A 72,089-nucleotide genomic window follows, 5' to 3' on the forward strand; every position below is an offset into this window, starting at 1 on the left:
GTAAATCAATAGATATTGGTCCAAGGTAAAATATGGAAAATAAGCAAAACAATTTATATCTTAAATTTACTCCTGAAATTAAAATGGGGAATCTTTAACATGTAAACTATGCAAAAGATATATAAACCATTGAATCTGACAATCCAAAGATAATGAACCAAGACTAAGACGCAGGGTCAAATAATTTCCGTGGAGACAGGAAATGTCAATGCTAAAACAACTTAATACCAAATACCATTGACGTAATTATTATAAGTGGTTCCCTTTAAACTGATAAAAACACAAACTTTAAGATATAAGCAATACAAACGTTTCAAAGTCAATGATTTTTTTTAATGAACCATTATGCGTGAAGATGACCATATAATCTACATGGAAATGAGATGAGCAAAATTCATGCTAATAGGATTGCATACCAATATGTTTTAACAGAAAAAATCTGATTTGATAAAAGATTTTGAAGGAAATAACTAATGAAAAATGTTTTTATTTTTATTTAATAGTCTCCTGTGTAATAACTCTTTATTTGAAGAATCTGCAGATGGTTTGCTGCAAAGCATATTATTTTATTAGTATCACCAACAAATCCTATTTCGGCGATACTTCCTCCCTCTTCAACAATTTTAACAAAATTTGCAGAAGCTACTGAAGTGACCTATTATTTTTTTTATATCATCTTGAATATGCATTAAACATTTACCACAGTATAGTGAAAAACAATGTCGGAGCAGCTATATATTAAAGGTTGACTGTGCTCATTGTTGAAAGCCGTATAGTAACCTATAGTTACTTAAAATCTGCAGTATTTGGACTCTGGTAGATAATTATCTCATTTGCAAGCATACCACACCTCTTTAATTTGTGAAAATTTATTAAAAGATCAACCCATCAAGTCTCCTACCTGTAAACATTGCTTCAAGTCTTCTTTGATGTATGACCTGTCCTTTCTACCAATTTCAAAATTCATAACTGCTTCTCCTTATAATGTTATGCATTGGTTATAATCTTCATATTACCTTTCTATGCATTTAACTTTAAGATTCTTCGTTTGATTCAGTCGTGATTAATCATTTGCTGCAAAACATAAAAACATGAATAAGGATTAACAAATAGACACATAATTCTTAAAAAAAAAAATATATATATATATATATATATAAAACTAGGTAGTCTTGGCAGTAAAATAAAAATAAACACCTCAGGTCAATAATTTTTTAAAGATAAGATATATAAATTTAGTATAAAATCCAACAATCGGATTACTACTGCATAATAATAATACATCATAGATAAACACAATTAAAAAATAAACAATACAAATATGTGGCTTTTACAAAAAATATTTAAAATGAAAAAAAAAAATACATTCTTAGTTTTTTTAAACGACCATTCAGTACAAATACAAATAAACAGTACACAGAAAGATAACTCTGTCCATTTTAGACGACAATATAAAAAAAAGCAGTACTCAAATATTTCCTACTGGATAACTGTGGTTTTGGACTTTTTCCAAATTGTGTCTAAAGAATGTAAACCGTGAGAAAAGAATTATAAATTATACATGTTTAACATATTACGTTGACTACAAAACATTCTACTGATTTATAACGCCATTGTATTAGTACACATAAAGCAAAAAACATATATTTTAGCCAAGCTTACCTTAAATGTTATATGAAGTACAAAGGTCTGGAACCTATGGTACTACATCATGTTCAATTATTGGAACACTATATGGTTCAATATCTGTAATTAAAATATAATCATAACTGTTGATGTTAATAATTTGTGTATATACAAAATGTTGTCTTAAAATACAAATTATTATTTTTGATACCAAAAACTATTTTATCTATTTACTTTTACGTTATTACTATTGCTTCTTTTCACCAAAACTGAGATATTCATTTCTTTTGGCTTAAATACTTAACAAAATGATTATATTGACGGTGCCCATTACTTAGTTTATCTCATTTAACCAATATTTTATGTACAATGTGTGGGCTTTATCTTTCATACGCACCTTTTATATTGAAATAATTCATTTTGACCATTCATTCAAACTCATCTATACAATACATTATCTGTTTATCAATAAGTCATATATATATGTGTATAACTATGTTTTGATTGCTATGCTTTTTGCAAATAAAAAGTTCATTCATATCAGTATATTAGTAGAAATGTGAGATATTATTTAAAGAAAACTGACCTTATTTGAAAAATCAAACATGTCTTCCAAATATGAATACCGTTACAAATTATCTCAAGAAACCGCACAACACCATTCAGTTTAAAATATGACCAAAAAATTCTAACCAAAAAAAAAAGAATTTCCCTCCAAAAAAACATGTGACTTAAAATCAACCAATTATCATAAAGAAGACAGATTTTTCATAACACAAACTAGTAAAACCTAGAGAGTAAACAAATACCCTATCTATCAAAACTTACTGAGCCATGAAGATGTCTTACAATAAATATAACCACTGATGCATGACTTATAGATTATCGTTGATCATCTCAACGAGATTGATTTTCCGAGCCTCGCATGAGCCGGTACGGCGAAAGTGAGAAAAGCAATCGAGTTGAGATGACCAATGATAATCTGTTTATTGCTATTTTACCTATGACGACGTTGTCAATTTCATGTCAATTTCATTAGCAACGCCACTTGCCCCCTTAGTTTCTAGCGATAATTTTCATCCACTGAGAATTATAGAATAACTAAACGAAGAATTCAAATAGAGAAAATTATTACATTGGTAGCAATGAATTACATTGATTTCCCAGTCAAATAAAAACCGATGATTTCACATGTGAAATAAACGTGGTTATTTCACTCTCTGACGTCATACAACAATAGGCGTTGTCAAGACGTCGATAACGTCGGATCAAAACAAATTGTGAATGCTTAGAAAAAAGATATAGTTCCTTACATTTTCTACATTAATTTCATTAAAAAAAAGCCATTTGCCAATGTAATAAAAAGAATAACTAATCAAAGAATTTAATTATCGAAAAATATTCAACTCGTGACCGAACAACACTGATAATTAACTCATGCGCTACGCGCATTCGTGAATTATTTTTCTCTATTTGAATTCTTCGATTAGTTATTCTTTTTATTACATTGGCAAATGGCTTTTTTATGAAATTAAAGTAGAAAACGTAAGGAACTATATCTTTTTCTACGCATTCACAATTTGTTTTGATCCGACGTTATCGACGTCTTGACAACGCCTATTGTTGTATGACGTCAGAGGAGTGAAATAACCACGTTTATTTCACATGTGAAATTATCGGTTTTTATTTCACTGGGAAATCAATGTAATTCATTGCAACCAATGTGATAAAGGAAATTATCAGTCAGCAAGATCAAAGGAAAATTTCGTAAAATAGCGATAATAGAAATTATTCAATAAGTACTTAGAATTGAAAATATTAACTCATCAGCTATATAATATCAAAATATAATACAAAAGTTCCCAAATAAACATACAACCACATATACATCATGATGAGGTTGATAGTTTTCTTGTTAGATTGACGTTCAGTGACAAGCATTTCATGTATATGCAGGACGCAAATACATTAAAAATCAATATAAAGTGGACCAACCGCGATGGGAAAGAGGTTTATCCAACTCTCTTTGAATTTGTTAAATACACTATTGCAAAAATTACCAATTAAGTTGGACAATATAAAAATAAGGAGATGTTATATGATTGCCAATGGGACAACTATCCACCAAACTTCAAATGAAGTGGATGTAAGCAACTATAGGCAACCGTATGGCCTTGGCCTTCAGCTACGAGAAAAGCCCATACCTAATATAGTTGGCTATAAAAGGCCCCGACATGTAAAATATGAAACAATTCAATATAGAAAACCAACAGCCTAATTTATAACAAAACAATTTACGAAAAACAAAATAGAAAGAAATGAACTAACGACAATCACTAAAGTACAGGCTCATGATTTGGGACAGGCACATAAATAATGTGGCGGGGTTAGACATGTTTGTGAGCGCTCAACCACTCCTAACCTGGGACAGCGGTGTTACAGCACAACATTAAAACAAACAATTAAAATAAAACAGTCGCAAAGGGCTTAAATTCCTTTTGAATTTATTTCACACCAGTCGTTTTTAAAAAGTCTTCCAAACTTCACTAAAATCACAGTGAGACAGATTCATATGCATACTTTGAGGTTGCAACAACATAAAGGAGTACTGCTGAAGTGAGTTCTTCTGAAAATGTTACTGAAATGTAAATGCCAAAGAAAGCTCAAAACTGCAGTTTGGTAGGTTTTGGCAATTTTTAGTCGTAATAAAAAAATTGAGATATAAGACATAAAGCTTTATTTAAAGTCGGTGCATGCAATACACTTACAAATATAAGCTCTGAAGAGCTTTTTAAACCGACAAAACAAACATATCAAGTCATGCACACATAGAATTTCACTTTTCTTTACTTTTACTTTTAAGCTTGGATGGTGTTCATCAATAATTGTATCTTTTGAGCCGATATTTTTGTCAACATTTATATAAAAAAAAGTTATTAGATATTGCAGCAACTTCATTTTGATTATTAATTAATTTGGTATCTTGACATAAGATCAGATCTTTTGAAAAATGTGACCCTTTATTGGTTAAGAAGGGCTTGACTGTTGGCCAAAATCCTCCCACACATCTTTCCATGACATAGTTTCTGATGGATTTCATTTTTTGCTTTAGTAACCAAATTTCTATAAGATTCCCAATTTGCTTTATTTTTATAATTTTGTAATTGTTATATGCCATCCTTTTTTTTTACATTTCCCTGTGTAAAGTTTGATTCATAGAAGGGGCGGGTCTGTTGATGGATTTCTTTCTTTTTTCATAGGTATATGTTTGTAAATAAACTCCTTAAAGATTGTCTAAAATTTTTTATATGCTGAATTAACATAGGAGTGGGACGAAAGATACCAGAGGGACAGTCAAACTCATAGATCGAAAACAAACTGACAACGCCATGGCCAAAAATAAAAAGACAAATAGACAAATAATAGTACAGATGACACAACATAGAAAACTAAAGACTAAGCAACACGAACCCCGCCAAAAACTGGGGGTGATCTCAGGTGCTCCGGAAGGGTAAGCAGATCCTGCTCCACATGTGGCACCCGTCGTGTTGCTTATGTTATTACAAATCCGGTAAATAGTCTAACTCGGTAGGTCACATTCGTGAAAAGGGAAGGGTATTGTAGTTACGACATAAGGAACATATCCGATATCATCTGTGAAACGGTTATTCCATAATGGTCAACCAACTCGTGATGGCGTCCGTAAAATTTACGAAGGGATGATTTCAACTTCACCATTTGGAACTCTTGGTTTAATAGCTTCCTTGTGAGCAGCAATCCTCTTATCAAGGAAATCATGATAGGAAATACAAGCCCGGGAATATCGTATCAATTGGGAGATATATACTCCGTATGCATGCAGGCGCTGCTGGAATGTTGCTACATAGAAATGGAAAGTTCGCAATTGGGAAGCTGAAATCATCTCTTTTGTCGTAAAGTTTTGTTTTCAACCGACCCTCATTGTCAATTTCTAGATGTAAGTCAAGATATGAAGCAGACTTAACTGTATCTGTAGTATCCTTTATCTCTAGTTCGATGGGATAGATTCGTTCAACATAGTCACCAAATGTTGTATTATTTAGTGGGAGAACATCATCTATATAGCGGAACGTAAAGTTCTGATGATTCTTCTATCATAGCAGTTTACTTACTACTACTAGGGGGTGTTTGACGACCTTGACTACCTATAAAAAACAGTTTACTTACTACTACTAGGGGTTATTGACGACCTTGACTACCCATAAAAAGCAGTTTACTTACTTCTACTAGGGGTAGTTTGACGACCTTGACTACCCATGAAAAGCAGTTTACTTACTACTACTAGGGGGTGTTTGACGACCTTGACTACCCATAAAAAGTTGTTTACTTACTTCTACTAGGGGGGGTTTGACGACCTTGACTACCCATAAAAAGCAGTTTACTTACTACTACTAGGGGGTGTTTGACGACCTTGACTACCCATGAAAAGCAGTTTACTTACTACTACTAGGGGGTGTTTGACGACCTTGAATACCCATGGAAAGCAGTTTACTTACTACTACTAGGGGGTGTTTGACGACCTTGACTACCCATAAAAAGCAGTTTACTTACTACTACTAAGGGGGTGTTTGACGACCTTGACTACCCATAAAAAGCAGTTTACGTACTACTACTAGGGGGTGATTGACGACCTTGACTACCCATAAAAAGCAGTTTACTTACTTCTACTAGGGGGTGTTTGACGACCTTGACTTCCCATGAAAAGCAGTTTACTCTCAATTTCGCCTGCGTTGAAATATTTTTAGATATTGTTTTGATGACCATTAAATTTTCTTGTCCTGCTGATCATTTTTCTATGAAAAGTTTCTTTTTATTATTATCTATTATAGATTTCAAAATGAAAAGGAAAAATCACAAACATTGGTAAAAATCATCAATTATGGGCCATAACTTCTGTAAGGTGTGGACCAACGATTTCGGCCTTGTCGATTTAAGTGTAATTCTTGTCATGCTTTGTGTCAGGTGAGCTAAAATAAGGAGTTGTGGTATAATTGCCAATGAGACAACTATACACCAAATACCAAATGACGTACATGTAAGCTACTATTGGTCATCAATCAATTTTCAACAATGAGAAAACCCCATACTCTATAGCAAGCTATAAAAGGCAACGGCATGAACAAAATTTTAATGTTTAAAACAAATAAAATGAGAAAACCTAAGGCTGATTTAGGCTAAAACAATAAACTAAGAAATAATTATCAGACAGCAACCAATGACTACCACTGAATCACAGGCTCACGACTTGGGACAAACGTTCAACCCTACTAGTTTTGAACAATACCAGTAGTGTAAATGCACAACACGAGAAACATTGTAAAATCCAGTTGAAAAAGGCCCGACTGTAGAACTGACACGAAACAAAAAACAGAAAAAACTAACAACAGGACAAAAGAGACTGTGTACGTAAAAAATATTCCTTTTGATAGCCAACTGTGTCAGCAAGGTTTGACTAATGTGTAGACGTTTCCAAAACGATTTCTTTAAAAAGCGTAACAATTTTAATTAGTCGCTTGAAATTGCAGGGCCATAATGCATCTTCCCCTGTAATGTTCCACATGTGTAAATGTGTTTCAGCATTTCAGGCAGCCTTAAGAAAACTTACAAAAAAACTTTTAAAACCATTAGCCAAAGAAATCTCTTGAATGCTTACTCAATTTTATTTTTTAATTAACCATATATAACTTTAATATTAATAATACAATATACATTATATTTCTGTTAGTTCGGATTTCCATATACATATGATACAAATAAATCATATTCTTTAATATTTCCTATTCAAATTCCTTAACATATACCCGTTGCCATAGGAACATATAACAAAAACATCATCACTGATAAAAATGTTTTGTATGATTGGCAACGGTAACTTTACTTTGTATTTGAAACGAAAAATAATTTCCTAGTCACGCTTTTGTTCTAGGTGGCCTGCGAAATATTTTGTTTCTTTAATACAAGACGAAAGGCCATGGTTAAAGAGAGAGCTATCCAACACTCTTCCCTGTTCTAATTATTTTAAATAACAAAAATACTTAAGAATTGAATGCTTCTTTTTTGTAAATTTATTGGGTTGTAAAAGCGTTGCCGAAGTACATTTTGTATGAAGTGCGGAAGCGCTTCATTCTAAAAATGTACTCACGGTCAACGCTTTTACAACCCTATAAAATTACTAATAGAAGCATTCAATACTTATAATTACATTTTTTTGGTAGGATCATGAAAACATGATTTCTATCAAGTTTTTCTTTTATTTACCTGTGCACTTTATTGTTGAACTCGTGTCATCATGAATGTTACATTTCATTTTGAAATGAAGGTTAATTTCAGAATGACGCGAGATTGCTGCTATATATAGCCAATCAAAATAACGTATTATAATGAAATATACATGTAATGTAATTATATATCCTTTAGTGTATTTTTTGACAAAAATATATCTATAGCCATCATAATTGATTGAGGATAAATAGGATAGACAAATACATGATGCATTTACGACAGTGGTTTTTAATTGCAAATCTGAAAGTATACCACGAAGCTGAAAATAGTGACTTATTCCGGAGGCTCATCCCTACCATTCTTCACATAGTAAGTGTCCCCCAAACCACCATCCCCACCCATTAAGCCAAGAACATAATTTGCAGCTGTAAGAACGTGTCGGGTTCCTTAAATTTAAGCAGGGTTTACCGCATTCATTGAAGTGCATACATATTTAAGCGTCACGTTTTTATTTAACCATTCTATAGAAACTCATCATTTTAACGTTTTGAGCATCAACAACATTAAAAAAATAGGTTATTTCATTCGTTCGACATGATTGTTCCATAGATTGATGCAATTAATTGACAGACAGTTAAACTTTTTTCCTATTGCATAATATATCTCTGATATGTTTCATTTTTTGTCAATATGGTAGGGGCAAATAAACCTTCCAGTAACAACATCATCAAATTAGGATGACAGATATGAATATTTTTCCGGCAGAACTAACAAAACAAAATGATTATCCGGAAAATAATATATCTCTGATATATTTCCTGTAAAAATCGAACAAAGTGAGAATAAGATTAACATAGAGCACTTTCGGGTGACAGATATATCGGATCTGAAACGAAAGAATTTATTTCTACGAGACAATATACCAAACATGTTTATGGGTGACACTACACGCTAACAATTGGTACTATTAATATAAGGTCAGAATTAAAATGAGTGAATGTCGAGTTGGCGAGGCAGTAACCCCAAAACAGAAACCGAGGTTCTGCCAATGCTCAAGTTTGTTTCAACTGAAGAGGTTAAGTTATTCCTCTACGGTACGGCTCGTCCGATAGATTATTATATACCTTAAGTAATATCTTTATGTAATATAGATACAATGAATAAGCGTTGATTCTTCAAAAAGAAACCATGAGCCCAGAGGGCGTCATGAATCAACGCTTATCTATTGTATCTATAACTTAAACTACTATGTTGATGTCTTTTCAAAATCAAAGCCTTTTCTTAATTAGAAGGTATTGTAAGTGAGTTTGAATAACCTAGGTATCATGTTCAACGATGCATTACTAAATATAAGATCACAACTAATTGGTTAGAAAAATACAAATATAACATAACACGTCTGTCTTTAACTTATCAGGCATCTGAATATTATCTGTGTTTCCAAAATAAGACATATTCGAACTTATTTCTAATAAAATTGAGAATGGAAATGGGGAATGTGTCAAAGAGACAACAACCTGACCAAAGAGCATAATTATATAAATTATATATAATAAGTATGTTTCCGAAATTTCTAGCAAGAAGCCTAATTCTAGGCACATCACGATTTACTCCCATAGGAATTTGCGAATAAACATTTGTAAAATTATGTAGTAAAACGGATGAAATCTTACTATATTTATAAAACAAAAATAGACAAATTGAATGTATTCATGTTCGTTTCAAATATGTGAAATAGCCAAATATAATCCAAAAATAAACCGTTAAACTCACTATTATCACAAAAATATCCACAATTACATACAAAATAAGCAAAAAACAGAAAAACTAAAGAATAGGGACAACAAAGAGAATACAGGGATTCGAACCTAAACCGACAAGTCCCTACCTTTAACTTGACTCTTTAACTCATTGATCTTAACCATGCTAACCTCGAGGCTACCAACTTATATTATACGATTGCCTACTATGTATATATAAAGGTACAAGTCCTGTGTGTACGTTGTACCGATGTATATCATATGTTCATTTATATATATATAATAGACATTTATATTGTAACCAATTCGTAGCCGAGAGGTTTCGTCGATATGTTGAGATCAGTCACAAATAACAGATATCAAGGACGGGTTCGATCCCCAGTAAAGGCATATAAAAAACTAAAGGTAAGTTTTTTAATTAATTCTATTAGTGAACAGAAATCAGTAAATTAGCTGTTCAAACTTAATGAAATTAGGCGCACAAAGGAAACAATTGAATATAATTTGGTGAATCCATTTCAGCGACAGATTTAGAAAGCGTTGATTCTAGAAAAAGAATCCACGGTAAATGAATAGGCTGACGTCATGACAATGGTTTAACATTGTACAATAAACGACACAATCATGACGCGGTGAAATTTTAAAATGTTATGCTATGATTATTAACGACATGTTTTCCTGCAATGTAATTAAAGAAGACTTTAAAAATATTGATGATTTGAAGAAAAAAAAAACAAATTCGTGCCTATTTCGAAGATTTGCATTGATTTTAGCTGCACACAAATTTTCTCGTCGTAATCTTAACAGATAAGCCAGAACCATAGTTACGTGAATAAGTGAATTTTAAACATATGTTGCTTTCACTGAACTGACAAAGTTTTGAAGTATACCATAAGTACAATGAACAGTAAGATATTATCAATTCTATATTATATGCTAGGACTAAATGAAAATACCTTATAATTCAAGAACCTTTTTTACAGCAATGTAAGTTGACATTTAAATGATAGTGATTTGAAAACAATCGTCCCAGCTTGTTTAGACATTTGGCGGTGATTAAAGCAGCGCAACACATTTCCGATATAATCTTTACAAGTAATGCTATTCTTTAGTTTCGTGAATAAGTGAAATTTTAACATATGTTGCCTTCACTGAGCTGATCGAAGCGTACCAATGTGAAAATGAAATAATACATTTATTTAATAATTATCCATTAGAGACCATCGTAAGTGTTCGTGGAATCGAACAATCATAAATTTGTAAAGTTATAAAAAAAAACATCGGCCCCATCACTGAAACATATTTGTTCAAATAACTGTTATTCTGTTTTGAAATTCAAATTCATTCACCTACTTGAACAATGAGCCTTAGATTCACTACAAATTTCAGTATATTAAAAAAAGATTCACTATAAAAATATTATTTGTATATGCAAATACCGATACAATCAACTTAGAAAAGTTTGATTTACGGTACTGTTTGTAAAATGAGACTGGTACGTATCTATATCTAATAACTTTTGTTTTTTTAAATTCAAAAAGTTAATCAATATTTTACGTTTCGTATCAATTGAGATGTTATCTATTATCAATTTTGTTATCTTGTATTTTTTAGGCTTCACAATTTTGCTGTTTATTTTGGTTGCTGGTTTAAGTCGCACGTGTAAGTTATTTTTCAACACAAGAAATACCTTGTTGCATTTATCTTGTCGGTTCTTTAAAACGAGATACAGATCAGAAGAGCTAATGAAAACTATGAGTCCAACACTTTGACCACAATAAAAACTACGAACATAGAAATAAATTTCATAAAAACTACGCCAGAAGAGTAGGCAGAATATGCTCGATCATTTATATCTGTCGCGTTGCTCATGCAAAGTCAATTTCCGTTGATCAGCTGCATACATGTGTGTTTAAAATACAAGACAAAGAAGGACGGGATTATAGTTACAGCAAGTGGAACATATTGGTGGTGATCTGTGACACAAATATTTAAAAAATGTCAACTAAATCATGATGACGATCGTAAAATTTGGAAGTGTTGAATTAAACTTTATTATTAGGGATTCAACAGCTTGATTATAAGAAATTATCAAAGAAATAATACGGTACGTAAGCCGTAGAATAACACGGGAGACATAAAATCTATATACAAGAGATGTTTCTTTTATGCTATATAAAAATAGAAAGTTTACAATATGAAAATGTGAAATTTAATGCATCTCTGATGTCGTAAAATTTGATTTTTTTGTGTTACCCTCAATGTCAATTGCAAAATGTGTTATGAATAAGATATATATGCGGTATGAGTCAATGACAGCAACATAAAGACTTCAATACAAAAAGACAACTAGAAGTCAACGTACTGTACGATTGTAGAATTCTTAACATCTTTAGTTTTAAGGCATACCTTACAGTCATCAAAATTTCGAATACGATTATCGTACTCAGACTCAGAAAGCAACCAATCAAAATTTGTACTCCGGGTACAGAGGAAATTTGTATGACCGAAAAGTCAAGAGTGTGTAAAGAAGGAGAAAAATATAAAAGACAGACTTGCACAACGAGCAATCATTACAGAGAAAGTGAATAATTTGTGATGCTGATAAGACATTATAAGCAACAGAACAGACAAATGATATAGACTGAGTAAGAAATTCAATACAGTGACTTTTGGATGGACATTCTAACGTACATTAAATGTGTACCAAGAAAACAATTCTAACAACTTAAAGTATACACAATCACTCATTTGTTGTCAATATTGTAGGGGTAAATAAACCTTCCCGTAACAACATCATCAAAATAGGATAACAGATATGAATATTTTTCCCGGCAGAACTAAAAAAAAAACAGAGTGATTATCTGGGAAATTGTAAAACTATTAGTATTCCTTGTTGTAGTGAAAGCAAAGTGCCATAATATGATGGTTTTAAACAAAATATTTTGATAATAATCGTTGCTCTATTTAATGATTACAGATGCGTATCTAGCTTGTGCATATATATAAGAATTTGAATAACATATGTGCATATGCAATGAAATGACGATGTATTCAATACTACTAGTATGTTTCGGTTTTTTGCTTAATTTCCTATTTCTACTTCTTAGATTCCGGCACAGTGTGTTTGTCCTGTAGTGGCGTACAAAGTATAAACCAGTGTACACACTTGGAGACTTGTCGTAATGATGAGGTATAGTTTGTTATCTTGTATGTACGTACTAATATTGAGAGAGTGTAAGAAAGTCTTGGAGACTTGTCGTAATGATGAGGTATAGTTTGTTAACTTGTATGTACTTTCTAATAATGAGAGTGTAAGAAAGTCCAAACAGTTCTTACATGATTTGCATAGAGAGGAATAAAACACAATTATTGGTTTTGGCAGCATATTTATGGACCTTGTTTACCAAACTACTTTCGTAACCATTATAAACAACATGGCTGATTGAAGAGACCATATACACAGATAAAACACTTAAATATTACTTCTTATCAATCTACGGTTGTTTAGAAAAAACAAAATTAAATAAGTAAATTTATATACATCTCCAGGAATTTATTGAGTTGTAAACTGAAACAATCATTCTGAATTTTTACACACATTCCTTCTGGACAGATATCTGTTCTCGGGTGAATTGGTCCAGTTAATAAAACTACACTTGATAAACATAACTTCATTACTGTGTAAGACATATATGAAAGCAGTTCGTGGCATTATATAGGACATAGAGTATCTATAATCCGTCACAGCTGTCGTCTTTACCAATAGTAATAATTTGAAATATATCCAATGAAATATAGGTGTGCTTCTTCGAAAAATATACTACAGAGTCTGGTACCGAGATGTATGATTTAGGATGTACCATCCCTAAGGTAGGTATTACTATAAAGCACGATTTTCATCTTCACGGCTTAATTATCAAAATTTCTTCAATATTTGCCTCCCTTTTTTATTTTTCTATATTTGCCTCCCTTTTTTATTGCATTGCATCACGGTGCGGAGCTATTAGCTTCAGTCGATATACACGCCCTCTTGAAATAATTATTTATCACATATATATTCTGATTGGTTGCTTTATGATGCGGCTGAGATACAGCAACAGCTATTGGATTAAATGAGATAAAGAATTACAGACTTTTCTCGTCTCATGATAAGACATCAAGTGCCGAAAAATTAACTATGTGTATTTCAGTTCCGTGTCATTAATTCATGTTCGTTTTATTATACATATATTGCATACTGAAATTCAATATTGAAATATCAATTGTTAATACGTGTTTATTTGCTTTGTTAATCTGCAATATGCACGATTTGTTTTGCTAAACAATGTTCCTATACAATGTTCACAAAAATGCATTATCTGTATTTTATAACTTCTGCCAATCTATGCACACCTCCAGAGTCGTGTCTATTTGTAAATGTTTTAATTTTCAACAAGTGAACAAAATTTTAAAAACATGGGTGTGTAACGCACACTCTTAACGTAGAACAACATCATTTTCACTGAAACTAAATATTTATTGCTGTTTACAATTATATGTTATTGCTTCGCATTGCAAACTTTATGGTAAATCAACAACCACATGCACACATATTACCTTAAATTAGGACACAGCGAAGCAGTCCACAGCTTTTTAGAAAGCTCAAACTTGTTTCTTCTATATTTGCCTCCCTATTTTTCATTAGCGTTATTTGCCTCCCTTGTTTTTATTCTTCTATATTTGCCTCCCTTTTCTTTATATTCTTCTATATTTGCCTCCTTTTTTTATAAGCATTATTTTAGATTGTATTAAATTTCTCATTTAAAATGAGATATAAGCTCTTTGCACAACTTTCTATTGCATATCATATCAAAACTGCAATATAAAAACATCGTACAATTCATATCTGATATAACTTTCATCGGGTATCAGGGGCTGATCCAGCCATTTTTAAAATGGGGGTTCCAACCATATGTCTCCATTCAAAAACATTGATCGTCAACAAAGGCCCCCCCCCCTTTTTTTATTGCATTGCATCACGGTGCGGAGCTATTAGCTTCAGTCGATATACACGCCCTCTTGAAATAATTATTTATCACATATATATTCTGATTGGTTGCTTTATGATGCGGCTGAGATACAGCAACAGCTATTGGATTAAATGAGATAAAGAATTACAGACTTTTCTCGTCTCATGATAAGACATCAAGTGCCGAAAAATTAACTATGTGTATTTCAGTTCCGTGTCATTAATTCATGTTCGTTTTATTATACATATATTGCATACTGAAATTCAATATTGAAATATCAATTGTTAATACGTGTTTATTTGCTTTGTTAATCTGCAATATGCACGATTTGTTTTGCTAAACAATGTTCCTATACAATGTTCACAAAAATGCATTATCTGTATTTTATAACTTCTGCCAATCTATGCACACCTCCAGAGTCGTGTCTATTTGTAAATGTTTTAATTTTCAACAAGTGAACAAAATTTTAAAAACATGGGTGTGTAACGCACACTCTTAACGTAGAACAACATCATTTTCACTGAAACTAAATATTTATTGCTGTTTACAATTATATGTTATTGCTTCGCATTGCAAACTTTATGGTAAATCAACAACCACATGCACACATATTACCTTAAATTAGGACACAGCGAAGCAGTCCACAGCTTTTTAGAAAGCTCAAACTTGTTTCTTCTATATTTGCCTCCCTATTTTTCATTAGCGTTATTTGCCTCCCTTGTTTTTATTCTTCTATATTTGCCTCCCTTTTCTTTATATTCTTCTATATTTGCCTCCTTTTTTTATAAGCATTATTTTAGATTGTATTAAATTTCTCATTTAAAATGAGATATAAGCTCTTTGCACAACTTTCTATTGCATATCATATCAAAACTGCAATATAAAAACATCGTACAATTCATATCTGATATAACTTTCATCGGGTATCAGGGGCTGATCCAGCCATTTTTAAAATGGGGGTTCCAACCATATGTCTCCATTCAAAAACATTGATCGTCAACAAAGGCCCCCCCCCCCTTTTTTTATTGCATTGCATCACGGTGCGGAGCTATTAGCTTCAGTCGATATACACGCCCTCTTGAAATAATTATTTATCACATATATATTCTGATTGGTTGCTTTATGATGCGGCTGAGATACAGCAACAGCTATTGGATTAAATGAGATAAAGAATTACAGACTTTTCTCGTCTCATGATAAGACATCAAGTGCCGAAAAATTAACTATGTGTATTTCAGTTCCGTGTCATTAATTCATGTTCGTTTTATTATACATATATTGCATACTGAAATTCAATATTGAAATATCAATTGTTAATACGTGTTTATTTGCTTTGTTAATCTGCAATATGCACGATTTGTTTTGCTAAACAATGTTCCTATACAATGTTCACAAAAATGCATTATCTGTATTTTATAACTTCTGCCAATCTATGCACACCTCCAGAGTCGTGTCTATTTGTAAATGTTTTAATTTTCAACAAGTGAACAAAATTTTAAAAACATGGGTGTGTAACGCACACTCTTAACGTAGAACAACATCATTTTCACTGAAACTAAATATTTATTGCTGTTTACAATTATATGTTATTGCTTCGCATTGCAAGCTTTATGGTAAATCAACAACCACATGCACACATATTACCTTAAATTAGGACACAGCGAAGCAGTCCACAGCTTTTTAGAAAGCTCAAACTTGTTTCTTCTATATTTGCCTCCCTATTTTTCATTAGCGTTATTTGCCTCCCTTGTTTTTATTCTTCTATATTTGCCTCCCTTTTCTTTATATTCTTCTATATTTGCCTCCTTTTTTTATAAGCATTATTTTAGATTGTATTAAATTTCTCATTTAAAATGAGATATAAGCTCTTTGCACAACTTTCTATTGCATATCATATCAAAACTGCAATATAAAAACATCGTACAATTCATATCTGATATAACTTTCATCGGGTATCAGGGGCTGATCCAGCCATTTTTAAAATGGGGGTTCCAACCATATGTCTCCATTCAAAAACATTGATCGTCAACAAAGGCCCCCCCCCCCCCCCCCCCCCCCCCCCCCCCCCACGGACTCGCCACTGGGTATGCTCACACAAATAAAAAGCATTTCCGATGTCAAACATATCAAATAATTTTACTTAAAAAAAAAGTCTCAACAAAGGTCAAATTAAGCTCGCAGCCTTACTCTTAGTTCAATTTTACATTTTCGGAATAAATTTCCTAAGGAACACTCAAAGTCAATGATTGAAAAGTTTAAAAGCTTAAATATTTCGGTTATACGATTTGGAACGATAAAAAGGTATCTGACTGAGATGAGAAGATTTCGAAAAAAGTGTACAAGGTTTTGTTTTAAGTGTATCATATATTTTGTATTTGGAATGCACATTTTTCTAAAGCATGTGATGTGCACAATAAAGTTGATATGATAAAGGATCGTTAACGCTGGTAATGAAAAGAAAGTAACTAGTAAGAGCCAGTCATTTGCTATAGCATCAATTGAATTATTAATTTTAAGGAAATTTCCAGGTTTTAAATTTGAATAATCGTTCACATCTTTAATCTATGAGTGCAGCTCCCTAATGCCCCTTTTACTACACGGATTTTTCTTACGAGTCCTTACAGATTGCACAAATTCATGGATTTTTAAGATTTGTCAACTTTTACGACGGAATTATGAATCGTTCTGAGTTTTTACGATGTATTTACGACAAAACTCCACGGTTTGTTACGAGTTGTTACGGATAACTACGAACAACTTACGGGCATTTTACGAGCTTTTTGTGGATTGTTACGAGTATATTATATAGAATGTTACTATTCATCGAAGCTTTTACGTGTTAGTTTCGAATAGTAGCGAATAAGTTACGAGTATGTACGTGTCTACGATTTTGCAGCTATTATACCTTTCTCCAAATCGTAAACAATACGTAATAATACTTAAAGTATACGTATCTATTCGTTTTACTTTAGTATTCGTAACTACACGTTAGGTGCTAATGGTAAGTCGTAATAATCCGTAAAGCCTTCGTAACACGACCCAAAAGAAATCGTGAGCAACACGTACATGTAAGAACTCGTAATAATCCGCAAACAAATCGTTAACTAACCGTTACAAATCGTAAAAAAAATGGTTACGAGTCATTTACGGATTCTTGTGGTGTACGGATGGCTACTAGTTCTTGCGGACGGTTTACGTGCGGTTTAATTATAATTACGGATTTTTATGAGTTATTTACGGAAAAATCAATCCGTGGACAATCGTAAGAAGATTTTTGACATGTCAAAAATATGATTCTCCCTTCACGGATCCTTAAGATTGTATGCGAGATGTAACGATTTATTTACGGATGCTTGTGATTTACTTCGAGTTGGCGATCCGTAAGAACTCCTAACAAAAAACCGTGTATGTGAAGAGGGTATAAGGCTTTATTGACCTTAAATTATTTTTGCTGTTCTATTGAATCCTACTAGGTTTTAATGCCCACACACATTTAATTACATGGCTTTTTAAACATATGGATAATCAAAATTAAAAGGAGATCTGAGGTATACGTCAATAAAACAGAAACACACCGACACAAAATACAGAGCAACACACAGTCCTCAACAATAGACAGGTGTCCACGCAATAACCAAGCTCTTAATCGCACGAGTCTGTAAAAGTTGTGAATGAATTTACCATAAACGATCAAAGATTTGCCATTAGAGATCATCTGCAGAAGTTTAGTCAGCAAACAATTATCATGCACACTGAACTTGATTTGTTAAGCATTATATATAAATGTATTGGTGTACCATATTATATAACTATATGTTTTTAGTTATGCACAAAAAAAAAGACAAGAGAATTAACAGAAGGTCATCATTTGACATGTCAAGGTTGTTGTAACGACACAAACGTTTGCAATATGAATACAGAGTGTGGAGATGTTCCTGTAAACCACAATAGTTCTGGTATGTTTATTCCCATGTGCAAAATAAGAGCCAGGAAAGACAAAAGATGACTCAAAATATTCACTCAATAGTCTTTTTGTCCCGATTTGATTCCGTTATTACACACTTAAAAACACAGGTTGTTTCCTTTTGCCATTTTTAGAGTGGTTCTATACCGGACAAAATAGGCTGCTCCCCTTGCATATGATGGTAATTGTGAAAGGGATATGGGCGTTTTAATCATTTGTTTATAAAATAAAAAACAACTATTGATATCAAAAATGTTTAACCGAACAAAATGGAATAAAAACGATTTGATTACACAGTACGCACAAAATAGATTTGGCATTTCCGCTAGCTCTTCATTGTTGACGATCATTTTTGTCAGAAGCAACTAGAAAATCTAACCTCTACTTACAGGGGCAATTACGGAATTGGCAAATAGGCTATAGTATAAAGATATTTTTTACATGCGAGCACACGCTGCAAACTTGTTTTTGTTGACGTTTTCGGTCTTTATTTTAGATTAAAGTCTAATAATTAACACGTGTTCTTTTACTGTTTGTAATAAATATGTGTAAGTAGATATTCATTATACGAATAGACTCTAAGGATTGACTGGGGTATAGAACGATGGCCAGATATAGACTTTTCCGTCCAACAGTATAACCTTTTCTAGTGCGGCGTCCGTTTGGCTATGTGGGTTGTATACATACGCAGCAACGTATGGTCAGAACGGACAATGTAATTTAATGTCTCGTGTAGGGTGCCTGCCACCACGTTCTCTGTTCGTCAAAGAACCCTTTCAATTACTCTCTGAGGGGTCCATATGAAGACTGTTGTAAAGAAAAATATCTACCTATATCCAGCAGTCATTTATTTTCCAGTGGCAGTCCTAATTTCCTGCATTTCATCTCGATAAAACTATGTTTTGTATTAGTTGTTAATTTTTCATGTCCTGAGTATGAATGAAATATTTTCAACTGAAAATTAGATAAATAGCAATCATTAGATGAATAGAACTCATTGTCACTGTTTAGCTATTCTTGAATAGAACACCCTTTATTTACATAGCCGTTTGAGTGACACTCGATCAGGTGAAATTGATGGAGAAATGAATCGGTTTAATACTAAGAGCAAATAATATACTAAATACAAAGCCCGACATCTAAAAAGAGAGATGAATTTTAGTGTCTTAACAAACTTAAATTAAAGCTTGAAGCATTGTAAGCGGACACCCAGAACAATTGTATGCAAACATACAGGTAGCCAAAAACCAAAGCAACTTTGTTAATGAATAAAAAACAACTTTTTTTTTATAAAGGAAAAAGTGTGATAAAGCTCCCTTTCTTTGCCCTTGAATTTGAGAATCTAAAAAAAGTATTATATATCTACCAAATAACATCCGTCGGGAATGATGTTCGTAAGACAACAGTCTGTTAGAATCATTCACATTTTGTAAAATTTGTCTTAAATATTGGCATGATGACTTCAAACTAAGTGATTAACTGTAACACTTTGAAAATAGCCCCATTTGGATATACTGTCTATGATATTATTGATAAACACATAAAGTAAAGACTATACGAATAGTTGAATTAAAACTATCATGTTGTTATTTCGCGACAAGACCAGATAGTGATATATAGTAGGTATTCTGTAAGTGATGTCACTTTTCGCTTTCCTCAAATCCATATATTGCAAATATAAGAGAGTTTCTCAACTTAAAATTATACTGTTTTAGAGTCCGGGAGAACTTGTGTGTCATGTACTGGAGTTCAAAACATAAATGACTGTACGCACTTGGAGACTTGCAACAGCAATGAGGTACTATTAAACTTGTATGTGACTGATTTTAATTTATAGAAGTAAATTTATGAAATACTACTATTTTTCAAATTGGGAATGGTAAATATACATCAGCATTAATTTACTTTATTGAAAAAGCACTTTACGCCCAAATGGGCCAATGGCTTACAAACATTATACATGATATACATCAGCATTAATGTTTTCTACAGCTATCGACTCGTGTTCATGCAAGGATGAATGATTCGTGTTTATTCTTTCTTGATTAGATAAGCTGGGTCAAATGGCAATTAATGCTTATTACTAGTATTTGTATACTGATCGACTTAATAAGGCAATTCTATTTTTTTTAGGATCTATAAAATGCTGTATTTTCAGCAGTAACTCGTCAAAACGATGTTCTAGAAATCTTCAATTATTTTTTTCCAAAGGTTGGGAAGGTGTGTTAAGTGAGATAAGGGGTGATTCGGCCTGCATTTGACCTTATCTTTTCGTGACGTCATTTTAGTTGTCTTTAAGGTTTAATGTCATTGACCTACTACATGAACAATACACCTACTATATTTCATATTGGCATCTTTTAATCCCAAGGGTTATATGTAGAAATATGGTCACCTGTACTGTAATATGGCTGTGAGGGATGTATAAATGCACGGTCACGTCCGGTTGGAATGGGGACGTTACAAACTTTCCCGCCCTTAATCCCGATAAACCAATTATTTATTTATGTTTTTGTTTTATTGCTAAATTGTTCTCGTCATGAATATGTGTGAAATATTTGCCAATGGACGAAAAACACTTACAAATTAATCAATCTGTTATTGACATGTTGCATTGACGAACATATTTGTGGAACAAACACACATGTGACGAAACATAAGATGGTAAAAGTGGAACAAACATGGGACGAAACTTAAGATGGTAAAAATAGCATAACATATGCATTTTGAATTACTTTCTCGACGATGCTGCGAACAACATTCATGTCATGAAGTCAAAATAGAAAATTGAAGAAATTGTTCTTCTTTTCTTATATATTTACCTCTTAAAGAACAAATTTGCCAAACTATTTTGAGTACTTATGTACATTTATAAGATTATCTTAAAATGGGCTTATATTATCACTAATTATTACACTTTAAATAGTTCATTTGAGTTTGCCATAATGTGTTAACGTTGTCTAGATGTTGCTGCATTTGAATGCTTGAAATTAAAATTTGACGATTGCTTAAATCATCTTATCGTTTAAAAATGAAGTTGATTTTTTTTCCATGTTTTTTAATGTAGGTAGATCGAGTTCATATTTTTTTTTTATCAATTATCCCATTGTGGATTTGAAGGAGAAATAACATTATTGTTGAGACTCAGACATATACAGAAAATAGCCTCTGAAAATAATTCGAAGAAAATTTAGATACGACAACACCCAATCCTAACTCTAAGATTTGTATTTACTTTTTATTTAGAATATTTACCAACCTTCAAGTTAGGTACTGCAGCTAAATAAACAAGAGGCTCTCAAGAGCCTGGATCGCTCACCTGTATTTCAGAGGAGAAGACTTTTAAATGTTAGCAAACTTGATGAACAAATTGTGTAAAATTGTCTTTAAAGGGAAATAACTCCTTAAGGGGTCAATTGACAATTATGGTCATATTAACTTTTTTGAAGATCTTACTTTGCTGAACATTATTGCTGCTTACAGTTTATATATATCTATAATAATATTCAAAATAATAACAAAAAACTGCAAAATTTTGTTAAAACTACCAATTTGGTGGCAGCAACCCAACAATGGGATGTTTGATTCGTCTGAAAATTTCAGGGCCGATAGATCTTGACCAATTAAACAATTTGACCCCATGTCACATTTGCTCTAAAAGATTTAGTTTTTTGAGATATAAGCCAAAAACTGCATTTGACCCTTATGTTCTATTTTTAGCCATGGCGGCCATGTTTGTCGATGGATACAAACTTCGGATACAATTTATAAACAAGATACCCTAAGAAACATTTAGTTAAAGTTTGAAGGTTATTAGCCCAGTAGTTTCAGAGGAGAAGATTTTTAAATGTTAGCAAACTTGATGAACAAATTGTGTAAAATTGTCTTTAAAGGAAAATAACTCCTTAAGGGGTCAATTGACAATTATGGTCATATCAACTTTTTTGAAGATCTTACTTTGCTGAACATTATTGCTGCTTACAGTTTATATATATCTATAATAATATTCAAAATAATAACAAAAAACTGCAAAATTTTGTTAAAACTACCAATTTGGTGGCAGCAACCCAACAATGGGATGTTTGATTCGTCTGAAAATTTCAGGGCCGATAGATCTTGACCAATTAAACAATTTGACCACATGTCACATTTGCTCTAAAAGATTTAGTTTTTTGAGATATAAGCCAAAAACTGCATTTGACCCTTATGTTCTATTTTTAGCCATGGCGGCCATGTTTGTCGATGGATACAAACTTCGGATACAATTTATAAACAAGATACCCTAAGAAACATTTAGTTAAAGTGTGAAGGTAATTGGCCCAGTAGTTTCAGAGGAGAAGATTTTTAAATGTTAGCAAACTTGATGAACACATTGTGTAAAATTGTCTTTAAAGGGAAATAACTCCTTAAGGGGTCAATTGACAATTATGGTCATATTAACTTTTTTGAAGATCTTACTTTGCTGAACATTATTGCTGCTTACAGTTTATATATATCTATAATAATATTCAAAATAATAACAAAAAACTGCAAAATTTTGTTAAAACTACCAATTTGGTGGCAGCAACCCAACAATGGGTTGTTCGATTCGTCTGAAAATTTCAGAGCTCATAGATCTTGACCAATTGAACAATTTTACCTCATGTCACATTTGCTCTAAAAGCTTTGGTTTTTGAGATATAAGCCAAAAACTGCATTTGACCCCTATGTTTTATCTTTAGCCATGGCGGCCAGGTTTGTTGATGGATCAAAACTTCGGATACAATTTATAAACTAGATACCCTAAGGAACATTTAGTTAAAGTTTGAAGGTATTTGGCCCAGTAGTTTCAGAGGAGAAGATTTTTTAAATAGTTTACGACGACAGACGACAACAGACGACAACAGACGACGACGACAGACGACAGACGACGGACGACGACGGACGCCAAGTGATGGCATAAGCTCACATGGGGCCCTTCGGGCCCCGGTGAGCTAAAAAGAAGTGTGCTTTGTTCAACTCTTTAAAAAAATATATAACGTAGGAAACTGTATATGATATAGTTATCATACCTGATTTTGTCATGAAACCTGATAAATCATTAATCCTTTTATTATACCACTCATTTTGACACGAAATCTGATAAATTATGCATTTGTCCTAAACCTTTAGACCGCACATATCGATTAGAACGAAAATTGATGCATTAAACTTATTACTTCTACCTTCTGGCTTTCCTGTTTATTTTATGAGTAAAAGGATATACAGGTTTTTGTTATTTAAATATAAAGGAAGGTGTTTTAGTAGTTTGAATAAATGTATTACAAACATTTATATTGCTAAATTCTAAATTGGATATAATTCATGTCGACACAAAAGCTTGTAATTTGCATACGACCATGCCAACTATATAACTCTAGTCCCTCTGTGAAGATACTTAGAATATCCGGGTCCCCCCTCCCCCCGACACAGATCAGTTGTAACCATTCATTTTCTGAACAGTTAACCTTATTTTAAGTAAATTCATGCAGCGAAGTTTAATAAAGATGCTTAATTTTTCAGGTGTGTTTCATTCACAAGTATGCTACTGAATCCGGAGTTGAACAATATGATTTTGGATGTACATTGCCGGAGGTATGAGATGTTCTATAAAAATAAGGAGATTTGGTATGATTGCCAATGAGACAAATATCCACCTTAGACCAAATATCATGACTGTAAGCAACTATAGGTCTCCGTAAGACCTTCAAGAATGAGCAAATCTCATAGCGTATAGTACGCTATAAAAGGCACCGGTAAGACAAAGATATGAAACAATTCAAAGAAGAAAATCAACGGAATGATCTATGAAAAAACAATAAAAGAAAATCAAATATGACAACAGCAACCAACCACAACTCCTGATTTAAAATCTCTTGACTTGGGACAGACACATAAGAATGTGGCGGGTTAAACAGGTTTGTTAGCACTCAACACTGCCCTAACATGGGAAAGTGGTGTAACAATAAAACGTAGGAACAAGCTGTAAAAATCAGCTGGCAATGGTTTAACTCATATAAATGCCACGGAACACAAAAGCAACTAACAAAAAGACCAAAGTACCTATATTAGATTATTCGAAGTGACTGAAAGGTAATTCAAAGCAAAATAAAACTAATAAATAAACCATTTTCTCCCAGACTATGTATTCTTCGTATTCCAAATACTCACTGGGTCCTACAGTTATGATAATTTACTTGCACGAGATATTGATCAAGGTTAAAAAAAAACCTTCCCTGCCGTTTTCCTAAAGGGTACACTTGCAGATATTTATTTTTTTTTGAAAGCTTATCATCTGAGGTTTAACGTTACGTAATATTTGCAACCACAAAAGTCATTATGAATGCGGGAATATTTTCAAAAATTCACAAGTCATTAACACCGTTATAAAACTTTTTTGTTTGTTTATTGTTCTGACTATAGATTGTTGCAGAAATGCAATATTTGACCCCTTCTTGAAAAATAAAAAAATGACAAGTTTACAGCACTCCAGTTGTTGTCGTTATCTTTGCAACAAACAATATTGCTAAAATATAGTATATCTTAATTTTTGTCTCGTTTTCAAATCATGTTAGAATACAATAAATCAGACGTTTAGGCAAGATTTTACAAAAAGTTGATCAGATGTTTTCATGTATCTTATACTATTTCTGTTTCGGAAAAAGTTGCTTCTTGTTTTGATTGGAATCTGCCGTTGAGACTGTCAAAATGAAGAACAGGAATGAAAGCCTGTTGGATTTGTTCCTGTATCATATACATCAATTCCTCAAATTTTCCAACGTAAAATATCAGTTAATTTGTCATGTACTTATTCACAGTTTATCCATAAATGCTTTTAAATACTTTAGACAAATATATTTTGTGTTTAGCTTTGTGTCAATAAAAGACCCGATGTGATATTTGGCAAGAGATTAGCAGAAGGCCATCATATGCTTTGTAAAGGTTGTTGCAATAAGTCAAATGTTTGTAATTTGAATGCAGCATGTGACGATGCTGTCAAACAGAACACATCTGGTAAGTTCTACGATGAAATCTTATATTTCTTTTTTTTTTGGTGATCTGGTACTTTCTGTGTTTTATCTTATGTTTCTTCTTGTTTTCTGATAAACAGAACACACCTGAAAAGTATATTTGTGGTAATCTTATGCTATGTCTTGTTTACTGATAAACCATACACATCTGGGACGTTCTTTGTAGTAATCTTTTGTATCTTCTTGTTTGTTAATAAACATAACACATCTAGTACGTTCTTTGTGGCAATTCTATTTTCTTCCTGTTTGTTATCTGTTAAAAAAAAAACGCATGTTGTAAGCTCTTTTCGGTAATCTTCTGTTACTAGTACTCCTCATTACCGACAAACAAAAGACATCTGGTACGTTCTTTGTGGTAATTCTATCTGTTTGTTCTTGTTTACTGATAAATAAAACACATCTGAAACGATCTTTGCGGTAATCTATTGTATCTTCTTTTTTATTGATAAACAAATCACATCTGGTGCGTTCTTTGTGGTAATTCTATACTTTTAAACAAAACACATCCTACAAATCACATCACATCTTGTGCGTTCTTTGTGGTAGTTCTATACTTATAAACAAAACACATCATATAAGGTATTTATTTACGATTACTACTAATTTCTGATAAACAAAACACATCTGGTACATTCTTTGTGATAATTCTATGTTTCTTTCTGTTTACTGAAAAACACATCTTGTAAACTCTTTGTGGTAATCTTCTGTATATAATTCTTCTAATTAATTGATATCCAAAATACATATTACAAGTCCTTGTGGTGATCTTACATTTCTACTTATTTCCTGAAAATTTGACAACACACATCTGATCAGTTATTTGTGGAGAGCAGAAATACCCACCTTAATTAGAGGCTACTCCGGAATTACGAAAACCAGATACGTTCTTAACACTGAAAACAAGGATTTATTGAGAAGTTCAATTGTACATGAACATACAGAGGCCAAACTATCTTTTAAAACTTTCGTGGATAAATTCCAGAAGGTGTTGTACATTCGACATAGGAAAATTCACTATATGACCTTTTATGTTGACTAGATGACCCTTCCGGAGCACCTGAGGTCACCCTTGTTTTATTGGAGATCGTATTGCTTGTGTTTTTTAAACTGGTGCCTTTAATCGTTTTTTTTCCATGGAAATCTGATTAAAATCCGATGTTGTGATACGCTCCCTCTAAGGTGGAGAGTATCGTAGCGAAACCTAACAGCTGATTTTAATTAGATTGTTGCCATGGCGTTATCAGTTTTCATTGACTTATGAGTTTGAATATCTGCTTGGTATCATTTGTTTGTCTTTCATAATAAAAAAATTGAAAATCACATTTGTCTATAGGAAATGGTCGCCCTAGAGAATGCGATGACTTAAACAGTGCAAACACGGGCGTTTATAAGATATACCCTGACGAATATCATGCAGTGAAGGCATATTGTATAATGGCTAACAATGAAAAGTGGACGGTAATATTTTTCATTTAAGTGATCTACAAAGAACATGCAGTTCTACAATTCTTCTTTCTTTGTTTTTCTTAGTTCATGTACATACAGTACAGTGCATTTTTTAAAGTATCTTGCTTAGTGCTTTGTAAAAAAAGTACATTTATGCTAACTATTAATCTAAAATTCTATTACTAGTATCCCATTTTCTGAGTTTTAATGACAGTTAATGAAATATCATAAACTATGTCATGTTGAATCCACGATTAGGTTTTTAATATTATAATAATAATAATATGTAGTTTAAAATTATATCAAAAATGCTGCTTGAAACAACTACAACATACGATACATGTAATTAAAGTCATATGAAACTTCAAATTTAAAAAAAATGAGTTTATTATGTTTTATATACCTAAATGGCTAAGTTTTACTATAAAATAAGTGTACGTGAACTTTCTTTTAAAAGAAAATCCTTAATATTATCAAAATTTTCATAAATGTACCGAAATTGAATTATTGACTTCACAAACACTAATTCGCCGATATTTTCCCGTATGCAGTGACCTTAACTACGAGCCCTCTTGTTGTAACTTCGGCCACCGCACAGCTTAAGTGCGAGGGGAAAACCGTGATGAAAGAATGTAAACAAACGTGCTCTGGAAGGTAAATAGTAACAACAGATTCTTAAAGAATAAATATGGTACACCAAATCATTTAACAACTGTTAAGGAAAAGTTTAATGAACCAATGGGAACGCATGGAAAATATAAAAACTATTGTCATGGCTCTTTCAATTCACTTATTTGTGACGTTTTCGACGTGCTCTGTGTTTATTCTTTATCAATGTCACGATCCGGTAAACTCCGGCAACAAACTCGAAAGTTAATTAGCTTGCGATCATCAATCACTGAATTAAATATTATATGCCGATAATACGTTATAGATTCGTAATAAATATAAAAAAACGTGCATACAAGACTTAGTTTAGTATATATACATGCATTGGTTCAATAATTTTGATAACATTAAATTTCAAGAAACTCGTTTCATATGACTTTAATCATGTGGGTTAATTAAACAAAATGAAACAAATAAACTTGAACAACATATTTTACATGCTAGGTTAAACTGTATCAAAAATCTTAAAGATTGTTCCATGGAAACATTATATAATCTATTTGAAAAAATCTCAACGAGAATTGTATTGTTGACTTTAATCATGTGGGTTAATTAAACAAAATGAAACATATAAACGTGAACAACATATTTTACATGTTAGGTTAAACTGTATCAAAAGTCTTAAAGATTGTTCCATAGAAATATTATATAATCTATTTGAAAAAATCTCAACGAGAATTGTATTGTTTTCGTCTATAGACACATGTTAAATATCTGACTAGAGGACTTTCAATCTTGAGTCGCAAATACTTTTTATATTTCAGAGTGAATACCCGTTACATCTTAACGAAAACTTTAGAGACATAAGAACTTTGTTTATGTATTGAATGTCCTTTACAGACAGTCGTTTTATATCTTTAAAATTTAACTTTTTCCGTTTATTGGACTTTGTTGTGCGGTCATTGTTGCCGTTCCAATTATTTTTGTTCTAATTTGTAGGTCATACAAAAACGATTTAATGGTTTTGTTGATTTTTATCAAGAGTGGAATGCTTACAAAAGGGGATTTGGTGTGGCTACAGGAGAATATTGGATAGGTAGGTTTCTAAATATGATTATACAATATGTAATAGAAATAAGGTAAGATCCTATGATAAACTCAGAATTAAAAACATAAACGACTTATCAATATACCGAATTTTAAAATTAGATTTGTTAGATATTTATAGTTATATAGTTCTTAATATATTCATATAGCTTTAACTTTCTAAAGCAACCGTTCGAAGCATTATTCTTCAAACCATAATGGCACCAGTAACATTTTCGAAGGAATGAACTCAATTTGACCACGAGGAAACCTAAGTTTAATAACTTTCTTGTCAGCAGTATCCATTTATCGAAATATGAAAGGTAAAGAAATCTCTGGAATATCACATTAAGTAGTAGATATATACACGTCTTATACAATTGAAAGTTCACAATAACAATGGGAAAGCTCAAATCATTTCTTTGTTGTTAAATAAAGTTCTCAAGGTTACAATACACCATTAGATTGTATGGGCGCAGCCAATTTATGAGCATAACATGGTATTCAGAATTAAGAGTATGGCTAATCCTGATTGGTTGATATGTGCGCCCGTTATTTTTTTATTATTAGAGACTTCGTGCATTCTGCATTTTATCAAAGGCCAAACAAATTATTTTCCTTAGCCCTAACGGAAATGAGATGTCTTTTTAACGCTAGGACGAGACACGTATTTTTAAGTGCAAAATTGATAGGCATGGGAGATAAGTACAAAATACGTTAAGAAAAGCAACGCGAACCTATATTTTTTGGACCAAAAAATACTGTCCGAATAACTTTTCTGTAATTCTAGCAAGGTTTCGTTTAAAAAATCAACTTTCTAAAGTCTGTATCTCAAAAAAGGCTATCATTGTCGCCTATGGGGAAATTAATTGTTTATATCAATCTATACAGAGTCGACATTGCGTAATCATAGTGCTCAAAAAGTGTCAAAAACAGTTGTTTTACTTGAAATTTGATGTGAAACCGTATTTTTTGGTGATAAATGAATTATTGATTAACTAGTTTTTAAGCTATAGTCTGTTTCATATTTGTATTGCGTTTTACCTTGGAAACAAGGGTGGGCTCGACTTTTGACTTACTGTGTAGAGAATATATCATTTTCTGAACTTCTGCTGATTTGTTTGAAAAAAGCACGTACACGTCTAGAGTTTAGATATAAAAATCGATTTTTAAACATGATAATATCGACCCAAGTGCTGTTATCGAAATTACAAAATTTAGTGAAAATGTACAGAAATGGTCCCCTTCGAACATTGAAATGTTCACTCGAATGACAAACTATAAAAATTAGAATAGACATGACATTTTGTAGTTAACGAATAGTTTTCGATGTTTAAACACCAATATTTACACATTTTTCATAATTTGAAATGCTATAGTCTGTTTCAAAAATGTACTTTTATACGAAAATGGTTTCATTTAAAACTGTTGTTCCAAATTTACCGTAGTAGTTACATATTGGATCGGTTTTGGTATCAATATAATCAGTACTTGATGACATATAAAGAATCATTGGAGAAAGTGGACATTATCTTCAGGAACTTTTTAGCAGTACCGCATTTACTAAAAAAATCAGAATTTTTTTTCTCACATTTTTCGACTGGGGTCACCTCTGAAAAAAAATTGTGAAAATTCAGAGAGTAATGCCAGAACGATTTGAAGCTGATTTATGTGTGGCATATATATTTGTGCATCTAACGCACTATGAATTGCATGATTCTAGAAAGTATTAAATACCGTATAGGTTACAATACACCATTAGATTGTATGGGCGCAGCCATTTTATGAGCATAACATGGTATTCAGAATTAAGAGTATGGCTAATCCTGATTGGTTGATATGTGCGCCCGTTATTTTTTTATTATTAGAGACTTCGTGCATTCTGCATTTTATCAAAGGCCAAACAAATTATTTTCCTTAGCCCTAACGGAAATGAGATGTCTTTTTAACGCTAGGACGAGACACGTATTTTTAAGTGCAAAATTGATAGGCATGGGAGATAAGTACAAAATACGTTAAGAAAAGCAACGCGAACCTATATTTTTTGGACCAAAAAATACTGTCCGAATAACTTTTCTGTAATTCTAGCAAGGTTTCGTTTAAAAAATCAACTTTCTAAAGTCTGTATCTCAAAAAAGGCTATCATTGTCGCCTATGGGGAAATTAATTGTTTATATCAATCTATACAGAGTCGACATTGCGTAATCATAGTGCTCAAAAAGTGTCAAAAACAGTTGTTTTACTTGAAATTTGATGTGAAACCGTATTTTTTGGTGATAAATGAATTATTGATTAACTAGTTTTTAAGCTATAGTCTGTTTCATATTTGTATTGCGTTTTACCTTGGAAACAAGGGTGGGCTCGACTTTTGACTTACTGTGTAGAGAATATATCATTTTCTGAACTTCTGCTGATTTGTTTGAAAAAAGCACGTACACGTCTAGAGTTTAGATATAAAAATCGATTTTTAAACATGATAATATCGACCCAAGTGCTGTTATCGAAATTACAAAATTTAGTGAAAATGTACAGAAATGGTCCCCTTCGAACATTGAAATGTTCACTCGAATGACAAACTATAAAAATTAGAATAGACATGACATTTTGTAGTTAACGAATAGTTTTCGATGTTTAAACACCAATATTTACACATTTTTCATAATTTGAAATGCTATAGTCTGTTTCAAAAATGTACTTTTATACGAAAATGGTTTCATTTAAAACTGTTGTTCCAAATTTACCGTAGTAGTTACATATTGGATCGGTTTTGGTATCAATATAATCAGTACTTGATGACATATAAAGAATCATTGGAGAAAGTGGACATTATCTTCAGGAACTTTTTAGCAGTACCGCATTTACTAAAAAAATCAGAATTTTTTTTCTCACATTTTTCGACTGGGGTCACCTCTGAAAAAAAATTGTGAAAATTCAGAGAGTAATGCCAGAACGATTTGAAGCTGATTTATGTGTGGCATATATATTTGTGCATCTAACGCACTATGAATTGCATGATTCTAGAAAGTATTAAATACCGTATAGGTTACAATACACCATTAGATTGTATGGGCGCAGCCATTTTATGAGCATAACATGGTATTCAGAATTAAGAGTATGGCTAATCCTGATTGGTTGATATGTGCGCCCGTTATTTTTTTATTATTAGAGACTTCGTGCATTCTGCATTTTATCAAAGGCCAAACAAATTATTTTCCTTAGCCCTAACGGAAATGAGATGTCTTTTTAACGCTAGGACGAGACACGTATTTTTAAGTGCAAAATTGATAGGCATGGGAGATAAGTACAAAATACGTTAAGAAAAGCAACGCGAACCTATATTTTTTGGACCAAAAAATACTGTCCGAATAACTTTTCTGTAATTCTAGCAAGGTTTCGTTTAAAAAATCAACTTTCTAAAGTCTGTATCTCAAAAAAGGCTATCATTGTCGCCTATGGGGAAATTAATTGTTTATATCAATCTATACAGAGTCGACATTGCGTAATCATAGTGCTCAAAAAGTGTCAAAAACAGTTGTTTTACTTGAAATTTGATGTGAAACCGTATTTTTTGGTGATAAATGAATTATTGATTAACTAGTTTTTAAGCTATAGTCTGTTTCATATTTGTATTGCGTTTTACCTTGGAAACAAGGGTGGGCTCGACTTTTGACTTACTGTGTAGAGAATATATCATTTTCTGAACTTCTGCTGATTTGTTTGAAAAAAGCACGTACACGTCTAGAGTTTAGATATAAAAATCGATTTTTAAACATGATAATATCGACCCAAGTGCTGTTATCGAAATTACAAAATTTAGTGAAAATGTACAGAAATGGTCCCCTTCGAACATTGAAATGTTCACTCGAATGACAAACTATAAAAATTAGAATAGACATGACATTTTGTAGTTAACGAATAGTTTTCGATGTTTAAACACCAATATTTACACATTTTTCATAATTTGAAATGCTATAGTCTGTTTCAAAAATGTACTTTTATACGAAAATGGTTTCATTTAAAACTGTTGTTCCAAATTTACCGTAGTAGTTACATATTGGATCGGTTTTGGTATCAATATAATCAGTACTTGATGACATATAAAGAATCATTGGAGAAAGTGGACATTATCTTCAGGAACTTTTTAGCAGTACCGCATTTACTAAAAAAATCAGAATTTTTTTTCTCACATTTTTCGACTGGGGTCACCTCTGAAAAAAAATTGTGAAAATTCAGAGAGTAATGCCAGAACGATTTGAAGCTGATTTATGTGTGGCATATATATTTGTGCATCTAACGCACTATGAATTGCATGATTCTAGAAAGTATTAAATACCGTATAGGTTACAATACACCATTAGATTGTATGGGCGCAGCCATTTTATGAGCATAACATGGTATTCAGAATTAAGAGTATGGCTAATCCTGATTGGTTGATATGTGCGCCCGTTATTTTTTTATTATTAGAGACTTCGTGCATTCTGCATTTTATCAAAGGCCAAACAAATTATTTTCCTTAGCCCTAACGGAAATGAGATGTCTTTTTAACGCTAGGACGAGACACGTATTTTTAAGTGCAAAATTGATAGGCATGGGAGATAAGTACAAAATACGTTAAGAAAAGCAACGCGAACCTATATTTTTTGGACCAAAAAATACTGTCCGAATAACTTTTCTGTAATTCTAGCAAGGTTTCGTTTAAAAAATCAACTTTCTAAAGTCTGTATCTCAAAAAAGGCTATCATTGTCGCCTATGGGGAAATTAATTGTTTATATCAATCTATACAGAGTCGACATTGCGTAATCATAGTGCTCAAAAAGTGTCAAAAACAGTTGTTTTACTTGAAATTTGATGTGAAACCGTATTTTTTGGTGATAAATGAATTATTGATTAACTAGTTTTTAAGCTATAGTCTGTTTCATATTTGTATTGCGTTTTACCTTGGAAACAAGGGTGGGCTCGACTTTTGACTTACTGTGTAGAGAATATATCATTTTCTGAACTTCTGCTGATTTGTTTGAAAAAAGCACGTACACGTCTAGAGTTTAGATATAAAAATCGATTTTTAAACATGATAATATCGACCCAAGTGCTGTTATCGAAATTACAAAATTTAGTGAAAATGTACAGAAATGGTCCCCTTCGAACATTGAAATGTTCACTCGAATGACAAACTATAAAAATTAGAATAGACATGACATTTTGTAGTTAACGAATAGTTTTCGATGTTTAAACACCAATATTTACACATTTTTCATAATTTGAAATGCTATAGTCTGTTTCAAAAATGTACTTTTATACGAAAATGGTTTCATTTAAAACTGTTGTTCCAAATTTACCGTAGTAGTTACATATTGGATCGGTTTTGGTATCAATATAATCAGTACTTGATGACATATAAAGAATCATTGGAGAAAGTGGACATTATCTTCAGGAACTTTTTAGCAGTACCGCATTTACTAAAAAAATCAGAATTTTTTTTCTCACATTTTTCGACTGGGGTCACCTCTGAAAAAAAATTGTGAAAATTCAGAGAGTAATGCCAGAACGATTTGAAGCTGATTTATGTGTGGCATATATATTTGTGCATCTAACGCACTATGAATTGCATGATTCTAGAAAGTATTAAATACCGTATAGGTTACAATACACCATTAGATTGTATGGGCGCAGCCATTTTATGAGCATAACATGGTATTCAGAATTAAGAGTATGGCTAATCCTGATTGGTTGATATGTGCGCCCGTTATTTTTTTATTATTAGAGACTTCGTGCATTCTGCATTTTATCAAAGGCCAAACAAATTATTTTCCTTAGCCCTAACGGAAATGAGATGTCTTTTTAACGCTAGGACGAGACACGTATTTTTAAGTGCAAAATTGATAGGCATGGGAGATAAGTACAAAATACGTTAAGAAAAGCAACGCGAACCTATATTTTTTGGACCAAAAAATACTGTCCGAATAACTTTTCTGTAATTCTAGCAAGGTTTCGTTTAAAAAATCAACTTTCTAAAGTCTGTATCTCAAAAAAGGCTATCATTGTCGCCTATGGGGAAATTAATTGTTTATATCAATCTATACAGAGTCGACATTGCGTAATCATAGTGCTCAAAAAGTGTCAAAAACAGTTGTTTTACTTGAAATTTGATGTGAAACCGTATTTTTTGGTGATAAATGAATTATTGATTAACTAGTTTTTAAGCTATAGTCTGTTTCATATTTGTATTGCGTTTTACCTTGGAAACAAGGGTGGGCTCGACTTTTGACTTACTGTGTAGAGAATATATCATTTTCTGAACTTCTGCTGATTTGTTTGAAAAAAGCACGTACACGTCTAGAGTTTAGATATAAAAATCGATTTTTAAACATGATAATATCGACCCAAGTGCTGTTATCGAAATTACAAAATTTAGTGAAAATGTACAGAAATGGTCCCCTTCGAACATTGAAATGTTCACTCGAATGACAAACTATAAAAATTAGAATAGACATGACATTTTGTAGTTAACGAATAGTTTTCGATGTTTAAACACCAATATTTACACATTTTTCATAATTTGAAATGCTATAGTCTGTTTCAAAAATGTACTTTTATACGAAAATGGTTTCATTTAAAACTGTTGTTCCAAATTTACCGTAGTAGTTACATATTGGATCGGTTTTGGTATCAATATAATCAGTACTTGATGACATATAAAGAATCATTGGAGAAAGTGGACATTATCTTCAGGAACTTTTTAGCAGTACCGCATTTACTAAAAAAATCAGAATTTTTTTTCTCACATTTTTCGACTGGGGTCACCTCTGAAAAAAAATTGTGAAAATTCAGAGAGTAATGCCAGAACGATTTGAAGCTGATTTATGTGTGGCATATATATTTGTGCATCTAACGCACTATGAATTGCATGATTCTAGAAAGTATTAAATACCGTATAGGTTACAATACACCATTAGATTGTATGGGCGCAGCCATTTTATGAGCATAACATGGTATTCAGAATTAAGAGTATGGCTAATCCTGATTGGTTGATATGTGCGCCCGTTATTTTTTTATTATTAGAGACTTCGTGCATTCTGCATTTTATCAAAGGCCAAACAAATTATTTTCCTTAGCCCTAACGGAAATGAGATGTCTTTTTAACGCTAGGACGAGACACGTATTTTTAAGTGCAAAATTGATAGGCATGGGAGATAAGTACAAAATACGTTAAGAAAAGCAACGCGAACCTATATTTTTTGGACCAAAAAATACTGTCCGAATAACTTTTCTGTAATTCTAGCAAGGTTTCGTTTAAAAAATCAACTTTCTAAAGTCTGTATCTCAAAAAAGGCTATCATTGTCGCCTATGGGGAAATTAATTGTTTATATCAATCTATACAGAGTCGACATTGCGTAATCATAGTGCTCAAAAAGTGTCAAAAACAGTTGTTTTACTTGAAATTTGATGTGAAACCGTATTTTTTGGTGATAAATGAATTATTGATTAACTAGTTTTTAAGCTATAGTCTGTTTCATATTTGTATTGCGTTTTACCTTGGAAACAAGGGTGGGCTCGACTTTTGACTTACTGTGTAGAGAATATATCATTTTCTGAACTTCTGCTGATTTGTTTGAAAAAAGCACGTACACGTCTAGAGTTTAGATATAAAAATCGATTTTTAAACATGATAATATCGACCCAAGTGCTGTTATCGAAATTACAAAATTTAGTGAAAATGTACAGAAATGGTCCCCTTCGAACATTGAAATGTTCACTCGAATGACAAACTATAAAAATTAGAATAGACATGACATTTTGTAGTTAACGAATAGTTTTCGATGTTTAAACACCAATATTTACACATTTTTCATAATTTGAAATGCTATAGTCTGTTTCAAAAATGTACTTTTATACGAAAATGGTTTCATTTAAAACTGTTGTTCCAAATTTACCGTAGTAGTTACATATTGGATCGGTTTTGGTATCAATATAATCAGTACTTGATGACATATAAAGAATCATTGGAGAAAGTGGACATTATCTTCAGGAACTTTTTAGCAGTACCGCATTTACTAAAAAAATCAGAATTTTTTTTCTCACATTTTTCGACTGGGGTCACCTCTGAAAAAAAATTGTGAAAATTCAGAGAGTAATGCCAGAACGATTTGAAGCTGATTTATGTGTGGCATATATATTTGTGCATCTAACGCACTATGAATTGCATGATTCTAGAAAGTATTAAATACCGTATAGGTTACAATACACCATTAGATTGTATGGGCGCAGCCATTTTATGAGCATAACATGGTATTCAGAATTAAGAGTATGGCTAATCCTGATTGGTTGATATGTGCGCCCGTTATTTTTTTATTATTAGAGACTTCGTGCATTCTGCATTTTATCAAAGGCCAAACAAATTATTTTCCTTAGCCCTAACGGAAATGAGATGTCTTTTTAACGCTAGGACGAGACACGTATTTTTAAGTGCAAAATTGATAGGCATGGGAGATAAGTACAAAATACGTTAAGAAAAGCAACGCGAACCTATATTTTTTGGACCAAAAAATACTGTCCGAATAACTTTTCTGTAATTCTAGCAAGGTTTCGTTTAAAAAATCAACTTTCTAAAGTCTGTATCTCAAAAAAGGCTATCATTGTCGCCTATGGGGAAATTAATTGTTTATATCAATCTATACAGAGTCGACATTGCGTAATCATAGTGCTCAAAAAGTGTCAAAAACAGTTGTTTTACTTGAAATTTGATGTGAAACCGTATTTTTTGGTGATAAATGAATTATTGATTAACTAGTTTTTAAGCTATAGTCTGTTTCATATTTGTATTGCGTTTTACCTTGGAAACAAGGGTGGGCTCGACTTTTGACTTACTGTGTAGAGAATATATCATTTTCTGAACTTCTGCTGATTTGTTTGAAAAAAGCACGTACACGTCTAGAGTTTAGATATAAAAATCGATTTTTAAACATGATAATATCGACCCAAGTGCTGTTATCGAAATTACAAAATTTAGTGAAAATGTACAGAAATGGTCCCCTTCGAACATTGAAATGTTCACTCGAATGACAAACTATAAAAATTAGAATAGACATGACATTTTGTAGTTAACGAATAGTTTTCGATGTTTAAACACCAATATTTACACATTTTTCATAATTTGAAATGCTATAGTCTGTTTCAAAAATGTACTTTTATACGAAAATGGTTTCATTTAAAACTGTTGTTCCAAATTTACCGTAGTAGTTACATATTGGATCGGTTTTGGTATCAATATAATCAGTACTTGATGACATATAAAGAATCATTGGAGAAAGTGGACATTATCTTCAGGAACTTTTTAGCAGTACCGCATTTACTAAAAAAATCAGAATTTTTTTTCTCACATTTTTCGACTGGGGTCACCTCTGAAAAAAAATTGTGAAAATTCAGAGAGTAATGCCAGAACGATTTGAAGCTGATTTATGTGTGGCATATATATTTGTGCATCTAACGCACTATGAATTGCATGATTCTAGAAAGTATTAAATACCGTATAGGTTACAATACACCATTAGATTGTATGGGCGCAGCCATTTTATGAGCATAACATGGTATTCAGAATTAAGAGTATGGCTAATCCTGATTGGTTGATATGTGCGCCCGTTATTTTTTTATTATTAGAGACTTCGTGCATTCTGCATTTTATCAAAGGCCAAACAAATTATTTTCCTTAGCCCTAACGGAAATGAGATGTCTTTTTAACGCTAGGACGAGACACGTATTTTTAAGTGCAAAATTGATAGGCATGGGAGATAAGTACAAAATACGTTAAGAAAAGCAACGCGAACCTATATTTTTTGGACCAAAAAATACTGTCCGAATAACTTTTCTGTAATTCTAGCAAGGTTTCGTTTAAAAAATCAACTTTCTAAAGTCTGTATCTCAAAAAAGGCTGTCATTGTCGCCTATGGGGAAATTAATTGTTTATATCAATCTATACAGAGTCGACATTGCGTAATCATAGTGCTCAAAAAGTGTCAAAAACAGTTGTTTTACTTGAAATTTGATGTGAAACCGTATTTTTTGGTGATAAATGAATTATTGATTAACTAGTTTTTAAGCTATAGTCTGTTTCATATTTGTATTGCGTTTTACCTTGGAAACAAGGGTGGGCTCGACTTTTGACTTACTGTGTAGAGAATATATCATTTTCTGAACTTCTGCTGATTTGTTTGAAAAAAGCACGTACACGTCTAGAGTTTAGATATAAAAATCGATTTTTAAACATGATAATATCGACCCAAGTGCTGTTATCGAAATTACAAAATTTAGTGAAAATGTACAGAAATGGTCCCCTTCGAACATTGAAATGTTCACTCGAATGACAAACTATAAAAATTAGAATAGACATGACATTTTGTAGTTAACGAATAGTTTTCGATGTTTAAACACCAATATTTACACATTTTTCATAATTTGAAATGCTATAGTCTGTTTCAAAAATGTACTTTTATACGAAAATGGTTTCATTTAAAACTGTTGTTCCAAATTTACCGTAGTAGTTACATATTGGATCGGTTTTGGTATCAATATAATCAGTACTTGATGACATATAAAGAATCATTGGAGAAAGTGGACATTATCTTCAGGAACTTTTTAGCAGTACCGCATTTACTAAAAAAATCAGAATTTTTTTTCTCACATTTTTCGACTGGGGTCACCTCTGAAAAAAAATTGTGAAAATTCAGAGAGTAATGCCAGAACGATTTGAAGCTGATTTATGTGTGGCATATATATTTGTGCATCTAACGCACTATGAATTGCATGATTCTAGAAAGTATTAAATACCGTATAGGTTACAATACACCATTAGATTGTATGGGCGCAGCCATTTTATGAGCATAACATGGTATTCAGAATTAAGAGTATGGCTAATCCTGATTGGTTGATATGTGCGCCCGTTATTTTTTTATTATTAGAGACTTCGTGCATTCTGCATTTTATCAAAGGCCAAACAAATTATTTTCCTTAGCCCTAACGGAAATGAGATGTCTTTTTAACGCTAGGACGAGACACGTATTTTTAAGTGCAAAATTGATAGGCATGGGAGATAAGTACAAAATACGTTAAGAAAAGCAACGCGAACCTATATTTTTTGGACCAAAAAATACTGTCCGAATAACTTTTCTGTAATTCTAGCAAGGTTTCGTTTAAAAAATCAACTTTCTAAAGTCTGTATCTCAAAAAAGGCTATCATTGTCGCCTATGGGGAAATTAATTGTTTATATCAATCTATACAGAGTCGACATTGCGTAATCATAGTGCTCAAAAAGTGTCAAAAACAGTTGTTTTACTTGAAATTTGATGTGAAACCGTATTTTTTGGTGATAAATGAATTATTGATTAACTAGTTTTTAAGCTATAGTCTGTTTCATATTTGTATTGCGTTTTACCTTGGAAACAAGGGTGGGCTCGACTTTTGACTTACTGTGTAGAGAATATATCATTTTCTGAACTTCTGCTGATTTGTTTGAAAAAAGCACGTACACGTCTAGAGTTTAGATATAAAAATCGATTTTTAAACATGATAATATCGACCCAAGTGCTGTTATCGAAATTACAAAATTTAGTGAAAATGTACAGAAATGGTCCCCTTCGAACATTGAAATGTTCACTCGAATGACAAACTATAAAAATTAGAATAGACATGACATTTTGTAGTTAACGAATAGTTTTCGATGTTTAAACACCAATATTTACACATTTTTCATAATTTGAAATGCTATAGTCTGTTTCAAAAATGTACTTTTATACGAAAATGGTTTCATTTAAAACTGTTGTTCCAAATTTACCGTAGTAGTTACATATTGGATCGGTTTTGGTATCAATATAATCAGTACTTGATGACATATAAAGAATCATTGGAGAAAGTGGACATTATCTTCAGGAACTTTTTAGCAGTACCGCATTTACTAAAAAAATCAGAATTTTTTTTCTCACATTTTTCGACTGGGGTCACCTCTGAAAAAAAATTGTGAAAATTCAGAGAGTAATGCCAGAACGATTTGAAGCTGATTTATGTGTGGCATATATATTTGTGCATCTAACGCACTATGAATTGCATGATTCTAGAAAGTATTAAATACCGTATAGGTTACAATACACCATTAGATTGTATGGGCGCAGCCATTTTATGAGCATAACATGGTATTCAGAATTAAGAGTATGGCTAATCCTGATTGGTTGATATGTGCGCCCGTTATTTTTTTATTATTAGAGACTTCGTGCATTCTGCATTTTATCAAAGGCCAAACAAATTATTTTCCTTAGCCCTAACGGAAATGAGATGTCTTTTTAACGCTAGGACGAGACACGTATTTTTAAGTGCAAAATTGATAGGCATGGGAGATAAGTACAAAATACGTTAAGAAAAGCAACGCGAACCTATATTTTTTGGACCAAAAAATACTGTCCGAATAACTTTTCTGTAATTCTAGCAAGGTTTCGTTTAAAAAATCAACTTTCTAAAGTCTGTATCTCAAAAAAGGCTATCATTGTCGCCTATGGGGAAATTAATTGTTTATATCAATCTATACAGAGTCGACATTGCGTAATCATAGTGCTCAAAAAGTGTCAAAAACAGTTGTTTTACTTGAAATTTGATGTGAAACCGTATTTTTTGGTGATAAATGAATTATTGATTAACTAGTTTTTAAGCTATAGTCTGTTTCATATTTGTATTGCGTTTTACCTTGGAAACAAGGGTGGGCTCGACTTTTGACTTACTGTGTAGAGAATATATCATTTTCTGAACTTCTGCTGATTTGTTTGAAAAAAGCACGTACACGTCTAGAGTTTAGATATAAAAATCGATTTTTAAACATGATAATATCGACCCAAGTGCTGTTATCGAAATTACAAAATTTAGTGAAAATGTACAGAAATGGTCCCCTTCGAACATTGAAATGTTCACTCGAATGACAAACTATAAAAATTAGAATAGACATGACATTTTGTAGTTAACGAATAGTTTTCGATGTTTAAACACCAATATTTACACATTTTTCATAATTTGAAATGCTATAGTCTGTTTCAAAAATGTACTTTTATACGAAAATGGTTTCATTTAAAACTGTTGTTCCAAATTTACCGTAGTAGTTACATATTGGATCGGTTTTGGTATCAATATAATCAGTACTTGATGACATATAAAGAATCATTGGAGAAAGTGGACATTATCTTCAGGAACTTTTTAGCAGTACCGCATTTACTAAAAAAATCAGAATTTTTTTTCTCACATTTTTCGACTGGGGTCACCTCTGAAAAAAAATTGTGAAAATTCAGAGAGTAATGCCAGAACGATTTGAAGCTGATTTATGTGTGGCATATATATTTGTGCATCTAACGCACTATGAATTGCATGATTCTAGAAAGTATTAAATACCGTATAGGTTACAATACACCATTAGATTGTATGGGCGCAGCCATTTTATGAGCATAACATGGTATTCAGAATTAAGAGTATGGCTAATCCTGATTGGTTGATATGTGCGCCCGTTATTTTTTTATTATTAGAGACTTCGTGCATTCTGCATTTTATCAAAGGCCAAACAAATTATTTTCCTTAGCCCTAACGGAAATGAGATGTCTTTTTAACGCTAGGACGAGACACGTATTTTTAAGTGCAAAATTGATAGGCATGGGAGATAAGTACAAAATACGTTAAGAAAAGCAACGCGAACCTATATTTTTTGGACCAAAAAATACTGTCCGAATAACTTTTCTGTAATTCTAGCAAGGTTTCGTTTAAAAAATCAACTTTCTAAAGTCTGTATCTCAAAAAAGGCTATCATTGTCGCCTATGGGGAAATTAATTGTTTATATCAATCTATACAGAGTCGACATTGCGTAATCATAGTGCTCAAAAAGTGTCAAAAACAGTTGTTTTACTTGAAATTTGATGTGAAACCGTATTTTTTGGTGATAAATGAATTATTGATTAACTAGTTTTTAAGCTATAGTCTGTTTCATATTTGTATTGCGTTTTACCTTGGAAACAAGGGTGGGCTCGACTTTTGACTTACTGTGTAGAGAATATATCATTTTCTGAACTTCTGCTGATTTGTTTGAAAAAAGCACGTACACGTCTAGAGTTTAGATATAAAAATCGATTTTTAAACATGATAATATCGACCCAAGTGCTGTTATCGAAATTACAAAATTTAGTGAAAATGTACAGAAATGGTCCCCTTCGAACATTGAAATGTTCACTCGAATGACAAACTATAAAAATTAGAATAGACATGACATTTTGTAGTTAACGAATAGTTTTCGATGTTTAAACACCAATATTTACACATTTTTCATAATTTGAAATGCTATAGTCTGTTTCAAAAATGTACTTTTATACGAAAATGGTTTCATTTAAAACTGTTGTTCCAAATTTACCGTAGTAGTTACATATTGGATCGGTTTTGGTATCAATATAATCAGTACTTGATGACATATAAAGAATCATTGGAGAAAGTGGACATTATCTTCAGGAACTTTTTAGCAGTACCGCATTTACTAAAAAAATCAGAATTTTTTTTCTCACATTTTTCGACTGGGGTCACCTCTGAAAAAAAATTGTGAAAATTCAGAGAGTAATGCCAGAACGATTTGAAGCTGATTTATGTGTGGCATATATATTTGTGCATCTAACGCACTATGAATTGCATGATTCTAGAAAGTATTAAATACCGTATAGGTTACAATACACCATTAGATTGTATGGGCGCAGCCATTTTATGAGCATAACATGGTATTCAGAATTAAGAGTATGGCTAATCCTGATTGGTTGATATGTGCGCCCGTTATTTTTTTATTATTAGAGACTTCGTGCATTCTGCATTTTATCAAAGGCCAAACAAATTATTTTCCTTAGCCCTAACGGAAATGAGATGTCTTTTTAACGCTAGGACGAGACACGTATTTTTAAGTGCAAAATTGATAGGCATGGGAGATAAGTACAAAATACGTTAAGAAAAGCAACGCGAACCTATATTTTTTGGACCAAAAAATACTGTCCGAATAACTTTTCTGTAATTCTAGCAAGGTTTCGTTTAAAAAATCAACTTTCTAAAGTCTGTATCTCAAAAAAGGCTATCATTGTCGCCTATGGGGAAATTAATTGTTTATATCAATCTATACAGAGTCGACATTGCGTAATCATAGTGCTCAAAAAGTGTCAAAAACAGTTGTTTTACTTGAAATTTGATGTGAAACCGTATTTTTTGGTGATAAATGAATTATTGATTAACTAGTTTTTAAGCTATAGTCTGTTTCATATTTGTATTGCGTTTTACCTTGGAAACAAGGGTGGGCTCGACTTTTGACTTACTGTGTAGAGAATATATCATTTTCTGAACTTCTGCTGATTTGTTTGAAAAAAGCACGTACACGTCTAGAGTTTAGATATAAAAATCGATTTTTAAACATGATAATATCGACCCAAGTGCTGTTATCGAAATTACAAAATTTAGTGAAAATGTACAGAAATGGTCCCCTTCGAACATTGAAATGTTCACTCGAATGACAAACTATAAAAATTAGAATAGACATGACATTTTGTAGTTAACGAATAGTTTTCGATGTTTAAACACCAATATTTACACATTTTTCATAATTTGAAATGCTATAGTCTGTTTCAAAAATGTACTTTTATACGAAAATGGTTTCATTTAAAACTGTTGTTCCAAATTTACCGTAGTAGTTACATATTGGATCGGTTTTGGTATCAATATAATCAGTACTTGATGACATATAAAGAATCATTGGAGAAAGTGGACATTATCTTCAGGAACTTTTTAGCAGTACCGCATTTACTAAAAAAATCAGAATTTTTTTTCTCACATTTTTCGACTGGGGTCACCTCTGAAAAAAAATTGTGAAAATTCAGAGAGTAATGCCAGAACGATTTGAAGCTGATTTATGTGTGGCATATATATTTGTGCATCTAACGCACTATGAATTGCATGATTCTAGAAAGTATTAAATACCGTATAGGTTACAATACACCATTAGATTGTATGGGCGCAGCCATTTTATGAGCATAACATGGTATTCAGAATTAAGAGTATGGCTAATCCTGATTGGTTGATATGTGCGCCCGTTATTTTTTTATTATTAGAGACTTCGTGCATTCTGCATTTTATCAAAGGCCAAACAAATTATTTTCCTTAGCCCTAACGGAAATGAGATGTCTTTTTAACGCTAGGACGAGACACGTATTTTTAAGTGCAAAATTGATAGGCATGGGAGATAAGTACAAAATACGTTAAGAAAAGCAACGCGAACCTATATTTTTTGGACCAAAAAATACTGTCCGAATAACTTTTCTGTAATTCTAGCAAGGTTTCGTTTAAAAAATCAACTTTCTAAAGTCTGTATCTCAAAAAAGGCTATCATTGTCGCCTATGGGGAAATTAATTGTTTATATCAATCTATACAGAGTCGACATTGCGTAATCATAGTGCTCAAAAAGTGTCAAAAACAGTTGTTTTACTTGAAATTTGATGTGAAACCGTATTTTTTGGTGATAAATGAATTATTGATTAACTAGTTTTTAAGCTATAGTCTGTTTCATATTTGTATTGCGTTTTACCTTGGAAACAAGGGTGGGCTCGACTTTTGACTTACTGTGTAGAGAATATATCATTTTCTGAACTTCTGCTGATTTGTTTGAAAAAAGCACGTACACGTCTAGAGTTTAGATATAAAAATCGATTTTTAAACATGATAATATCGACCCAAGTGCTGTTATCGAAATTACAAAATTTAGTGAAAATGTACAGAAATGGTCCCCTTCGAACATTGAAATGTTCACTCGAATGACAAACTATAAAAATTAGAATAGACATGACATTTTGTAGTTAACGAATAGTTTTCGATGTTTAAACACCAATATTTACACATTTTTCATAATTTGAAATGCTATAGTCTGTTTCAAAAATGTACTTTTATACGAAAATGGTTTCATTTAAAACTGTTGTTCCAAATTTACCGTAGTAGTTACATATTGGATCGGTTTTGGTATCAATATAATCAGTACTTGATGACATATAAAGAATCATTGGAGAAAGTGGACATTATCTTCAGGAACTTTTTAGCAGTACCGCATTTACTAAAAAAATCAGAATTTTTTTTCTCACATTTTTCGACTGGGGTCACCTCTGAAAAAAAATTGTGAAAATTCAGAGAGTAATGCCAGAACGATTTGAAGCTGATTTATGTGTGGCATATATATTTGTGCATCTAACGCACTATGAATTGCATGATTCTAGAAAGTATTAAATACCGTATAGGTTACAATACACCATTAGATTGTATGGGCGCAGCCATTTTATGAGCATAACATGGTATTCAGAATTAAGAGTATGGCTAATCCTGATTGGTTGATATGTGCGCCCGTTATTTTTTTATTATTAGAGACTTCGTGCATTCTGCATTTTATCAAAGGCCAAACAAATTATTTTCCTTAGCCCTAACGGAAATGAGATGTCTTTTTAACGCTAGGACGAGACACGTATTTTTAAGTGCAAAATTGATAGGCATGGGAGATAAGTACAAAATACGTTAAGAAAAGCAACGCGAACCTATATTTTTTGGACCAAAAAATACTGTCCGAATAACTTTTCTGTAATTCTAGCAAGGTTTCGTTTAAAAAATCAACTTTCTAAAGTCTGTATCTCAAAAAAGGCTATCATTGTCGCCTATGGGGAAATTAATTGTTTATATCAATCTATACAGAGTCGACATTGCGTAATCATAGTGCTCAAAAAGTGTCAAAAACAGTTGTTTTACTTGAAATTTGATGTGAAACCGTATTTTTTGGTGATAAATGAATTATTGATTAACTAGTTTTTAAGCTATAGTCTGTTTCATATTTGTATTGCGTTTTACCTTGGAAACAAGGGTGGGCTCGACTTTTGACTTACTGTGTAGAGAATATATCATTTTCTGAACTTCTGCTGATTTGTTTGAAAAAAGCACGTACACGTCTAGAGTTTAGATATAAAAATCGATTTTTAAACATGATAATATCGACCCAAGTGCTGTTATCGAAATTACAAAATTTAGTGAAAATGTACAGAAATGGTCCCCTTCGAACATTGAAATGTTCACTCGAATGACAAACTATAAAAATTAGAATAGACATGACATTTTGTAGTTAACGAATAGTTTTCGATGTTTAAACACCAATATTTACACATTTTTCATAATTTGAAATGCTATAGTCTGTTTCAAAAATGTACTTTTATACGAAAATGGTTTCATTTAAAACTGTTGTTCCAAATTTACCGTAGTAGTTACATATTGGATCGGTTTTGGTATCAATATAATCAGTACTTGATGACATATAAAGAATCATTGGAGAAAGTGGACATTATCTTCAGGAACTTTTTAGCAGTACCGCATTTACTAAAAAAATCAGAATTTTTTTTCTCACATTTTTCGACTGGGGTCACCTCTGAAAAAAAATTGTGAAAATTCAGAGAGTAATGCCAGAACGATTTGAAGCTGATTTATGTGTGGCATATATATTTGTGCATCTAACGCACTATGAATTGCATGATTCTAGAAAGTATTAAATACCGTATAGGTTACAATACACCATTAGATTGTATGGGCGCAGCCATTTTATGAGCATAACATGGTATTCAGAATTAAGAGTATGGCTAATCCTGATTGGTTGATATGTGCGCCCGTTATTTTTTATTATTAGAGACTTCGTGCATTCTGCATTTTATCAAAGGCCAAACAAATTATTTTCCTTAGCCCTAACGGAAATGAGATGTCTTTTTAACGCTAGGACGAGACACGTATTTTTAAGTGCAAAATTGATAGGCATGGGAGATAAGTACAAAATACGTTAAGAAAAGCAACGCGAACCTATATTTTTTGGACCAAAAAATACTGTCCGAATAACTTTTCTGTAATTCTAGCAAGGTTTCGTTTAAAAAATCAACTTTCTAAAGTCTGTATCTCAAAAAAGGCTATCATTGTCGCCTATGGGGAAATTAATTGTTTATTTCAATCTCAACCGGACCTCATTGTAAATTTCTAGATGTAATTGAAGATATTGGGCAGGCATAAATCAGCCTATTATTTTTTTCTCGTATGATTTGTTCACATATTTTAATACCGATGCCTTTTATCGCTTACTTATTCGGTATGGAGTTTTCTCATTGTTGAAGGCTGTACGGTGAAGTATAATTGCTTTTATAAACACCCTTATGGTGTCTGTAAATGGTTGTTTAAAACTATCCTACCGCATTTCTTGTATTTCTATATAAACTGTATCTATGGAAGCCTTTATTCCATGTTGGAAATTTGCAATATTAGCATCTACCGTCATTGTACATTTTCAGTTCATTTATTTATTTGAATACTTCTGAGTTTTGTTACAACAAAAAAAACCCAAACAGGTCCTTGACTTGATTAAAAATTCCTCAACCCTGCTCATAGTTTGCTACTTTTGAATGGTAACATCTGTATGAGCAACGTGAGCAAAACACAAATTAAGTAATTGCTGTAGTTTAAGAAAGGTAACAGAGAAATACTATTCACACGCGTCATATTTCTAAAACAAAAATCTTCAGAATAGGTTTTTTTTCTAGAATTTACGATAGATATTAGTTCTGTAATTATAAGTGATAATATTGGCAATTGGTGGGAAAATATCCGAAAAGATAGACGGAACCGAAATAATAGGAACAATGAATTAAACCTGATTTTCGCTTTGATTTTTATTTTCGTACAGAAACATGTTATTGTTCACTGAACTAAAATCGTGAAATAAAATGGATAAAACTATAATTAGAAAAAAAGTAAATTTCATATTGATAAAGGATTGAGAGAATCGGACTGAAAAAAATACAGGAATCTAGATAATCTAAATGCACAAGTAAAATAACAATAAAGGCCAATATTCTTTATTTGATAAGAATATATGCGTACTGACAACCATAATCATACTCCTTTCATAATGCAGGAAAGTTCACACATTTATGTACACCGAAAGCCACTGATAGACACATTACATAAAATTTAATTGTTTCTATCATTTGATTATTTTTTTATTTTCACGTTCTATGGTGTTTCCATTTATTCTTGAAGGAAATGATTACATTCATCGAATATCTACATCTACCGGTCATAAACTATCAATTTATTTAGAGGATTTCGATGGCACCTTTAAATATGCAAATTATTCTCTGTTTCTTATTGGTGACGAGAAAGAAAAATATAAACTGACGATATCTGGATATTCTGGAGATGCAGGTTTGTATTATACTTAAGTCTTCAAAAATAATTCTCCTTGTAAAAAGTAAAATAACAAAAATACCGAACTCCGAGAAAAATTCAAAACGGAAAGTCCCTAATCAAATGGCAAAATCAAAAGCTCAAGCACATCATACGAATTTATAACAACTGTCATATTCCTGATTTGGTACAGGTATTTTCTTATGTAGACAAATGGTGGATTAAACCATGTTTTAAAGCTAGCTAAACCTCTCACTTGTATGACAGTCGCATAAAATTCCATACCACATCTCCTTACCCTTTGTATTCTATTGTTGTTGATCAGAAGGTATCCCACTGTACCTTAAAACTACTGAAAGTCTTGAGCTTCTTTAGTGAGATTTATTTCAAACATTTTTAAAGTTACATATATCACACTGATATCCAGCAAATATAAGATTAAGTATTTTTTCCGTGTATACAAAATAAATAAGTACTAACAATGCCTAGATATTGCTGATTTCCTTAATTCGAATTGCCCGTTTTTTATGCATTAAGATTCACAACATACGGTCTCACGCGTTTCTGATGGTTCAGAATTCTGAACTAGTAAATGCATGTAATTTCCGTTTGAATGGTTTTACACTAGTAATTTTTGGGACCCTTTATAACTTGCTGTTCGGTGTGAGCCAATGCTCCGTGTTGAAAGCCTTACCTTGACCTATAATGGTTTACTTTAATAAATTGTAACTTGGATGGAGAGTTGTCCCATTGGCACTCATACCACATCTTCCTATATCTAAAAAATATGATATCAACTTTCTTAAAAGTGGTCGTTGCATATATTTACACTAAATGATCTATCTCGATGTTAATTGTTCTGCTGAGTGTTCACATGTGAAAAAAAAGTGTGACAAAAATACCGAACTCCACGGTAAATTGAAAAAGAGGAAGTATATAAAAACTGTCAAAATCAAACATTATACTTTATCAACCAACGGAATGTATGTTAAACAAAAGCTTCTGTTGGATCGTCATCAGTGAAAACCACAAACGTTGGTATTGATATTTGTCGACGACGCAGACTTTTTGATGTCAACTTTTTGTAATAAATGACACACTGCTCATGTAGGAATCAAAGTTACCGGTAAGTTCACCATAGAAGCTACTGTCCTGAAAACGACCAGTCACCTTTCGAAATGAATTGAGAACTTATATGACATATTTCATTCAGTTTAACTTTTGAGGAAGACCGCTAAGACAGCATAGAGGAAGCACTCACAATGTCAGGATAAATCCTAATAAAGTCGTGAAGTTTAACGAAATTTTTTTTCATTTGTCCTCTGACTTGCAACATTTATTTCAGGTGATAGTTTGATTACTCAGACCGGAATGACATTTAGCACAAAGGACAGGGATAACGATCCGTCTTCAGCACTAAATTGTGCAGCATATACTCAGGGTGCATGGTGGTATAAAAATTGTACCAGTTCAAATCTGAACGGACCATACCTTGCTGGCGTCGGAACATATGAACGATCTATGTTTTGGAAAGATTGGAAATCTTTTAATTCTATAAAAAGAAGTACAATGATGATAACGCGTACTTAGATATTAAATTATTCTACTGTTCATGAATGTTTTTATCCAGTCTAAATACTGAGTAACATAATAAATGCAACGTGGCTATCAATTGTTTTTGAACAAATGCAGTTTCTTGATGTCTATTAGACGTGTTAGGAAATGGATTTAAATACTGCGCTGATGTTAATACAAATACCGATACAAGATTTAAGTGTGGACTTTCTCAAAATGTAATTGCATTGAAAAGTATCCCGGAGTAGTATAGTTTAGCTTTGTGGTGTGTTTGATACAACATGAAACGAACGGTTAACGTCGACTCCAAATTTTAAGACGTGCATTGGCCTTGCGTAGATCTTCATACATTCATTTGTATTTGTTTGATTTAGGAGTGCACAACAAAACTTAACAAAAATATATGTAAGAGTCAAGAATGGGAATGACGTATTTTACGGCCACAAGTCCAAATATATATATTAAGTGATACGATTAGAATACTTTTAATAGTGAAATAACTCAGTTTGTCTCCACAATAGATATGTCCTATTTTCGTTGCTAAATATAGTTAGCATGCATTTTTGTCGGGGATACACGGACACGTATGTGTGGCTTAAACAAATCAGTGCTAATCCGAACACGTCGTTATATTTATATATAAAAAAATAAATAAATAGTGGACACAAGTGGATACAGTGCTATTTCTAAAAAAAGAAAAAGAATGGCCACATATAATTTCGCAGACTTTGTTTTGCAAGAGGTGAAAATGAATTCTCTATTTTCAAAATATCCTCCCGACCAAAATATTAACTTCTCCTTATGAAAGTTTAACGCCACTTTCAACAATATCTCAATTTAATCGTGTTGTTCTGTTTTGTTGGTGGAGGAAGCCGTGATAACAAGAAAAAAAAAACCAACTTCCGACCCTTCACCGAAACGTAAATTTAACATGCTTGATAATGTCCAACCGTTGTAATCTTTTAAAAATTAATTCGATAACCTCTCTTTTCCGAAAAACGAACTGATAAAAGTTGATAGAAAGAAAATGTCAGGGAAAATTAGGTATTGTCGTTTTTCAAAATTACATTAAATTGCCAGTGACCTTTCTAGATAAAATAGAAATATAATAAAAGATAATCAAATTGAAAACGCTTTTGTTTCATTGTCTATTTTTTAATTGTCAAGTACACAAATTTCTAGTTTGGCTTATTTTTTAGAATTTTACGCTACTGTGTAACACATTTCTCTATTCTAGAAAAAGATATAAAATAAACAGATGTGGTATGATTGCAAAATAGATAACTATCTACCATACACTAAATGACGTAAATGTTTGCAACTATAGGTCACTGTATGACCCCCAACATGGAGCAAAACCCATCCCGCATAAAAGCTAAGAAATGCCCCGACATGACAAGAATATTTAAATAAATTTCAAATAAACGAACGTTTTGAACAAAGATTGATGTAGAGTAAAAAATTGGATTCGAATGTGATTTGATTCCTGTGGTTTTTTTATTCATTTATTTTGATCACTTCGAAGACTTTCCTTGTAGTCGTTCAACAAAACAGTAATAAATAGGGTAACAACGATCTTAAACTTAATCGATCACTACTATGAAACAATGTAGTTTTAAGAATAATGATCGTGTTGTTTTGCTGGATCCTCGTCCGTGTATTGCGGAATAAATTGTATCTATTTTATTGTTTAAAAATCATCTCATACAGGTAGCTTATGAATGATTATCTGTGCTTTTTGAGATAGCCTGTAGTGGTATTGGTATTTATCATACACTTAGTAGTAGATACAGATAAATTGTATGTGTAATGCGAGTAATGACAATCGTGCTGTATCAGCCATCCGTGATGATATCAATATCAGTCACGGTTGCAAAGGCTTCATCACACCCCTAATAATTATGTATGACGTAACGTCATCGATGTCAGTCACGGTTGCAAAGGCTTTATTAAACCCCTAATATGTATTACGCCATGTCAAGTGAAAAACACATCTTCTAGAGGTATATAATAAAATGTATATAATATGGCTTTTTCAATATCACACACCATATCAACCCTCAACCAATATAATCCCTCGAGCAGAGCTCTTTGGGATTATATTGGTGTCTCGGGTTGATACGGATTTGATATTGAAAAGCCCATATGATATTCTCTATTTAACATCAGCGTCAAAATCGTATTGACTTTCCTAACACGTCTATTTACAAATACAAAGTATAGAGAGAGGTAAGGTCCGTGTAACACTTATCAATTCAAAATTTTTTTAGTTTTCCAATTTTAGTTTTTTTGGAATTTTAGTCACAGTGTTAAAATATTAAAATTTCAATTTTTTTTTAATTTTTTTTTAATTTTGAAAATTTCACCAAATAATCAAAATTTTAAAATTCTAAATTTCATTTTAAAATTTGAAAGTTTAGATATTTAATCAAACTTTAAAAATACTAAACTTAAAGTGCAGGTTTTGATTACTTCGATTTTAAAAAAGTTTTTTTTTTTTATTTTTGATCAAGAAATTAAAAATAAAAAAAAACGGGCGAAAAGAGAACAATATATGTATGATTATCTCGTTTGGGGTACCTGTAAAGTGCGAAACAGAATAAAACAGAACGAAACGAAACGAAATTTGCCAAAACGAAACGAAACGAAATATGACAAAACGAAATGAAATGAGCATTAAATTTACTTAATATCTAAACATACCACATTTCCAATACTAAATCAACAACCACATGCACACATATTACCTTAAATTAGGATAGAGCGAAGCAGTCCACAAATTTTTAGAAAGCTCAAACTTGTCACTATTATGTTTGTTCAAAACTTTTGGAAAAACGTCACTTGCTTGATAAAGCGCCCATCATTTAGGAGTAACAGTGAAAACTGACCAACTCGCAGTAAACCAAATAATGTGATAGGGTTGAGTATGTAAATATTTTCTACTGTACGTTAAATAATAAAATGGTTCAATGCATGTGTATTCTCCAAATTTGATATCAGATTTTTTGTTCAACTATTTCGGTTCTTATAAATCCTTGGCTTTCAAACATTCGGCTTTGAGCGTTCCTGATGAATGTAAATCCAGCCGAAAAAGCGATTCGGACGCAGGCAGTTTTTAACGTGTTGTTTCATTTTTGATCGATTGCATGACGATCATATATTGCCTTATATCATTGATATCAATTCTAAGTATTGGTACGGTAGGAATACTGAATCAATGGTGTCGCAATGAACGTTATACACGCTGAATTTAAGAGTAAGACCAAATCGTAGTAGCTTGGAGCCAGGACAATATTAAAAGGTAGAACTCTGACATCCAACATAATGTCTTGGTCTTGTAAAAGCTGAATACATTCATACCATATAAACATATAACATAAACATTATTTTCAGCCTGCAAATTTATGTAATAGTTGCCACTGTACGCTAAGCTCCCATCTGTCCATGTGTATCTGTCGGCATTTTGAATAATGCGTGCCGTCAGTTTTAATATACGAGCAATACTATGTTAATTATTTTAATGATTCAGCTGGGAGGTAGTTTTTATAATGAAATATGTTTTTGTGTTTTCATTATGTTTTTGTATGTGTTGTTTTTTTTTTCTCTCTTGGGGAGGGCTTGCTGATGCTTAGCCTGTTGCACCTTATAATTTAAGAAATCGTGTTTTTCGGGTGAATCGGTCCAATCGGGCCACTTTTTTCGAGTGTAATTAAATGCGACCAGATCGATTTACTGCTATTTCGAAAGTATGATAGTTTTATTCATGACTATTCATCTAATTCTGATACTATATAAATTTTAAGCACAAACTACCCAAAATTTCCATGAATTTCACTTAAAATTCAGAGTTTTACATTGTCCGGGTTTTTACGAGAGCTGCATTTAAAACGTCAAGGTTTTTTAACAAACGGTCCGGGGTTTTTGAAGAAAATGTGAATAAGAAAGAAGACGTTCTTGGTATTTAAAACTGATTTTTTCCAGTTTATAACTGTAATTTAGTGAAGAACAATATCATATATTCCCAATAAGTCACAAAACATATTACAATCTTGATCAAAATTAACCATTTAATGCTGATTTTATGTACTAAAACATTTACAATAACCTTATAGTATTACCAGTGTTACGGTTTATAAGAATTCATTGGAACCTTTTTAAAACTATCTTAAGAACCGAGTACAGGGGCTCATAACCTTTTTACAATTTCATTTCATGTTACCTTTGTTTTTGCAGTCAATAGTATTTTATGATTGATATATAGTTTGAAAATAGGAGTAAGAAAACTAAGGAAAGGCAGTGAAAATCCCACAAATTCAATATGATCACAAATATTCTACTTAGTAGAGGCCCCCCCCCCCAAAAAAAAAAAGAATAAATTACAAAAATGTCTTCTTTCTTATTCACATTTTCTTCAAAAACCCCGGACCGTTCTATTTCTTTAAACAAATCGAATACTGGCATTTTTAAGGTTTTGCATCTTACAAACATGTTTTTAATCTTATCTAAAGCTCCCTCAGTCAAATTTGACCTCAGATGGCCACAATTTGAAGCACATATATATATATATTATATAAAAAAATATCAATGGATAAAAGAAATCATTCTATGAACTTTCAATAATTGGTTACTTCTTCAGGACTATGATTGTTCTGTTTTTGTTTTCCTTTACTGTCTGCATGTTTACCTCTTGCTATTTTGCATAAGAATTTTCACAGTATTGCTCATTTTAAAATTAGTAACGTTGGTTGCAATATTATAGTCTTTGGCGATGAAAAACTGACTAGTCTCATTGATGACTAAAGCCTACATTCCAATTAAATATGGGAGTGCAAAAAGTAGTTTTTCATTTTTTTCAGTCTTTGTACAGGACGTCAATGATGAAAAAGCGTTATGTTCTGAATGAAATTGCGAAAATAGGATTCAAGAGAAAATAACTGACAGAAAGGCAACGCATGATCTGTAAACGTAGAGATAGAGATCAGGCGTGCTAACCGAGTAAGGACATCCTGCTGTGCATGTATCACCCACCTCGCGAAGTAAGACCAATTCAAGACTGTCTAGACTAGAAATATCTGTTGAACAAAATCGGTCAGGCACACAATTTTCCGGTCAGGTGAAATCTTTTCAAAGGCATTTCTGTCGTGAAAGAAAATAGAGATTCATCGTACACGTTTGTGACAGAAGAAGGGGAATGTGATTCAAATTTAAAAGAGGACAATTATAACGAATAATTCAAAAGGAAAGAGATAGAAAACACCATGCTTTGAATAAACAAACAAGTTTCCACTAAAACATTACACATAAAACGGATGATTGAGCAACAAGATAAATTCACAAAGAAAAGAAGTGAACTCAGGATCTTCGTAACGGAAAACAGGTACTGCTGAACTTATGGCACCAGTTGTATTGCTGACGGCAGAGACAAATCTGGCACGTTTTGGGATATCAATTATAAGTGAAAGCCGACATGGGTAGTGGTTTTTTTTCAGTAGCTACGACACAAATAGTAAATAACTGTTAAATTATGACGGCAATTGTGAAACCTTTGCAAAAAACGTTGCCTATAGATCCTGTTAGAAGTCGCCCATCTGCATTATTTTTTATAAAAATAGATCTAAAAATGAAGCAGGCCTTCTGATTCCGGTAGTATCTTTTTTATAACTTCGTTTGGATATACATATAAGTGATAAGAGCACTCTCTCAATTTTAGAATATTGAGACCATCTTCAAAATATTAACACGTGTAAACTAAAAAATAATCATCGTCTTTTAAAATATTGAGATATGTTCTGTACTTTTCTCGTTCTAGAAACACGATAAGGTCAATTTTTTTTTACAGAATCAAGGAGTTTGACAACAAATTTTCAGTAGAAAAGGTCAAGGTCTTAGTCACTCAGCTATATATGGCATCAAATTCTTAAAACTTCTTCTAACCTCTTGCCCATTTTTTTTAAAGGTTCAAAATAGGCTTTCTGTATATCAATGTTCTTTTGAGCAAATCTTTTGTAGCATATGAAAACATCTGTATATAAATTGAAATTTGTTAAAAATGTTTGTTTCCAAAAATATAATTGAGCAGGTGTCAGGAGAGCCCCTAACCAAACTGATACAGAGTTGATTCAGGGGTGTCACAAAAAAGGGTTTCTATAAACCGGGGCCCTCGAGAAGATTTTATAACAATTTTGGTTTCTAGATTACTATGATTTTCAACAGCATTATTGGCCATGTAAGGAACCATTCATCAAAGTGCAAATCGGAAAGCATAGGTTGTCCGTGCCATCATATACTTACTCCAGGTGTTTAGTCAGTTTGTTAGCTTTCATACGATTAGTTCTTCAGTATCTAGGACGCTTTTTGTACATTATAATACGAAGAGCACAAATACAAACAATTCTAGGCCCTTTATTGGTATCTCCATTAAATGGAAGGTGCACAGACACACACATTATCATAACAATGGCGGCGATTCTGTGGACAGTTCCATGGACTATGTTGTAAACATGTATCTTTATTCCTGCAAACTGAAGGATATAATTTATCTTAGTCTTTTTTTTTCAAAGTAGTCTTCTAATGGAGGTTATATGACTATGAACTTATTTTCCTTTTTTTTATTCACAGAAAAGGTCAAATTAGCTAGACGTTATTTTTGTTTATTTTACTGATGTTGCTTTGGTTGTATTTTTGTGTGTTAGTTTTTTTGTTTTTTTTATTGGGGCTAAAAAGGGGGGGTCGTTCCGCTATATGTTTCTAGTTTATTTTTGGTAAAAAAAAATGTTTTCTTTTTTTTAATAAAAAGACCCTGACTGGGTCTTGACCTGGGTCGTTGCATATATGACCTTTGTCTTTTATTGAAGCCAAGAAAACTTTCAGAATAGTTTTCCTTGTACAATTAGCCATAGAAAATGTTTTAAGCTATCGGCAAACATGAAGTGGCTGCACAATAGAAGCAAAGTTGCTCACACGCTACATCTCATTATTATCAAGTTGATATAGAAATATAAAATCATTCCTTTCAATATAAGCCAAAAAAGTTTGTGGAAAATTTTTCTGGTACAATGGGTGTTGTAAAATTTCAAACTATCAGTGAACAGAAAGTAGCTGTAAAGCTCAACATTATGAAATTGCAGACCAAATACAAGTTTATATCTTCAAAGAAGACAAAAAGTGTTATGCGACGCAGGTACAGGTAAACATAAGAGGGAGGCGGGTATATTTTTCATCAGAAAACCTTTATAAAAAATTTACAGTATGTTATGTATATTTCTTTAAAAAGAATATCAAAAATTATACCTGTAGGTCCAATCTCAGCACACGTGCAAAAATTGTCAATGCACGATAGTTTGTAGTTTAATTCAGGACATTTGGTATGTTGGCAGTCTTTACTGGTTCCGTTTGGACATGATTCACTAGAGACCAGTCCTGAGAACATTATATAAAATCAATAAAGGTCAATACATTAATTCCTTTGTGAGGCTAGCGCATCTCACTAAATTATACCTTATTATATATAAATCTATATCGTTATTTGTAACATATGACACCTATATATAAAGTGGACTTCCTTGAAATGGATTTTTCGTCCACTTATTGAGTAAATTGAAAAACATCTTCGTCCCGAACATGTGAAAGAAAAGAAGCTGACTTTGATGTTTCATACAAAAATGTGCATTTGGCATTTGTCTGATAATAGTTGAACATTAAACAAATATATCTTGGATGAATATGAGACAAATATATTTCCAACCAATTAATGGACAATAAATTTAAGCTGATTTTATTGATCATGTTTATCTTGTTAGTTCCTAGAAGGTTCCCAAGAATGAAACTCTTACACCTTCCAAACAGATGAAGATCGTCAGTGGCGTCGACTTTAATTTTATATATCAAAAGGGTTGTTCGATTAAGTCGTCATCAAAGGGAGGAGTTACATCTAGTTGGTAATGTAATACGAATAATCAAATTCTCGTTTTTTTAGCAAGAAATACTCATTTTCACTCAAGTCGATATAACCGACTATAACTTCTCCAATACATCTGTCAAAATTTCATTTTCAAAATCGGTTTCAGGCCCAAAGGCATCTTCATTCATCGTTTCAACTTAACTTATATGTTCTGCATGTAGTTCTTAGAATATGTTAACATTTATGCACTCAATTTCATTGCATCAGATTCTGGTCAACTCGATACCTGTACAATTTTTAAAAAATTATCATATGTATTTATAGAAGGTCGGTTCTTCTGTCCGGGCACTCCGGCTTCCGCCACCAATAAAAACTGACCGCCACAAAATAGCACAATAGTGTTGAAAGTAGCGTTAAACAACAATATGTCAATCAATCAATCAATCAATATGTATTCATATTTCTTTTTTTGGCTTTCCAGGCAACGTTTGTCTATGTTTAAAATCTAAGAATCTACATGTTACTTTTTTATAGCGCTGGATATCCAGAAATTACTTTAATGCACAAAAAAGGGAATATCATTTCTGACAACAATACACATTTAATTTATTATATAATTCCTTTTTTTATTGAATTTGTTGACTGTTATATGTATATGTAGGCTAGATTGTATGCTGAAATTTTTTTTAATATTACGTTCTGATAAATTTAATGTTCACTATAATCAATGTAAAATTTAAACTTACCTAAACTACACACAGCAAAAACAAATACTGCAATTCTCATCTTCCTGTGTGGAATTCGATTCTGTGAATGCTTTATCTCACAGACATATACACGATTGTGGCATATTTCAAGGCGTTCTTGACATTACTATTAAAATTTGTACTGTATAAGTTAATAAGATTTTAAGCGTTAATGTTGAACTACATTTGAAACGAGAAATTTGGTGTTCTCTCGCATAAAAATGTCAGTTGACTTTTTTTCATTCATTTATTTCCTAAATCAAAATGCATTATCCCCTGATAAAACAATTGCATTGAAAAACAGTGAAAACATCTATCCAGTATTTGATGTGGGATCAACTAGTAAAAGGCTTTATTGGAAACAAATAATTGCCATTTTGTTTTTCTAGGCTTTGAAATATTTAGTGATCAACTGTTCTTACACTAGTTGGTTAATATATAGAGTACGCTCTGTTTTCAAAAATGAAAAAGTACCCTCGTCTTTATTGGTTTATTTTGATTTTTGTATGCGTTTTCGTCATACGATTAAGAACTTTACCTTCAGTAATTATGTGATAACAGGCAACTTTAATTTGTACTTCTTTTGCCTACCCACCATAACTTTCCTTTTTGAAGTCTTTATTTATCTAAACTTCCAATTAAAACAAATTAATTGTGTACGTCCTTAACGTTTTGAAACCTGTAAGAATGAATCCATTTTTAATATCATTTAATTATTCTTACATGTTACAGTGCATAAAGTAAGCATGCACAACATTTAACGCCCTTAACGTTTTGAAACCTGTAAGCATTAATCCAGTTTTAATATCATTTAATTATTCTTACACATGTTACAATACATAAAGTAAGCACGCACAAAATTTTAAAATCCCATTCTCTAGTTAAAATTTGATTGTAAATATAAAAATAAGAAGATGTGGTATGATTGCCAATGAGACAACCAGTATGCCTTATCTCTAATGTACTTACATGATAGAATTTATCTTTAGGCGTATCTGACAGTGTGTACCAGTTAAATTAATGTAAACAAAAGTGTATCATGGCTTTCACTCGGTACATCCAGAGAAATTACCGTGAAAAAAAAATGACGACGGTCAAGCATTACGATTGGATCTTGAACGATTTTGTCTAGGATCGTTTATGCAACTAATACAATTTATCTTGAATTGCTGTGAAAAATGGGATGTATTATCAAAATGCGGAACATTTAAAAAAAATTGTTCTTAAAATGGTAACTTGTATTATTTGTCAATAATATTATTCTTTAAGGTAACAAAACGATGCATTTTCTTTAAAAGAACATTATTGAAATCACGTTTTTCAATTATAATGGTCACCTTTCAATATGTCATGCTACATTTGAAACTAAATCGTTAGTGTGTCAGATAGTTTGTATAGTAACGTGTCATTCATATTATCTGATAAAGGTTAAAACTTTTTAAGAAATGGAAGGATTGTGTTAATTTTACCCGTACTATAATGGGAGACCTTTTAAAGCTAGCTATATACAATATTGGGTTTTGCTCATTGTACAGGTCCAAGTCCGAAAGGTTACCTGTACCTGCTGAAATCTACTTCATTTGGATTTTATTGGATAGTTGTCTCATTGACAATCATGCCAAATCTCCTTGTTTTATATAGGTCGTGAAAGATTGGGCAGCACATTATTTGGATCGCAAAAATCAATGAGTTACCAGACTAAATTATTCGAAATTTAGGGTTTTTTTTACAAATATTTGTTTCTATTTTTTTTTTGTATACTTTTGATTGTCTGTTTGCCTTCTTACTCATATTTATGTCCTTTTTGGTATAACAGTATATTTGGATACTGGTCTTCTGTGGCTTTATCAGTTATAAATAAAGACAAATGTAGAACCTGTTTACTCCTTTTTGTTTTACTTTCAATTCGTAATAACTTGTACTTATAGTTCTTCCATGTTCTTTTCTGCTTGTTGATAGTTGGTTAACATTTCTGTATATGTCTTTTAACGAGTTGAATGAATAAAACGACCTTATATATTCCAGGTTAGGAATAGTTTAGATCTTAACCTTACTACATTCCATATGTGGCAGGTGCCTGTAGTCCAGTAGTAGTTGTTGATTGCTGTCTGTCATATTTGTTTTTCATCTATTGTTTATAAATATGACCGATTGTTTTCGTCTCTTCTAAATTATTTCACAGTTTTTAATCCCTATGTCATTTATAACTCACTATATTGTTCATTGTTTGACAACAAAATTATATAATAGTTAGTTATATTTTCAACTGAAAACTTTCTTTTTTTCAATCAAGAAATTAGCAAAGCTTTATCGTCCATGACTGTAAAAAATTAATCTTTTTGAGCCGGTACAATGTAAGTATCATTTAAGAAAGATTCTTTAAAAAACAAGACCCTACTCACGAAAGACATGCGTTGAAAGCTAGGCCTTTTTGCAACATAGATCTGTGTGAATTAAGACTGTGATTTTTAAATTCAGAATGCTGCTGCAATTGAGTTTAAAAATCACACACCAAAACCAAAAACCATTGATATTTAAATACAGATTGTACCTTTCTACGTTTATTGCCATAAAAACAACGAAACGTTTGAAAGTTTTACGTGTTTTAGAGATTTTTCCGCTTGATGATTATAAGTCGATATGAACGAGAATAAAACACTGTACAGGGATAATAGGACAATACGTACACATGCAGCGTTATATTGGAAAAAGTCACCTCGCGCGTGATTCATTGTTTAATACGATATAACTGGGTGCAAACAAACGGAAAGAAGCATTTGAAGTATGTTTCATTATTTTGTGTCGATTTCTTTATTCATTTTAATATTCTAATATGATTTTGCTATTTGCAGTCATGTTTGTAAAATCACGATATGTCAGATGAATATTTTTAGATTTGATTTTTGAACAATGTTAATGTTTCTGCATCCTTAATCTTAAGTCGTGTGACGTCTGTTCTTTAGCCTTGCATACATTTTGAATAGGATTTATTCTCTTAAGAAGTAAACTTGCTGTTAAAAAACACACGATTTTGTACTAATAATAAAAGTTTTATAATTTGTTTAAATCGGACAAAAGATATGTTTGGAATTGACCAAATTAAACATTATCGAAAAGGTGAGTATTGTTATCATCTTTAAAGGGTAGATAACGTCTGTATTATACACTTGTCTATCAATGAAGCTTGTTTGATGAACTCGAGAAGTCTTCTATATTGTCAACTTGGTCTTAGCGTGTCGTTGGGTTGCTGTCTCAATGTAACAACAATCTCAATAATGTGTAGTACATATAGTACAGTGTAAATGACAATCTTCTAATCTTTATATGACACAAACAATTAAGATACTTTCTGAAACCTTACAACAGGACAAGGTATTTCTTGTTCATTCTGTTATGCTTCATTGCAAATTAACGAAGAGGGCTCATTTTTACAAACTATAAGCTTCGTTGTATTGATTTACAAAAAAAAATCAAACAAGATAGCTTTTATTATACTTAAAATTTGAATTGTTTAGCAGTTAGGCTATATTTTTTTGTGGTCAATGTCGTCTTCTGTACTGTGCGGTAGTTCGTAAAATACCATCAGATGTCCGAACAATCTAGGACTAGGAAATAAACATGATATCAATCATCAAAATAAGAAACCTTAACAAGAGTACCTGGAAGTGTGCTGCAAGAGGGTCGTAAAAAAAATGTTTTAACTCGCATAACCAAAACCAAATGTGCCAAATAGATACTTGATAGGCAACAGTTCCAAGGGGATTGCTAGAGGGATTTTCCTGAAAAGAAACAAGTGTATATATGGACATTGGTTTCTTTGAATTTTCACATCAGTATACAATATGTGTTTCTCACATTTTTATGAAAATAAAAAAAGATGTTGTATGATTGCCAATGAGACTACTCTCCACCATTGACCAAAGGACCATACTACATAGTCAGCTATAGAAAGCCCCGAAATGACAAATGTAAAACCATTCAAACGAGAAAACTTACGGCCTATATTTCATATACAAAACAATGAACGAAAATTAAATATGATATACAGCAACAAACGACAACCACTGAATTAAAGGCTCCTGACTTGGGACAGGCACATACAGAATGTGGCTGGGTTAAACACGTTTGATGGCGCGCAAAACCCTTTATTGCAAAATTCTATGTTCTTTTGAGTTTTTTGGTTCTGTTATTTCTATATTCGTCTATAACTTGTGGCCTATGATTTTGCTTCGTTATACATATCTTTTTTTAAACCTTGGATTCCTTTCAGTTTTTCCACTTTGCCACACAAATAAATAGCTCTTACTCTTGACGTTATTTTAATAGTTCTAAAAATTAAGGGATTGAAGAATGAGGGATCAAGTAAAGTCATATTTTTTTGCAACCCATGATTCCCTTGAAAACCAGATTTCAAATTCAAACACTGAACACATTTCATGATAACATGGTAAGTTTGAACTCGAAAACTCAATGACTCACATAATTAAAAAAAATGAATAAAAAGGCTGAATCTTTACTTTTCAATTTCAAATGATAGATATTTCATAGTATTTTATTAATGTATGCCATATATTTTGCATCTAATTACATCATTCCACTTCTACTCTTGTGATTTCTTCCCTTAAATATAAAAAAAGTTGTTTGTTAAAATAACTTCTCAATCATACGCATCAGAGACTTTGGATCTTTTGATTTTGAGATCTTTTATCTTTGATCATCTTGAAATTGAAGTCATGGTATAAAGTCAAATGGACGTTGTACATGTAACTTTAACTGGTACATGATAAAGCCAAAATGTCTTTTGTATTAGGTTGGACGGCATATGACCTTGGAAAAGTTCAACATGAAGTTACCTGGTATAAACCAGAATTTGCTTCACTAATATCATGTAAAAGTACATAAAACCATATATGGTATAAAATCAGTGAGAAGTAACCGATCATATTAACCGGAAGTTAATTTTTGTAAATATGAAGTAGCACATTATCTCCCTTATTTCAAGCAAAAGTATATACAAACCATATCTTTTTCGAATCAGTGTATTATAAGCTATCATATGACATCGGATATGGCATTTTGTACATCGGAAGTAATCATTTATCTCCCTTATTTCCATGAGAAATATATAGAAACGATATTTTTTTGAAAACAGTTAAATGTAAACTAACATTTCAACTAACACCGAAAGTTACTTTTTGGAAGTAGCTGTCTTCTCCCTTATGTCAAAGAAAAAAATACAGCTGTATCATTTTGGAATCGGTACAAGATGATATACTAAATCTTACACCGTTTTTTATACGAAGGTCACTTTCTTTTAGAAAAAAAAACAAATTCAATCATAATTATCAACTTGTGATCTTCTGTAATGTAAATGATGTATTCCAAAAAAATAGGTTCATCTTTGCCGATTATTTTATTCTTTAAAGAAATTCGGTATTTTAACTTCCGACTATGACTTTATTTCTGCTTCGCTTGGAAAAAAAGGACAATTTATCAATGAAAGTAATCAATTTTGATGTTCATTTTTCAATTCACAAAATGATTTTTTTCTGCCTTCTGGAAAATAAGTATGAACGGGCAGCAAATATAAACTACTTTTATTGTTATGTCGTATTGATAAGAGAAAAAGTACATTAAATTAGTAATATAAGATTAACCATGTTAACATATGAAAGAATATTAACTTAAAACAAACACTAAACAAGAATGTGTCCATAGTACACGGATGCCCCATTCGCACTATCATTTTCTATGTTCAGTGGTCAAAGCTCTAATTTGGCATTAAAATGAGAAAGATCAGATCATAGGGAACATGTGTACGAAGTTTCAAGTTGATTGGACTTCAACTTTATCAAAAACTACTTTGACCAAAAACTTAAACCTGAAGCGGGACAGACGGACGGACGGACGCACAAACCTGAAAACAAAATGCCCTTACTACCATCGTAGGTGGGGAATAAAAAAAAGTGAAGAGGGAAAAGGGTGTTTTATGTATCAAGTGCATGTAGAAAAAATAAAGAATATTGCACTCAGATACTTTCCCATGACTTTTATAAATAATAAATTTTACTGGTAAACTAATAGCAATGAAGCGGAATAATAATTACTGTCTAAAACAAGCCAGTGACGAATATACAATGTTATCTTAAAATTGTTTGTAAAATAACAAACTACAATTGTTAGAGATTTATTGTATTGTTGATATTAATGTCGATCAAATTTTAGATACAATAAATCTTGTATACGTCCCAAGAATAGGTGTTGGTGTACTTCCAATATTTCGCCGTCGTACAGCTATATTGTCATTGGCAGTTAGAGTTTCATAAGTTATGATAACCCCTGTGCTTCCTCGACAAAATCCATAGGCAATTTCTGAAGAACCTTTCAACATTTCCAACCTTAAGACCTGGCCTTGTGAGCATCGATAGTAGAGGGAAAGAAAATAAATTCCGGTTTCTGGTGTAACAAAGGTTGTATTACCATTGCCGATTACAAAACCAACGTTGTCTTGAATACGATCCCATACCACTGCTTCACCTGGATCCAAATCTTGACCAACTACTTTATAAGCATTGAACCTTCTTTGAGCTCCTGTTAATAAAAAGGCTGAGATTAGAAAATATTAATAATGGTCGACGTTATATACCTGGAGTCGATTTCACAAAAAACTTACGACTAAGATTGATCGTAAATATACTGAATTGTTCATGACTTACGATCAATCTTAGTCGTAAGTTTTTTTGTGAAACCGATTCTAGGTCTTAATGTTAAAGAAGCGGACAGATCGATGTTTTACCTCAAATGGCAAACATTACATCAGGATAAAAAAATGTTACAGTAATATGATTACGAACCGGCTTTGTACTTTACCGACGCTTTGAGCTTGATTCAAACATGCTTGTTTACAAGATAATATTCGACAGAAAGACATGTCAACATACTCACAAAAAACTTGACTTACTCGAAGCCAATCACATTTTTTCTAATGTACCATATGCTCAACACTCGTACAACCAAATATCATCTTGAAAAATTGTCATTAGGTAGAATTGAACGAACTGAACTTTATCATTTTGTCGCTTACTATAATTCACTTATACAGAACATCATATACATCAAATGCAATGTGTGAACACTATTATACGAAAAAATAGCGATTCTTATATTTCAGCATATTCATCAAATATAATTAATTAAAGACAATTATATCAATTGCATACCTGCATAACTACAACACACACATATCACTATAAGTTTGACGATAATTTTTGTCATTGCGGATTACATACATTTGGCAGTCGTAGACAACCTTCTTATATAACACAAATTAAGCTTCAATTTCTAATCATGTTACACGGTGCAACAGAAACATGCAATATATGATCCACTTAATCAATAACATATATGTTAGGCGAATAGACTAACAGGCGTGTACGAAGATATTCTAGAGAAATGTAAAAGACCTTCTTAGTGTCGAGGACAGCAGATGGATAATGTATTGTATACAAGTTTTTGGGTCACCATCACAATTTGTAGGCAAAATCGATGTGTATATGTGTCATATCACCAGAAACATGCTCTTCTTTTTGTTTTGCGGTTTCCGATCTTATGAAAACTGAATATGCTTCTATCTTAAATCCGTAAAATTACCGATTGTGTCTGATGCCCAATAGAATACATTTTGACTTCATGCGTTTATATTCGCATGACGAGTGATGCATGCATTGAGGGGAACTCTGTCATCCTCGTCCAGTCTCGCTCCTTTTGCAGTTTGTGCGATTCCCTAAGTTTTGTTCGTTTGGTGTCTATAATCAAAAAACGATGTTCGAGAGTTTGAACTTTGATAAGCAAAAAGAATTGCAGAGCACGAAGGAGTGAAACAGATATGCTTGAAGTGGAAAAAAATCCTTGTTGTGAAATAAATATGCGTATAGGAAAACAGAAATTGTTGTAGCGGACAAAATGCGTGTAAACAAACAGAAATGATTGTCTAAGAACAGAAATAATTGATGTGGAATATAAATGATTGTAGTGGAACAGAAATGGTTGTCGTGGAACAGAAATGATTTAAGTTGGACAGAAATGATTACTATGGAACAGAAATGATTGTCGTGGAACAAAAATAATTGTCGTGAACAGAAATGATTGAAGTGAGATAGAAATGATTACAATGGAACATAAATGATTGTCGTGGAACAGAAATAGTTGTCGTGGAACAGAAATGATTGTCGTGGAACAAAAATAATTGTCGTGGAATAGAAATGATTGAAGTGGGATAGAAATGATTACAATGGAACAGAAATGATTGAAGTGGAACAGAAATAGTTGTCGTTGAACAGAAATGATGATTGTTTTGGGACAAAAATAATTGTCGTGGACCAGAAATGATTGTCGTGGAACAGAAATGATTGTCGTGGAACAGAAATGATTGTCGTGGAACAGAAATGGTTGTCGTGGAACAGAAATGATTGTCATCGAACAGCAATGGTTGAAGTGGAACAGAAATGACAAAAGTGGGACAGAAATGATTATCGAAACAACAAAATGATTGTACAGGAACAGAAATGAATGTAGTGGAACATAAATGATTATAGGAGAACAGAAAGTATTGAAGGGGAACAGAAATGATTTTCGTGAAACAAACATTAATATCATGGAACCGAAATGGTTGTTTTGGAACAGACATGATGGTAGTGGGACAGAAATGATTGTCGTTGAACAGCAATGGTTGAAGTGGAACAGAAATGACAGAAGTGGAACAGAAATGATTACAATGGAACAGAAATGACAGAAGTGGGACAGAAATGATTATAGGAGAACAGAACGTATTAAAGTGGAACAAAAATAATTATCGTGAAACAAAAAATGATTGTATAGGAACAGAAATGATTGTATGGGAACATAAATGATTAAAGGAGAACAGAAAGCAATAAAGGGGAACAGAAATGATTGTAGTGGAACATAAATGATTAAAGGAGAACAGAAAGTAATAAAGGGGAACAGAAATGATTTTTGTGAAACAAACATTATTATCATGGAGCAGAATTAGTTGTACTGGAACAGAAATGATTGTAGTGGATCTTAAATGATTATAGGAGAACAGAAAGTATTAAAGTGGAAAAAATGATTGCAGTGAAACAAATAAGATTGCCGTGAAACAAAAATGATTGTCGTAAAACAGAATTGTCGTGGAACAGAAATTATTGTCGTGGAACAGAAAGGGTTGTCTTGGAACAGAAATTATTTGGCATGGACCAGAAAGGGTTGAAGAGAAACAGAAATGATTGTATTGGAAAATAAATGATTGTAGTGGAGCAGAAATGATTGTATTGGAACATTAATGATTGTAGTGGAGCAAAAATGATTGTCGTGAAACAAAAATGATTGCAGTGGAACATACATGATTGTCGTGGAACATAAATGATCACAGAGGAACAATAACTGGATGTTTGTTTATATCAAGTTATATACAGGTTTCAAGTTATGTAGAAAGGCAATATATAAATCCAATGCACCTTTGTAAACGTTTATCAATGTCAAAAGTTATTTTTATATTTCATTGTAATTAAAAATAAAAAAAAGAGTCATACATATCTTGGTCCTTTTATGCCTCCAAACTTTTCAAGTTGCAAAGAATTTTCTGTACTCTGAATATGGTTTAAGCAGCCAGTTTGATTACATCGTTATGTTGAACTTTAAAATAACATTATACATATACCTGTATCATTGTCGTAGTCATAACCGGAATAAATGTTGGCATTGAAAGCCTCTATTAGCAGTCTGAAGGCAAAATAAATAATTTTAACTATGAAAACTACTGCCTCTACCGTTCATTATAAAGAGTCACCATAGTTAATCGTAAATTTCCATCAACAAAATATAAAACTTTGCATCCCTTATCAAGATAATATCAACGAAAAATATCGTTTTTCGTGTACAACTTTAGAAATAGAATATATCTATTCGTTTAAGATATTTAGATTTGCCTATTTATGAATGTATGTTATTTAAGAAATCAAGACCAAACAGAGCAAAATAAACTTTTATTCATATGTACTTAAAAACATTTTACTTCCTATATTTGGAATCTAATAAATCTTGTAAACGAGGGACGAAAGATACCAGAGGGACAGTCAAACTCATAGATCGAAAACAAAGTGACAACGCCATGGCAAAAAATAAAATGACAGACAGACAAATAATAGTACTGATGACACAACATAGAAAACTAAAGACTAAGCAACACGAACCCCACCAAAAACTGGGGTGATAGCGTAACAAATTCTTTTCCCACTTCCAGTTTTAGCCCTCTCCACACTTATCTTCTGATTTTTGCGTAGTTGTATCATTGTATTTATAAATCCGGTACCTCTATTGCAACATCCTTTTGCGATGACAAAAGAAGAACGATTTATTGTCATCAAAGTTTTCTGGCTACATCGAAATTGGACGGCAATGAAATAGAATCCTGATTTCAGTGATGTTAAAACTTCATCCTTTAGTGTAAATCCAAGATCCATGTCAATGGAATCCCACCGTATCTTATCACCTCGGGATAACAATTAGTCTTTGAAAATCCGAACATTGAATGTTTCAACATCTAAAAAGGATATAAATTCTGTGATTTAAATTTTAAAAAAGGGGCTTAGTAGTGTTTCACAATAGGTATTTTAATGCTAGTCAATGTAATTTTCATAATGTTTTGAAAACAAAAGTGTTGTTATTTATACCAATGAGCACGCGGTTACACAAACCTCGTTTGCCTATTCTGTGTAAAGGGTGTAGCTTACGAATTATCTTATAGGCAAATATTGATTTTAGTTTGCTATACGTCCAGTAACAAATAGTAAAGCATATTCAGAACGGAAACAAATTAACAATAAACCTAACGAATCGGTACTGCTAATTTGAAAGAGGGACGAAAGATACCAGAGGGACAGTCAAACTCATAGATCGAAAACAAACTGACAACGCCATGGCCAAAAATAAAAAGACAAACAGACAAATAATAGTACAGATGACACAACATAGAAAACCAAAGACTAAGCAACACGAACCCAACCAAAAACTGGGGGTGATCTCAGGTGCTCCGGAAGGGTAGGCAGATCCTGCTCCACATGTGGCACCCGTCGTGTTGCTCATGTTATTACAAATCCGGTAAATAGTCTAATTCGGTAAGTCACATTCGTGGCTATAGAGGCTAACAAACATATTATCGGTTATGTTGGAATGGAGTTTCAATTTTCGTGCCTTAGACTAACAAGGGAGTTTCAAATTTTCTAACATTAAATCGTCAGAATTTTTGAAACCATCAAATCCATTTTTGTTATACATACATGTACATTGTTTTTTTCTCACAAACGCCCCTTTATCTTTGTTATATTCTAAGATTAACTGGACTTTCCATGCATTTTCCATTTCCTGCATATGTCGTGGCATTTGCATGATTATAGATTACACGCTTGTATTGCATTGCTGCTAGTACCCTCGTATTACCAGTGGTCTAAATCTTATTTTTGATTAAATTTAAATATGCATTAAAAAATAGTATTATTAAAAATATTAGTCGTAACAAACTACATAGGTGCAGTTATATCAATATAACACATAGTATAATGCAGCGTATGATCACGACTTTCATAAATTGAACCGTACACTATTATACGAATTGAGGACAAGACACAGTCAATTCAATGTGTTAATTTGATTTATCTCCAAAGTATTTGGATGGATATATGTATGAATTGGGGTTTAACGTATAGTAGCAAATATAACTTGAATATTAGGACGAGAACTTGTTAATGTGATTTTAACATAAACCCTGTTTTTGTACTTAACCTACTTATCTAAATGTTGTTAACAATGGGTTTTTTTTTATATTTGTTGTATTTTCTTTTTCATAAATGAATTAAGAAAACACATTTGTTGATAATCTATAATAATGAATGTATTCCTTTATACAATTAGAGCCGATGCCATTTAATGGAGACAAAATAATTCCGTCTAACGGTGTCGTCAACATAATCTGATTTTAACTTTGCCTTAATGTTAAGTAATAGAATCCATTTTATTCGGCATAAGCTCCTGAATATCAAGTAACCATAAATATATGAACACTTTATGTACATTAGCATGTTAATTTTGGAAATTTGAATCATTACGTTTTTTGTACATGTTATTCATCTGTTGTCAATAAATCCAAACTTTTTGCTTTTTTAGAAATTACTAAGACTTGATGTCATGAATCTAGAAAGAAGCGGAGATATTAAACAATGGTCAAACCCGGTTATGAATTGCCAAAAGAATATATTATTGATTTAATTGTGATTTCAAGTTTTTTTTTTGTTGAAAAGTTGATTTTGGAGTTTATCATTTCCATATACCTATGTTTTTGGACTGAAACAATTAAAAATTCAACTAATTCACAAATATTATGTAAACACAGTATGTTTTCAAACTATTTAGTAAGTAAAGTTAGCAACATTTTATTTCAAACAAAACAAATGAAAGTCGAGTTTAAATTGTCTTTCTGGGTTTTATTGTCCACTTTTTTCCAATATGCTACCTTATACGTTACCTATACAAAGGCTGCCTTCCATCCCGCTTGCATATGTTGTTCCAACATGTAACAAACCTTTTTACACATTTTGAACACACGTTAAAACGTGATCAATCCTAGATAAAACTTAGAAAACCAAATACTCATGAGTCTTACCTGTGAAAGGAAATAGTACAAGAATCACTGTTATTTGTATTAGATTATTTCTTTTTTA

The 72,089-nt window shown here is 32.1% G+C and overlaps 1 protein-coding gene and 1 long non-coding RNA gene across 2 annotated transcripts; one reads left to right on the top strand and one right to left on the bottom strand.

Moving 5' to 3' along the window:
• The first annotated feature begins 20,343 nt into the window (after positions 1 to 20,343).
• Positions 20,344 to 50,706, top strand: LOC127726052 (ficolin-2-like). Its single transcript, XM_052233384.1, has 7 exons — positions 20,344 to 20,421; positions 24,165 to 24,236; positions 25,511 to 25,655; positions 27,006 to 27,130; positions 28,727 to 28,823; positions 48,949 to 49,113; positions 50,441 to 50,706. Exons 3-7 carry the CDS (start codon positions 25,571 to 25,573, stop codon positions 50,683 to 50,685), a joined length of 717 nt encoding a protein of 238 aa, XP_052089344.1. The 5' UTR covers positions 20,344 to 20,421; positions 24,165 to 24,236; positions 25,511 to 25,570; the 3' UTR covers positions 50,686 to 50,706.
• Positions 50,707 to 56,735: 6,029 nt separating this feature from the next.
• Positions 56,736 to 60,164, bottom strand: LOC127726123 (uncharacterized). Its single transcript, XR_007993350.1, has 3 exons — positions 59,317 to 60,164; positions 57,961 to 58,089; positions 56,736 to 57,191 (listed from the first exon to the last, which is right to left on the bottom strand). It is a non-coding gene; the product is annotated as an uncharacterized LOC127726123 (long non-coding RNA).
• Positions 60,165 to 72,089: the final 11,925 nt, after the last annotated feature.

The sequence above is a fragment of the Mytilus californianus genome, unplaced genomic scaffold (assembly GCF_021869535.1).
Source record: "Mytilus californianus isolate M0D057914Y unplaced genomic scaffold, xbMytCali1.0.p SCAF_16, whole genome shotgun sequence".
Taxonomy (NCBI): Eukaryota; Metazoa; Mollusca; class Bivalvia; order Mytilida; family Mytilidae; genus Mytilus; species Mytilus californianus.

Coding starts and splice junctions, on each gene's coding strand:
- LOC127726052 (XM_052233384.1), top strand. CDS start 25,571: ATGCTTTGTAAAGGTTGTTGCAATAAGTCAAATGTTTGTAATTTGAAT. Junction 27,131..28,726: donor CTAACAATGAAAAGTGGACG/GTAATATTTTTC, acceptor TCTAATTTGTAG/GTCATACAAAAACGATTTAA. Junction 28,824..48,948: donor TACAGGAGAATATTGGATAG/GTAGGTTTCTAA, acceptor TTATTCTTGAAG/GAAATGATTACATTCATCGA.